At 40.1% G+C, this 57,986-nt stretch overlaps 6 protein-coding genes and 1 long non-coding RNA gene across 7 annotated transcripts; 5 read left to right on the forward strand and 2 right to left on the reverse strand.

Annotated features, from left to right (window-relative positions):
* The first annotated feature begins 14,084 nt into the window (after positions 1-14,084).
* On the forward strand, positions 14,085-14,930 carry LOC143564275 (uncharacterized). The gene is made up of 3 exons (XR_013140833.1): positions 14,085-14,175; positions 14,572-14,759; positions 14,846-14,930. It is a non-coding gene; the product is annotated as an uncharacterized LOC143564275 (long non-coding RNA).
* An 89-nt stretch (positions 14,931-15,019) lies between these two features.
* LOC143564264 (uncharacterized) lies at positions 15,020-17,423 on the forward strand. Its single transcript, XM_077051596.1, has 7 exons — positions 15,020-15,057; positions 15,135-15,191; positions 16,443-16,497; positions 16,578-16,678; positions 16,762-16,825; positions 16,909-17,042; positions 17,128-17,423. The coding sequence occupies exons 1-7, from the start codon at positions 15,055-15,057 to the stop codon at positions 17,287-17,289; spliced, it is 576 nt and encodes a 191-aa protein (XP_076907711.1). The 5' UTR covers positions 15,020-15,054; the 3' UTR covers positions 17,290-17,423.
* A 1,159-nt stretch (positions 17,424-18,582) lies between these two features.
* On the reverse strand, positions 18,583-20,836 carry LOC143564282 (THO complex subunit 4A-like). Its single transcript, XM_077051609.1, has 6 exons — positions 20,672-20,836; positions 20,397-20,546; positions 19,746-19,814; positions 19,480-19,664; positions 18,858-19,388; positions 18,583-18,764 (listed from the first exon to the last, which is right to left on the reverse strand). Exons 1-5 carry the CDS (start codon positions 20,834-20,836, stop codon positions 19,214-19,216), a joined length of 744 nt encoding a protein of 247 aa, XP_076907724.1. The 3' UTR covers positions 18,583-18,764; positions 18,858-19,213.
* Positions 20,837-26,074: 5,238 nt separating this feature from the next.
* On the forward strand, positions 26,075-26,582 carry LOC143564292 (putative histone H2B.1). Its single transcript, XM_077051613.1, has one exon. It carries the CDS (start codon positions 26,126-26,128, stop codon positions 26,570-26,572), a length of 447 nt encoding a protein of 148 aa, XP_076907728.1. The 5' UTR covers positions 26,075-26,125; the 3' UTR covers positions 26,573-26,582.
* A 6,701-nt stretch (positions 26,583-33,283) lies between these two features.
* Positions 33,284-34,028, reverse strand: LOC143564303 (histone H2A-like). The gene is made up of 2 exons (XM_077051619.1): positions 33,796-34,028; positions 33,284-33,534 (listed from the first exon to the last, which is right to left on the reverse strand). The coding sequence occupies exons 1-2, from the start codon at positions 34,003-34,005 to the stop codon at positions 33,295-33,297; spliced, it is 450 nt and encodes a 149-aa protein (XP_076907734.1). The 5' UTR covers positions 34,006-34,028; the 3' UTR covers positions 33,284-33,294.
* Positions 34,029-39,603: 5,575 nt separating this feature from the next.
* On the forward strand, positions 39,604-43,164 carry LOC143564313 (uncharacterized). Its single transcript, XM_077051627.1, has 11 exons — positions 39,604-39,845; positions 40,009-40,320; positions 40,529-40,743; positions 40,846-41,154; positions 41,265-41,460; positions 41,687-41,779; positions 41,871-41,962; positions 42,086-42,203; positions 42,286-42,371; positions 42,526-42,577; positions 42,650-43,164. Exons 1-11 carry the CDS (start codon positions 39,837-39,839, stop codon positions 43,151-43,153), a joined length of 1,986 nt encoding a protein of 661 aa, XP_076907742.1. The 5' UTR covers positions 39,604-39,836; the 3' UTR covers positions 43,154-43,164.
* A 2,596-nt stretch (positions 43,165-45,760) lies between these two features.
* LOC143563626 (small ribosomal subunit protein uS8-like) lies at positions 45,761-46,702 on the forward strand. Its single transcript, XM_077051124.1, has 4 exons — positions 45,761-45,805; positions 46,033-46,180; positions 46,256-46,416; positions 46,500-46,702. Exons 1-4 carry the CDS (start codon positions 45,761-45,763, stop codon positions 46,596-46,598), a joined length of 453 nt encoding a protein of 150 aa, XP_076907239.1. The 3' UTR covers positions 46,599-46,702.
* The last annotated feature ends 11,284 nt before the right edge of the window (positions 46,703-57,986 follow it).

Here is a 57,986-nt window from a genome sequence, read left to right on the forward strand (position 1 = left end):
TAATGAGTTGCAAAATAATCAGACCAAAATCTGAAAAGTAAATAAATAAGAATTGAAGTAAGGCTCAGATTTGTAAATAATAACATAATCAAAACAAAGAGGAACAGACCGCCATGGCTGCAAACATCACGGCTGCTCAAACGGTGAAAACACTTATTTCTACCGTAAAGCCCCCGGAGATTACCCCGCCAAGCTTCGTTCGATCCACTCAGACAACCACAAATATATGATCATCATCATAGCCTCTAATTATAGCTGTTTGGAAATAACAGAGTACCAGAACAGAACAGAACAGAACAGAACAGAACTGAACTGAAGGTCTGAGGTTCATTATTTAATCTGTGAATGGAAAATCAAATTGATAGAAGAAAATAATACAATATAATTATAATTATAATTATAATTATAATGGTGTTGAATATTTGGATAAAGAACATGGGCTACGGAGGGGGCAACACCAACTCTACCCTCTGCTGCCTCATTCACTATGGTGTCTGAGCTTTCGGTTAGTTTCCCCCAAACCCTGTTTATGTTTAGGAGCTTTGGTTAAGGGTCCTGTTTTCACCTTCACTTTTTATACTTTAGGCTCGTTTCAAACTATTTTTACAAAACTCGAGCGTGTCTCGTAAGTCATAACTCGTTTTTCAAGCTCTGGTTTGTCTCATATATTATTTGTTATTAATTTATTTATTAATATACTTTTTTACATACTTTTATGTATTTTGTGAATAACTTTAGCAAGCCTAAGCTCGGCTAGAGCTCGTGTGTCGTGCCTTAACCAAAGCTCGGCTCGCTAACGGTCGGCTCATTTTGAGCATTTTATCGATACAAACTCGAGTAACCTGCGAGAAGCTTGGATCGTATGCACCCTAATGCGTGATTTAGGTGTTCATCGATTAAAATATGGTCTCTTGCAGTTCAAAATAGAATCATTACCTAAATTTTAATTCGGTTCGATTATTCCATTTCGCCCAAAAATGAGAGTAACTATTATTTGTTATTGAATTAGCTGGGTTAAAATTGAGCTAAGATTGTAATTATGTCTATATAAATAAAAAAAACCTAAATAACCATTATTTGCTTTGATATTCGGTTCAAATCAAATTCATAATTCGGGAATCGAAACCTAAAATATGTAATTGGGTTTGGTTTTTATTGGTGTTGTTTTCTTTTTGGAATAATCGACTTGAAAGCGAATATCAAACACTCTTGGGTAGCGTTTGGTATGCTGCAATGATATGGAGAATGAAATGATTCATTGCATAAGAATGAAAAAAATGATGTTTGGTTGCTCAATGGAATGAAATCACCCATTACACATGAAATCCCATTACATCAAAATCATTCCTTCCCACCCCCTTCTTTTTTTTCATTCCATTCCTCATTCATCCTACCTTCTCAACAACACCACCACCAACACCTGACCGCCACCGTCGCCACCACCACCACCACCACCGCCTCCGCCACCACCACCCTGCCACCAGCGCAACCATTGCCACCAGCTCCGCTACTATCGTCACCGTAACCACCGTAAACATGGTCACCGTCGCCTAACCATCACCGCCACCACCACTTTCGTTGCCTGACCACCACCATCGTCGCCATCACTACCAATGCTACCGCCGCTGCCACCACCATTTTCGTCACCGGAGCTAGCACCACCACAGTTCCATTGCATTTTTATTTTATTCTTTTGGTAAAAAAAATATTTTAAGATAGGAGTTTTTTATTATTTATATTTCGTTCATACAATTTGTTATGATACCAAGCAACATAAAGTAATAATTCATTTCATTTCATAGGTTAACCAAACAAGATAAAAGAATAGTAATGATCAATTTCATTCCCTTATCCATTTCATTCTTTTTCCCAATCCATTCCTTATTTATTCCATTACCTCCAACCGAATATACCCTTAACTAACTTTGGATAAAAAAAACCTTAGTTTTATACTAGTCTAACTCGTTTACCATTTATAAATTATAGTCTTCTTATCAGTTATTTTCTTGAATGGTTCGGGTTTTTCTTTCAACTGGCCCAAAGCTAAGGCGGCCCAAAATCAAGTCCATTTCGCTTGCTTTTGGTTGGATCGATTTTATATTCTCAGTATTTAACTATTTAAGGTTTCTAATCTGTTCACCAATTATAAATTGTAGTCTTGTTACTTTCTTTGAATGTTAGTAAAGTCTTCAGCAGTTCATGAATCATGTCCATGATAATTTGTTTTCTTTTTTGTTTCTATTTCTACTATGTTAACTACATGAATATATTTTGCATACCAAACCGACTTTAAATTTACTGACCTGTTTACAGTCGTATTTGAGTAGCTTCTTTCTAATTGATCATTTAGATACAAAAATAGATATGTAAGTTCTACTTATAATTATGTTCCATTTACACACATGGTTCGTTTCAATACGTGCTCTTATAAAAACCACAAATGGTATGACCATCTCATCCTATCATATCTTATCACATTATCATCATAATATACCTGATATCTGCTCTAGCAATCTCTTAATATACTTTTATATTTAAAGAGCAATCTAGTCTGATTCTCACGCCGGAGGGTGGTCACAAGGAGGAACCCCCCCCCCTTCTCAGTGACGAGCTCACGGTGTCTGTTTTGCAGGTTATCAGAAGAACCATCTTCCAAGGGTCTAACCCCTCGTGGGAAACAGCTATCCAACCCCCAGGTTACCAGTAATCTGTCAGGGGTCCGGTTAGTGTTTCTTTATTGGCGCCATCCGTGCATAAAGCTAGAACTACAATTTTCTCCAGTTTTTTCAAACTTTTACAAAGATGGTTAGAGAAATTCCGGTAACCACAACCCCAGCTACTGGAGGGAATACCGGCAACACAGTTTTTACAAACACTACCCCGGTTACCCAAGCCGGGGCAAGTGAAGTAAATTTTACGAACACTACCCCAGTTACTCATGCTGGGGCAAGTGCAGTAAATGATCAACTACTGGGATCCACCGATACCCAGTTTGAGAAACGAAGACTCCCCCGCCAGACTCTCGATGAAGTTAAGGCATGGGCGGAGGCACGACAAAAGGAATTCCAGGCTGAGTTGGACGAACGCTTGCGTTCCGTGCAACAGGCCGACGAATTCGAATACTGGGAGGATGACTCGGAGGAATCCGACTCCGACGCGAACCCTCGCCATAGGGCAAAAGGGAAGCGTAAGGAAACGGAATCCCAACCGAAAAGGCATTTTGGACAAGCCTTCAAACCAAAAAGCACAGGTGGAAGTCCACGAGACTTCTCCAAAACATTCAGACCAAACGTTGCAAATGCGGGAACGTCCAAATTTGCTAGGGACATTGCGGAAGCAATCGCCCCAAAGAGTGCCAAACAAATGCCTAACATAGGCACATATGACGGTTTATCTGATCCAGACGATCATTTGAACAGGTTCATAGCGGGGGCAACCTCAGCAATTGGACGGAACCCACGTGGTGCTACATGTTCCAAATGACGCTTGTTGGGGCTGCTAGAGCTTGGTTTGATCGTCTACCGGTCAACCACATCTACGACTGGGCAGACTTCCAACAGAAGTTTAGCCAACACTTCAGCCAGCAACGGAAGTATACCGAGGAGCAATGGACAATCCTCAAATGCTTACGAGAGGAAGATGAATCTCTGCCAAACTTCATCACTCGCTTCAACTCAAAGAAGCTAAGTTTGGGCAATATCAGCGAAGATCTTGTTCGCGCTGCCTTCATCCAGGGCGCACATGACCCAGAGCTCATCCGCACCCTAACAGGTAAAGATGGCATGCCATCCATATGGGATGGCATCATGACAGCAGCAAAACGCTATGCGGAAACAGAGAAGCAACTGGGTAGAGATCTCCCACAGAGCACAAACCTCTACACTCAGAAGACGAGAGAAGACAACGTCCTCACCGCCAGACTAAATAAAAAGCGAAAGCTAGGCATTTGGCAGTCAAGGGTAAACTTTGACACCTCATCCGGCTTGCAACATCGAGTGGGCGGAAGGGATAATGTACAGTCGCACCGGAACTCCAGATGGACGCCACTCACCAAAAGCGTCACTGAGATATTCGCCACTGAAGAGCTCCCATGGCCAAAGCCTCCAATAATCCGACATCGTCACGATGCTGATCGGAGCAAATACTGTGACTTCCACAAGACAAAAGGCCACAACACTGAAGAATGCATAGACGTAAAGGACATGGTCGAAACATTTGTCAGAGATGGGACGCTCGCGCACCTCGTGGCACAATAAAGGCTGAGCAGGCGGGTGCGTATAGAACCTCAGCTGGGGAAGACACGAATCAATTCCAGCTTCAAAATCGAGACTACATGCTGCGTAAAGAACGAGATCCCGAACCAGGTGCGTATCGGCTCGATGGCACTCCCATCCCAACATGGAAGGGAGCTCATTTACAGTCTGCATGTAAATCAATTCCAATTTGTAAAGAAAAGGCCAAGAGCCACTTCTAATGGAAATGATTCTCTTTAAGAACATCGAAGCTGATGATTTTACATTCATACTTTTCTGAACACTAATATGCCGGTTTTCACCGCATAATTACGTGAAGTCATTGCATGGGAAGGCGGTCCTACCCGCACGAACCCAATAACGTGACAAACCTTCACGCAGGTCAGTTTGGGAAAAAGTTCAGCACCCAAAAATGAAAGTGCCGGTCTATCCGCATGAATCATTAAAGGAAACTGAATAATAACCTATCAACAACCGCGCGTCGAACGGTTAAACTATACAACACTGGTGACGGCGTTCACATTACGTGAAGTCGTTGCGTGGGAAGGCGGTCCTACCCGCACGAACCCAATAACTTGACAAACCTTCACGCAGGTCAGTTGAAGGGGAAGAGTTCAATTATCCCATTAAATGAAAGTGCCAGTCTATCCGCATGAATCATGAAAGGAAACCGAACACTAACCTATCGACAACCGCGCGTCGAACGGTTCAAAACAAAATTCTTAAAAAGGATAAGGAAAACCTACACGCAGGTCAGATAAGGGTAAAGTTTTGCCATCCTACTAAGTGCAAGTGACGGTTCTACCCGCACAATCACGAAAGAGGAAGCAAGACTTCCTGTTATCAACCACGTTCAAAGGTTAACTTATCCTCAAAAGGTGAGGAAAACCTACACGCAGGTCAGATAACGGTAAAGTTTTGCCATCCTACTAAGTGCAAGTGACGGTTCTACCCGCACAATCACGAAAGAGGAAGCAAGACTTCCTGTTATCAACCACGTTCAAATGTTAACTTATCTGAATGCCTTAGAAATTTCGAAAAGGAAAACCTACACGCAGGTCAGATGAAGGTTAAAGTTTAGCCATCCTACCAAGTGCAAGTGACGGTTCTACCCGCACAATCACGAAGGAGGAAGCGAAACTTTAACCCATTATCAACCACGTTCAAAGGTTCTTATTCTAAACACTTGAAAAATTGCTAATTTAAACTAAGTATGCAAGTCATAAGTTTATAAAGCAAGGAACCCAAAGAAGGAAATAACAATCTTATACGCAAAAGGATTAATATTTCAAGAATATATTACAAGAATGGCCGGGTAACTACCCGCCTAAAAGAATAAAACTATACAAGTCTATCTTAGCAATGGGAAGGGATCTTCAGGATCAAGCTTCAGGGCCGCTTCCACTTGGACCCGCTCCGTCAGAAGAACGGGGTGGTTCGAGGAACGCTTTGAGGACAGCTAACCCATCATCAGCAGCAGCTACTTCGTCCACCTTTTCCACCACTGGATGCGGGAAGGCGGCGTATTGGTTCAATGCTTGGTCATAAATGGCTTCGGTATCCACATCGAACAAAGGGAAGTTGGAAGGCGGGACGCCTTTCTCAACAAACCCTAGACCAAGCAGGAAGCCGGCCTTTTCCCCATCCTCATGAGAAGCGTTGAGGGCTGCGGTCATAGCATCATCGTAAGAGGTCTCTGAAAAGACCCGACGCACAACCTACAAAGAAAACACAAGTATTAGAACATTTTCTTATAAAAGAAAAGCGTGAAGATAAAACTAAACATACCTGAGGCAACGCTTCTCGAAGAAGCCATTGGAGGGCAGCTTGAGCTTCGTTACGGGCGCGTTCGGCTTCGCTCTTGTTAAGGTTGGCAAGTAAAACTTCCTTTGCGGCAGCCTCTTCGACGCCCTTAAGCTTCCGCTCGGCGTGGTCAAGCACCCCCCTCTGGTCCAGGATTTCCTGGAGTTTCTTGGCATCTTCCATTGCCAAGGCATCATGAGCGCGTTGGAGAGCCTCTAATTTGGCCTTGAGCTCCTCATTCTCCACACGCAAAGGCTCAGCAACGGCTTCAGCCTTGGCAGCCCTCTCGGTTGCGTTTCGCGCAGTCTCCCTGGCCAGCCGAAGCTGTTCATTCACAGCTTGGGCAGCCTTGGAGCGGGCCTCGAGTCGCGCCTGAACTTCAACCTCGAGGGCCTTGAAGGCCTTCTCCTTGTCGGCGGCAGCTGCCGCCAGCTGTTGGTTCTCCTCCCGAAGAGCACGCGCCTCAGATATGTCCTTGGCGCGAGCTGCTTTCAACTTGTCGTTTTCACGACAAAGCAGCTCGACGCGCGGCTGCATCCGGGCCTGGAGAACCCGAAGCTCATTAGTTAGCCTACCCTCCTGGTAGCTAACCATGGCTTCCCCCAACGCACCCGGAGGAGCAGCGTGGCGAGCCCAGTCCACGCACTCCACAGGTGTGCGAAGGGTTGTTCCTCGGCGTATGTTCCATCGTGGAACATACACTTCATTGGAATCCGACACTGCAAAAGAAACAAAGGCAGTAAGGAAAAGATGATAAAAAACATAAGGGAGAAAAGAACCCTACGCACCTGTAGGGTCAATGACAGGCCGATAGCCGCCAAACCCATCACCTGAACCTAAAGGAAATCCATCCAACAGGTCAGGCAGACGGGAAGGGGGCAAAGATCGGCGGGAAGCCCTGCGCGTACCTGATGGTCCGGCCATCGGTGCCGGTTGCGCGGGCATGGTGGCAGCCGCCGTGGTCGCCCTTGTGGTCGCCGCCGCGGTCGCAGCCTCAGCAGCAGCAGTAACTGTCGGCTCCGTGAAGGATGCTGTAAAAATCGCACTCACGGCCGGCGGTGACGTCACCTCGGCCGGAACAGTTGGCTCGAAGGAACGAGCAACTGGACCAGCGGATGCAGGCGCAGGCGCCTGGGTCGACGCCTCGGGAAGGCTGACCGAGCCTACCGTCATTGGCGGGGAGGTAATCCCCTGCGTTTCACCCCGGAATGCGTCAACATCCACGCCTGCACAAAGAAGAAAATGTTAGATAAATTCATGAATAAATCTACAGACAAACTATTATTGTACTTACGGGTTTTCTTGACCCTGAACGTACGGACGGGCGGGGAGGAACCCGATGGAGCCGGCCTCTTGGTACCGGTCACCGTCGTCTTCGATGGTTCTCCGGAGGTAACGGTCGTAGCCTCCGGAGCAGTGGTCTTCTCACCACCGGGCTTCCCCGCCACCTCTTAACTATCTGACTCCGAGTCAGATAGAACCACTGGATCAGCTGTGGAGGCCTTCTCCTTCCCCTTCACGCCGGCAGCAGCCTTCTTCTTCCGCACAAGGGGAGGACCATCTGCGGATTCCTCAGAAGAAGACAGGATGTAAGGATTTCCAACAGCAGGTACAGCATTGAGGGGTTCAGGATAGAATATCTCCTTACCTGGCCGCCGGTGGCTCAGGATCTCTTGGCCCGGCGGATAGACCTCCACAAACCTATCCGCCGTTTGCTCCAGGATGGGCAACTCATTGTCGTCCAGAGCACGAGTGCCCACCCGCACGGGACTGTCAGCTTCCCGCGGGAACATGAGCGACTCCAAATTATTCCCCTCTGAAAGAAAAAGAAACAGTTAGAAAATAAACTAATATCAGCAACAAAGACAAGACATACCATAAGGAATAGAGTTCAAACCGTATTCGAGAAGGATAGGAAACCGAGACACCTCCTTCCATACCCGGCTCATCCCCAGCAGCACCATCCCGGACTCCGCAAACCGGTAAACCGGAGATTGGACCCGGGATATCTTCGCGAACCATTCCGCCTCCTGGTAGCTGGAAGCGTGAAGGCTCGGAAGCGCTTGACCCTTCTTGAACTTCATAGCAATGGGGATGGTGCGGGCAGAGATGTAGAAGAACTCCCGCTTCCACGATCGGAGACTGCGCTCGGTCACGCAGATCTTCAAACCCTTAATACGGGTTGTCAGGGTGTACCACCCCTGGACGCACCTCCAAGTATAGAAGGTCATCAGGCGGTCCACGTAGGGCTCAATACCCAGAATCCGGCACACCCACTCGAAGTGCCGGACCTTGGCAATCGCCATCGGATGCACCTCGGTCAGGTGCACCCCGTGCCTCTCCAGGACACGGTACACAAACTTTGTCAATGGGAACCTAAGGTTCCCATAAACAAAGAATGCAGCATATACCCCGATCTTGCCACTGGGGGCATCGTACACAGTCTGGTGGGATTCAGGAAACTCAGGCTCGAGAGACTCGAGCATGAACTTCCTGACGATGTACTGGTACTGATCGACAGGTAGAGCACACTGGCACTCGCCAGCAGTACTCCTATCGTCGGCTACAGCTTCAGCATCATGAGAAGACATTTTGCAGAAAGAAGAAAGTGATTTCGGGAAAATGCTTGCCTGAAAAGGGGAGTATTTGCCGGAAATCACTAAGAAGAAGAAGAAAGGTGAAAGTGTGGATTACAAAGAGGCCTCTCCCCCTTTATATACTAATCGCAATTAATGCGGTGAATTTAATGCGGAGGAGAGAGAAATCGAAGGTGCAATGAAACTATGACACGTGGCAAAAAGCAGGCTGGCAACAGCTGTTGACAGGACGTGTGCCAGTAATTTCGCGGCCACGCGCCCGAAAAATCGCGCCCACGCGCCGTAAAAAGCGTCTGGAATGACCATATAACGTCACGTCACCATAACTTCCTGCACGTCCTGACACAGTCAGAAGAAACTGTCGCACGACGTTTCAGATGTTTGGACTGTTCCTATCTTTCCACAAACCTTTCGAATTTCAAAATTCAAAATTTAAAAGTATTAAAAAGTAAGCGGGAAAATCCCCCCTTACCTTGGCAAACAAGTAACCGTAAGACGGATGCGGGTACAGTGTTAAGGCAAAACCCTTCACATACCTAGCACCCGCAGGGAATTGAAGCCAAGAAAACCTTGGCAAACAAGTAACCGTAAGACGGTTGCGGGTACAGTGTTAAGGCAAAACCCTTCACATACCTAGCACCCGCAGGGAATTGAAGCCAATAAAATCTTGGCGAACAAGTAACCGTAAGACGGCTGCGGGTACAGTGTTAAGGCAAAACCCTTCACATACCTAGCACCCGCAGGGAATTGAAGCCAAGTATTCCTCGGCAACCAAGTAACTATAAGACGGGTGCGGGTACAGTGTAAAGGCAAAACCCTTCACATACCTAGCACCCGCAGGGAATTGACGCCAGGAATACCTTGCAAGTAAAGTAACCGTAAGACGAGCGCAGGTACAGTGTTAAGGCAAAACCCTTCACATACCTAGCGCTCCGCTGGGAATTGAAACCAAGAAGGATCTTCTGGGCAATGCTTGCGTAAACGGAAAAGAACATCCCCGCATAGCGGGAACGTCGAGAACTACGTTGTTGGAAGCTCCAGGATGGAATTGGTGGTTTTAACATAATTGATCACTATGTTCAAAACTACCAAAATCTCATGGAAAGACCACACAAGTGGGACTCAACGCTCCTGACTTGCGAGGAAGTTACAGACCTGCCCGCATCATACCCAAAGACCAAGCAGGAAACTCGGGAATTTCTGCAAGTGACAAGGACTTCCGCGGGAAGAATCCCCATGGAAAACCTTAAAAAACCCTTTTCAAAACCCTTTGCTTAAGTCCAAAAGTTCACCTCACTTTATTAAACACGCATGAGAAGAACATTGGACTGGGGGGACTTGAAGAGGTAGGTCCCAGCAGAGCCCAGTTGGACCCGCAAGACTCACCTTAAACAGGGACGTCTGCGCAGAAACCAACTGGATCCGCAGGACCAACCATGCTCAGAGACGTGACGTCCTTACGCGCAGTACGCAAGCTGGTCCCGCAGGAAATGCCTCCCAATGGTGAAGGACTCCGCCTGTCCCCGCAGCCTCGGATACAAGCCATTAGGGAAGGCCACCCGCGCAGCAAGGCTACACGCACAAGGCACTTAGCTCTCAATCATTCAGTGTCACCTGAAGGAATGAGCGAAGCCGGGAACAATCCCGCATAAGGGCGGGAGGGGGAATACTCCCGCCCAAATAAGCCAGTCCGTACGATACGGGAAGATCTTCTGTACTGTACCTGACGAGGTATGGGAAAAAGATCTGACTAAAGATACGACAGCTTATGGACAACAGTATGGCGAGCAGCATGCTCCTACACTGTATGTCACTATTAGCCGCTGCCTACTCACCAACTATTGTCATACCACGTGCGTAGCCGGCAGTTGGTAGAAAAGGAATAGTATACAGCAGGCCTGGTCGCTATCAGCCGCTACCTACCCACCAACTACCAGCAGGGCACGTGCGTAGGCTACTGTTGGTGGAACAGGAACACTGTTGCAGTCGGCCATACCTCCTTGGAAACCTACCTTCGGCTATAAATACCACAAATGGTATGACCATCTCATCCTATCATATCTTATCACATTATCATCATAATATACCTGATATCTGCTCTAGCAATCTCTTAATATACTTTTATATTTAAAGAGCAATCTAGTCTGATTCTCACGCCGGAGGGTGGTCACAAGGAGGAACCCCCCCCCCCCCTTCTCAGTGACGAGCTCACGGTGTCTGTTTTGCAGGTTATCAGAAGAACCATCTTCCAAGGGTCTAACCCCTCGTGGGAAACAGCTATCCAACCCCCAGGTTACCAGTAATCTGTCAGGGGTCCGGTTAGTGTTTCTTCATATGTTAACTACATGAATATATTTTGCATACCAAACCGACTTTAAATTTACTGACCTGTTTACAGTCGTATTTGAGTAGCTTCTTTCTAATTGATCATTTAGATACAAAAATAGATATGTAAGTTCTACTTATAATTATGTTCCATTTACACACATGGTTCGTTTCAATACGTGCTCTTATAAAAACCGGTGAAGACCAGAATCATATGATATATTAAAACGCCTCATCACGTCACAAACATACTATGTTGAGCTTGGCTAAACTGTTATATATATAAAGTTTATTTAATATATTAAGTATTTATTACACAAAAATTCCTATAAAAATAATCTTATAATAAAGTGACTAAATCATCTATATTGTTATAACCAAAATAACTATACATATATAAATACAACTAACAATTATTTCATATAAATAAGTCGAGCTTGAACTTATGATATAGAGCATAAGACAAACAAATTGAGTCCGGCTCTCTTAAACTATACAACTTGAGATTGAGCTATTCTTCAATTTAATGATACGTACGGGCTCAAGTTCTTAGGGTGCATAGTGTTGTATCGCTCTCTCCACCAAGCCGTAACCAAGACAATGGAGGGGCGGTGTTCCCCCAGGCTTCCAAGTCATGTCACCATCCAAGTCGATGCTTTGCTGATCTTCTCGCTTCCTCAAGTCACAACATTGCAATTTTTTTTGGCAAACCTTCCCCTTTGATCCCTCCTCCCCTTCCCAAGGACATGGGGCAGTGTTCATGGCCAAATTCTATGCCACATCACATTCCTCATTCCAATCTCACACCCCGCATCCTCACCTTAACCTAAACTGGTTGAGCTCGACTGATCAAAACTCATACACTATATATAATCATAACAATCACTTAAAATCTTTAGTACGTATATTTCTATTAGATATTTAAAATATTAAGTATGTTTTGGTGAAAATATATAAATTCGTCCCTGGTTATTAATTGGGTTAATCATAAGAATCTAAATATTTTATCATTTGGTTATACCAAAAAACACAACAAAAGTTTGTCGTATCAGACCTCTCGAACGTGTGATAAAACATAAAACTCTCTATTTAAGATTTTTTTTTTGTTTTAGATTAATAACGATTCATTACCTTTTGCATGGATCAAAATTTGATGGACAAACATTTCAACTTGTAAAAAACATGTAGATAACTTTATTTAATCAACTTAATGTACAACGAGTTATTATATTTTACAACGTATTCAAATATTGCATGCAAGCTATGATTTATTTATCTTAGAAAAACCAAAAGTTGCTTTTAGTAAAATACATTTTAAGTAATATATTTGTATCCTAGACGACTATGAAAACTTTAATAAGCTAAGTGGGAAAATTTCTAAAATAATCCATTTGAAGAGAGAAGTTCCTAAAATACCTAATTTTTGATAAATTTCCAAAATAATCCTTCCCAACTTCATATTCACGCTTAAATTCGGAAGTCAACGTTGAGATTCAAACGACCCAATTAGAAACTGACGTTAGGTGATTTGAATATAATCATCCGAATTTAAGCATAAATATAAAGTTAGGATGGGTTATTTTTGAATTATTATCAAAGAGAGCATTTTAAAAACTTGTCTCTTTAAATGAGCTATTTGGGAAATTTTCATGCATCTCTTTGTAATGGTGGGATACAAAACAGGGGGTTCTCAATATGTGGCGTCACGTCAGTAGAGAGACGATTTTTATTTTAGGGATATAATGGTGTTGTAGTCATTTGTAGCCCCTCTTTTTAGTTTTTTACTATTCTTTCCAACAAACACACACATACATACAGGCGACATAGATTTGTCTCCCCTAGGACTGTTCAAAGAGTAAGACCCTACCCTTTTACATAATATCTTCCCTGAACCCTTTACCCTTTTAGGAAGAAATGTGGACTCAAGACCCTACCCTCTAAACAATAAAAGGGTCAGGTATAAACAAGGGTTTCAAGGGTCCAACACTTTACCCTTTAAGGCAGTAATCACATCTTCTTTTCTGCATTTACTAACTGCATATCTTATATATGACTTTAATATATAAATCCTAGAACAATTATATTTTCATTTAATAACATAGTAAAGTCTAACTTCGAAAGTTTATCAACCATTTGAACTGATACCAATAATATTCAAATTCACAAATTACATGTAGAGAATAATTCAGTGATTCTCATATATATGTTTCCAATCACTAGTATGGCCCTTTATTTTTATTTTTCTTAGTAGTTGGGAAATTTCTGATGAATTATATATGAAATACAAATATCTCCTAAATTTCAGATTAATCGCGAATTTGATGTATACTTATCAAGAAACTATTATACGGGTCAAGGGTTTGAAAAAGGATCAGACCCTTGAAACCCATTTACCCTTTAAGATGAAATTTAAATACCCTTAACCCGACCATTATTATATATTTGGGTCTAATTAAGAGTTTTACGAGTTAGATAACCGGGTTTCAAGAGTCTGACCCTTATCTTGGTCCCCCGGCTCATTTGTAGCCCAGGGACGATGTTATAACCCCTTATCACCTAAAACTTCTCTAATTTATTGGCCACTACACGTACTTTTATAAACTAACTTTTAAAACGGAGTGGGTTATTCCGTGAAACAAAATCCTAGATCGTAAGGCCAATTAAGAAAATAATAACGACGACATTCATTATTATTATTATTATTATAACTCTGTGTGTGACTGTGAAACAAAATCTATGGTCGTAAGGCTCACGTCACCTGCTCTGTGTCTTTTGCATTGCGTGTGGGCTTCTTTTGGTGCCACGCCGCATCACACCGGCCATCGCCCACCGCCACCAATATCTTCCGACCCCACCATCAAAACCCAACCTAGGGTTATCTGCTGCTGTTATTCACTCTGTTGTTCTAGAATAGAATGGCGCCATTAACATATACGGAAAAAAGCTTTGCTTATTTCTCTGCTCTCACTCAAGCCATCGACAAAAAAATTAAAACGGGTCCGTTTCTTTTTCTCTGTTTTCATTAATAATAATAATAATAATAATAATAATAATAATAATAATAATAATAATAATAATAATCGGTTACATTTTGAATTTATTTTACATTCAGGCGCTTGCTTCGCCAACTCAGAGACGTGACTTGCTACAACAATTGTTTGCAGATATTGCTTTAGAAGTTGACGATCGAGCTAGAGGTTGTAGTAGTAGTAATCCCACATATTTTATTTTATTTCAGTTTTACTATCTCATTTTAATTGATTACCCGAAGCATATTGGATTTGTAAAAGAATGATCATTTATCATGTCATATTAAAAATGCACATTAGTTTACTCTAGAAATCTAAAGAATCCTAATGCACTTGATACCTTTGTTTTATCATTATTTTCTAATATGTCAAATTCATTGTTAGCTGCTTGCAAATAATCATTTTCCATGTTTCTGCTTAATCGTGCACTTATTATACGGCAAGGCGAATTAGCAAACTACTAGAATGCATACGCCTAAAGAAATGATTTTTATTTTAATACGGTGGTGTTGTTTTTTCGGCGTCTTTCGATGTCCTTATTCTCTTGCAATTGAATTTTAACAGAGGTAATACTTGGTGGGGAAGATGCGTCGTTGGTGCAACATAAGGTTCGATTATGCTTTTATGACGTGCTTGCCGATCATTTTGCCTCTAAACCTAACGAGCGAGGAAAATCAATACTTGATCTCATTGTGCAACTATGGAGCCAGCCGTTTGCCTCCCATATTTTCGCGTTATTGTTCCACAAATGGGTATGTCGCATTAATGCCATAGCAATACTCAAAATAGTTTTCTTGATTCATTAAATGCACATGATTTTATAATAGCTGTCTTGTAGTTGTTTGAAGTCCAACTTGATAGTTCCGACCTCCTCCTTCGTTATTCTTCAGCTCTTGTCCAAGGCGCTACAAACGTTTTCTGGTACGCTCTTTGTAACAAATTTCACTTATAAATGGTTTTTTGTAATAGTTGTGGTATTGGTATATATGTATGTTTACTGGTAGGTTTGATATCCAGACGAGCACAGTCCATTTCCAGAGTCTTTTTATGGTGAGTTATGTTTATATAAATACTAGCTAGACGAACTAAAGGTCTCTAAGCTGTTCTCTCCTTGTTATTGCTTCTAGTATCTTCTAGACGATGTTGCATTGGTTCCCAAGAAGTTGAACAAAATTCCTTTACAGGTTAAATTCCGATTCTGTGCATAGGGCTGTTAAATGGGCCGTTTGTGGTTGCCGGGGCTAGGGCTGTAAACGAGCCGAGCTGAGCTCAACTCAAGCCAGCTCGGTTCGGCTCAGCTCGATTTTATTTAACGAGCTGGGACGCTTAGCTCGAGCTCGGCTCGTTCGAAACTCGAGCCGGCTGGTGGCTCGATGAGCTAGTCAGCTAACACGAATATTTACGATTTTTTTTTTGGCAATGCTTTTCGCAGTGGATATTTTTTCTCTAATCGTTGATTCATATACAAAAAAGATTTAGAAACTAAAATTTGGTATTTGGAAAATGAGATCATGTTATAAACGACTATACATCTTCAGGGACCAAAAAGCAAGATATATTCAAATTTAAGTATGGTCAAAGTTGTAGAATTATGTCAGTCTTCCTAAATGTATGCACTGTGTTTCATGAACCATGTATATTTATATATGCAATGTAATTCAATTGTAATTATTCAAAACCAATTGATATTGTTTCCATGGGGATTTAGAATTTTAGAAACTCGAATATGGAAACATAGCATTAGTCAAAACCATCAATCTCTGTATAATATTGTTATTATAATTTATTAACTATAAATAATAAATAATACATATATAAAGTAATAAAATGAGCTATCTAGTCGAGCCTGCGAGCCGAGCTGCCCCAGGCTCGAGCTCGACTCGATTACAAAACGAGTCGGCTCAGGTCGATTTTAAATCGAGCTTTTTTCGGGTTTTTTTCGAGCGAACTGCGAGCCACGGGTATTTTGAACACCCCTAGCCAGGGCTCACACTTGACGTTGACACTAACATGACCTGCTTAATCTGTAAAGAAAAATTATTTAATTTTTTATTGTGCATACTATACTTCAAAATTTACATATCATTTTATGTTTTTGAAGCAACTATGTTTAGACTATGCCGACTTATTTTTTGAACTTCTAATTTTTGGCATAAAATGTACCGGTATAATACTTTCACGTCATTTGATAACACAATTTTTATTTTAAAAAATTTGAAAAGTAAACAAATAATTGGTTAAACGGGCCAACCCGTGAACCGTTGGATTGACATGAACACAAACAAGTTGGTGAGTTTGACCAAACTGTCCCATACCCGTGAATTTCATGTTAGGTTCATGTCATGTCATAATTTCACACCCCTGTGCGTGATATATCATGCACTGAAAGTCAACTACATTGAAAAAAGAGAACATTGTACTTTTGTTTCATTCAGGCCCAACGAGATTTGTTTCTTCTCCTGTCAAGATTCATATTCCTTTACAATCAAGGTATGGCAACACATCGAAAAATTATTCATTTTTGCTTCTTTGATATGCATCAAAACGTGTTTGGTTTCTGCATGTTGCAGATGAAAAGCTTGAAAGATTCTTCCAGAACTGTCCAGAGTTTCCAAATGCTTTCCTGATAGGCGGTCCAGCAGATACTTTTGTTATTGAACTGACTGATCAGGTGAGACCTTGCATTGCGTCTAATATAGTAATATGATAATATATTATCCAGCATTATATCAATATGACACGTTGGCTGGACAGCTTCAAAAACTGAAAGTGGAACCTGTGCTTTTGCATTATCTATCCCACATCAAAGTTCTACGGGGTATTTATTACTCTTAATTTGTGGTGAATATGTTTTATGTATGGCGAGTTCACAAATTTTGAAACGTTGGGAGTCTAGTTCAGGTCTGGAGCTGAGGATGACAACTAGTACCAGACTTAAAACTTGCTTGTACAGCTTCACTTCTCCTGGCGGGCCCATGTATCCAACACGAGCAGTTCGTCATGCGGCTTGGGATGCTCTCGACTTTCTTTTCCCGGTAAGTAGCAGTTTATCCAGTCACACTGGTTAACTAACAGGGTATTGATGTATGTAATCCTGATAGTATTATATTAATATTTCAGGTTGGGCAATACCCTCGACATATAATTAGCCTCTTTTTCAGGTTGTTGTATCCATGGTACTGGCCATCATCTTGTTGGAACTTTGTGTGGTCATGCATACAGGAAATATTGCACTCGATCAAAAGTCAAATATTCGCTAGCCATGACCACCACGGGTATTAAATGTGGGTGGTTGGGAAGTGTATACAAAGGAAACTTGTGTGTGTTTTGAGGTGGTGGTTAAATGTTAAGTTTGTTGTAGTATGGTTAATCCTGCTTGATATGCATACATCTTTCTTTAAAGTTGATACTTGTTTGCAAACTTTGTTACTAGTTGATGGAAAGTATGGACAGTTGAACTCGACCGGAATTTGCTGGGCCAGGTGTGGGCGCTGTCGTATGATTTGTGTTGAACTCGTCTCTCCTTTTCTTCTTCTTTCTAAAATTGATCGTAACGCGCTTTTAGCTACATTAAATACCCACAAACAACACATGGGTGCTGTGTTGCAAAACAAGCGTTTGCAAGTTACGAGTACACTTCTACAATTGACCTAACAGTTTCGGAGAAAAAGGCAAAAGCACAGCCTCCTTAGCCTGGACAACCAGGCAGGTTCATAAGTTACGAATACACTCCTACAATTAGCAAACAGTTTTGGAGAAAAAGGCAAAAGCACAGCCTCATTAGCCAGGAAAACAGGCAGGTGCCGGAATCTACTTTTGGCCACTAGAGCTTCATCTCATCAAAGAAGTGGTGGCGGTAAATTGGTGGAGATAGTTGAGCGGACATAAAGGCAGTATTGTCATCATAGAACATTGGAGCTTTTAACCAGTTACAACAGACTCTACGACTCTACCGAATGTTGGTGTGGGCTAAAATTTAGTTGACTCTTACTTACGTTCAACATGTTTTATTTTATTTTTTCCCCTAAAACGTTCACCAGTTATAAACTTCATAAAATAATAATATCACCGTCTATCTTGTATATTGTTGTCTTAAAACAATATCACCGTCTATCTTGTATATTGTTATCTTAAAACAATAGGACACTTAAGCAGCTCTAAACACTATGAAATAACTACTTCACCAATTAACCATTTACCAGCTTCATTTTTGCAAAGTAAACATACTTCATTTTAAAATTTCTTTAATATCAAGACGTAGATTGACATAATTAAGTTCATGGCCTGGTTTATCTTTACCAATAGCCTGAGCATACATGATACAGCAACAAAAAATTATTTATTTCAAGTATAACAGATTCTGTAGCCTGTAATTTATTATTGATAGGAGGGCACCTATATGAAATCCCCAATATCTTGACCTGACTGGAGACATTGGGAGCCATCCATAAACTTGTTTCCTTTACGGTCATAGCCAAACACGTTTGACAGCCAGACCAAGTATGAATTAGGTGGGTGGGTCGAGCCATAATCCGGGCCACCAGTTCAACTGACTTTAGACCACCCCTAAACCTCACCTTAATTAGGTTATATACGGACAATTAACCTTTTTAGTAAAATACAATCTTTAGTTAACGCATCATGTTGTGTGTACCATCTGCATGCTTGCATTACCTTTAATGGAATAGCACCTCTAAAGTCTAAAGGAAACATCAGACGCAAAATCGATGCAGTTACGACCTCTGTTCCAAGGCTACCTGTTTTTCATAATTGTCAACGGATTAATTCAAGGCAAGAAAAAAAGGTCACACTTTAATATCATAAGATGGTCAATATCAGTAGAAAGCTACCTCAGATTGATGCAGATGCACAATGGAGACAGTAAATGCCAATATTCTCTTCCATCATCTTCCACACATATCAGTGAAGATATAAATAGTAATCTCCTTTTGATGCCTAAAAGAGAAGCTAAAGGAGGTACACGAACCAAATCGGAGAATAAATGCGATGATCCATCAACTAAACTCACGTTCTTAAAATTTTATAAAACAAAAACATAATGCAATGAAAACTAAAGCTCTAGATCCTCCCCCAAGTGCTATTGTCCTTAGCCTAGAGGGTTGAAAGTTCATACAATACAAACAATACTCGTTGCAACTTGAAACACACATAAGTTTAAGAAAGATCAACAAGCCTGCGAGGCAATTCAACTAGTTTGCATTGATTCCAAATGATACTTTTCCAGGTCAGCATCAAGATCATCTGCAGATATCTTCTCTCCACGTCCTCCTCTTCCACGTCCACGCCCTCCCCTAAAAAATCCCCGCCCACCACCAGCACCGCCACGTGGCCTTCCAAATCCACCACTCCTACCTTGTCCACTGTTTCATACATCCAAATACAGTGTTAATAACACGTTAGTATCCAACCACAACTAAAATATAACGATTAACACTAAATGTGAAGGCATACCCCCTAGGATAACCATTCATGTTTCCAACAGAGTTATTTGCCAATGGAGGACCACTAACAGGAGCCACTAGGTTTATTCCCACAATCTCTACTTTCATTGGCTTCCCATCAAGCTGGACATTGTTGTACCTCTTGACAGCTGCTAGAGCATCTTGCCTTCTTGCAAAAACAATCTCAGCCGTTCCCTAAACCAGGAAAAAAAATAGTTATAGCTTAAGAATTGAGCAAAATCTTTTACAACACAATTCCAAAACTTTAAAAGATACCTTTGATCTCCCACTTCTATCATAGTTTATAGAATACTTCTTCAGATCACCAACTTCTGAAAAAAGCTCCTGCACAGATTCAATCAAGTTCATCCATATAAGAATAACAAAGAATTTTCTATAATTTTAAAGATACAAAACTTTCCTATTGTAGATTCTGGCTTCAAAGTAGGGATGAAATTTTGTTTTCAAAAATACCGGTACCATATCGATACCAAACTTGTACTGATACGCAATGGTATTCGGTACTCAAGTCACCGGTACCGCTAATTTTTCGGTATTTTAGTATTTGGTACCAATTGAAAAGGTGAAGTTTTTCTTCTTGAGTATATGGTACTGGTACCCGACTACTCGGTATCGGTAACTTTCTTTCTTGATATGCTATAGAAACTGATACAGTTTTAGAACATTTTGTATGTTTTGGTTTTGGTATTATGGTTTATGTTTACGAATGAATTGGATACAACTTTTGGTACAGTCTTAGGTACTGAGTTTTGTTCAAATTTTGTATCAGTATTCTCGGTATTGCTACAGCCTAGGGTACATATCTCATCCCTACTTCAAAGTACACAAATTTAATTTAGTTTCTCTTAGATCCATCCACCAGTCAACAAAGAATCAGTTTATCTAAGTAAACAGAGTAAAATTCACCTTAATATCCTCATTGGAGACTCCGTAATCAAGGTTCGACACATAAAGCCTCGTTCCGGTTTCAATCCCAGATGCCCGGCCGCCCGGTCCACCAATATTCTGATCCGCAACAGAAAACAAATCATGGTTCCAAGGAGCAGCATCCGGTGCCTAAATCAGACGCAGAAAACCTTTATAGATAATCAATCACCACCAACACCAACAGCTACAAGCCAGCAATTGGAACTTAACAAGCATCAAATCAAATGAATCCGATGTAAAGTAATCAAATCAACCTTAGGCCCAGAGGAGTAAGGAGTAGATCTGTAAGCACCGCGGTTATTGAAGCGACGTGAAGGTGCTGGTCCTGGTCCAGACGCTCGGCCGCGACCGCCGCCGTCGGACTTCTTGTTGTTCTTGATTAGGTCATCAAGCGACATATCTAAAGCTGCACCCGCCATAACTTCGAGCAATTAGCTGAGCGAATTTGTTGTTGAAGAATTAGGGTTTGAAATCGAGAGGGATAATCGTTGAGACGGGAGTTTGCCCTATTTATTGACAAACAAACAAGTACACGGAGTAGTTCAATTCTACGTCATAAACCAAGAAAAGTTTTTACTTTGTGTTGCTACTTGCTAGTTGGATTTATGGACCGATCCGGTGAAGTTAAAACGGCTCTGACTGAGTTTTGACTCGTTAGAGTTGCATTGTGGGTAATGAGTGTGAAACTCATTTAAGTTAGTTAACCGGGTATGACATAAATTAATGAAATATTATGGACCGAGCTTTTGGAAACAAGAAATGGGTTTGGTGGCCCATGTTAGCTTAACTAGTCCCCATGTATAATAAAACAAGATCTCCATAGCCACGTATAGAGGTGCACAAAAAACCCGAATCCGGAACCAGACCCGAAAAAAACCCGGAACCGGTTTTTTTTAAACCCGGGTTTTTAATACCCGAACCCGACCCTGCCGTAGTACTGATAGGGTATAACTTTCGATGCTGAAACCCGAACCCGTACCCGATATAAACCCAGTTCTAGTAATACCCGAAACCCGGGTCTTTTGCATACCGAACTGGATTTTTCTGCATACCCGAATCTTAGTATTTGTGCACATGTTTCCGTGTGGCACTTGGCAGTGGTTGTGTGGCTACCCATAGATCTATAGCCGTTCTCCAACAAATCTTTTTTGAAGCATGTATTTGATATAAATACTTATTTAGAGCATCACATTTTGATATACCAAACAACAATTTAAAACACATAAAATACATGGTTTTTATATCATTGTTTAGTAGTTTATATGTTTGAATGAACTTTGAAGTTTGTATGCAAAAAAATGGAGTTAGAATAAAAAAAACGAAGCACACCTATTAACAGAAGAACGTCGCAGAAAAATGGTTTTTTAAATACCCGGAAATAGGGTATTCAAATACCTGGGTATTGAAGACATGGTTCAATACCCGACCCGAACCCGGTACGTAGGGTATGGTTTTTCAAGCCAATACCCGAGCCCGACCCGGGTATTACTAATACCGATTTTCCAATGCCCGATCATACCCGAACTCGAGTTTTTTAATACCCGATTTGTGCACCTCTAACCACGTTGTAACACCCCAGCTAAAGCGGAAACGTCTGAGTGTGACGTACAGATTGTTCAAAACACATATGACACTATTAAGTGACAATGTTATCATTAATTAATTTACAAGTCAAGTACACAAGTTTGAAACAAAGAATACAATGAAAATAGATACAACTAAGCAGTTTGCTAATTGGTTTAAATACCCTAAGTCTAGTATCTTCTCCGTGTGTCATCTTCTACTAATGGTGCGTGTAACATATATATAAAATACGGTAAATAGTTTGTGAGTTCACACAAGTTTTATGTAAGTACATAAAAATCATGCAATTCCATGAAACTTGTGAAAATTATAACTACTTCGCATGCAATGTCCTTTCCAATCGGTAACAACCAACGTACTCGGATCGATAGTCCATTTTCCACTCATAACAAAATGGTCCTGAGTGCAAAGGGGGACGTATGATCATACTTATTAAGGCAACCACTTGAAATTGAAATCAACGCACGTATGCAAGTAAACACACAAGTCCATGATATGAATCACAGTTTGTGAATGACTTGATAAACCATTGAGTAGATAATATATACATGATACCCCCAAAAGTAATAAAAGCGTTAAAAGGGGGGGTGTGAGAAACTCACCTCGAAATTGAAGATCAAATTGAAATAAAAAGCGAAAGCGCGTTAACGAAATCAAAGCAACTGAACTTCACGAACTATAATTGAAATCAAAACAAAAATCTTACTAACGAGATTGTATAGTTAATTTAACAACTTAGTTAAGGGATATTGATATATTTTATGGATTTTATGGCATTATAATATTATATTTAAACTTTAACGGATTTTAACAATTTATATTGTTTTAATATTATAACTTTAACATTAATATGAAAGGTACCATAATTTCAAGACACGGATTTTAAATGGGGATTTTTATCTCAAACAAATATAACTATTATTGGATTAAAGCTAACGAATTATAACTCTAACGAATTATAGTTAAAGAATTTAAAGCTAACGGGTTAATGTTTATGAATTATAAGCTAACGGTTTAAAGTTTATGAATTATAAGTTAACGGTTTGAATCTAAGGGAATTAACGGAATTAACTTATTTTAACGTGTAATGAATTATAAAATTAATAAAGTAATGGAAATATAAATTAGTTTTAATGATTTTAACGGGTTGTAAAGTTAAAGAAAAGTGACGGAAATATATATGCGTGTGTGTGTATATATATATTAATTTTTATGGTTTAACGAAATATGGAAGTTGGGTTTTAGTTGAACACGATAAATTATAATTTATAAAAATTGTATCTAGTTTAAAAATAATACTTTTATTTGATTTTTTATAAATAATTTATTTGGTTTATTTTAATAAATAAAATGGTTTAAGTAAAATTTCAAAAAAATACTGCATTGACCCGGGTACGAACTCGGGTATGCTGTATGATATCTATGAGTCTTAACCATTATACCAAACTACTAGTTTGGTTACAACACAGAAACAAAAATAATAACTTTAAATTCAAGATCATCTTCTTCCTCATCAAAACCCTAAGTTTAATTCTCAAAAACGGTTCCATGTTTTCTCAAGTTATGCTAGGGGTTTGGATTACTGGCCAAAAACTAACAAAAATCATATAACAATTACGGATTACCTCTAGAGGTTTCGGATTGACGAAGAACAGGGGTTGGTCGGAATAATGACTTTGACGGATTAATACACGTTATTGAGAGTATTTTTTTGCTGTGTTTTGATTTGTTATTTTGTTAGAATATTAACACCTAAAGAGATGAGAAAAGCAAGGCTTCTTTGGTCGGTATTAAGTATGCTACTGTTGTACTTTTCTCCATCAAATTAACCCGGCTTATTGAATAATATACGATTGATTTACTTGACAGGAACCCCTAATTTCAAAGTACGAGTCTTTCGTTAAACTTTAGATCTGGTTACTTTGTTCATTTTTTGTTGAAATACATTAGTACCACTACTTTGACTTTCTTATGACTTTCATTGGTTTCACTTTTTTTATAGGTTTGACAACAACTAAAGGCGATGTCCATCGAATCAATCGGTCAAATATAGCTAAGCCGTACTTTACGAACTGCTAATTCAATGTATGCGCATTTTGTCAAACTTTAATCTGATTACCGATTGTTGATGCTTTTGATTATGATATAATGTGTATATGCATGTGTTTGTTGATACGGTTTTTAATATTGAGAGTTTGCACAGACAAATTAATTGATAATTGTCTACTTAGGTGTTGTTTGTTTTTTAAGACAAAAACTGTCTGCAATCTGATTTCATCTGATTTCATGTATGCAATTGAAGATGTGGTCTGAAGGTCTGCAATCTGAAAAGATAATACTGTTTGTTTTATAAACTGGATATCGTCTGCATAAGCTGAAATGATTTACCATTTGAATCTGTAATATTCTAGTCATTTAACATTCAAGTCATACAAAAATACCATAATAGATAGATGCTATTAAACATTCAAGTCATACAAAAATACAATACTAGCACCAAGTATCAATAACAAAAAAAAAGCAAAATAAACTTAAAGTATGTTATTTTGCATTAAGTCTTGTGCTATTTGTTCTCGAAGTTGACTCATGAATTCACGGTCCGCTAAACTTCCATGACGTGGTACTTCTTCTTCACTATTTTCACCACCATCTTGTACATGTTCATCTCCATCTTAATGGGGTACATTTAGGTGATCATATTCATCAAAAAGCTCATCGCTTAAACCCTCTTTCCGTATAAAATTGTGAAGCGCAAAACATGCAATGGTAATATTTCGTTGTATAATTAACGAAAAGGGAGCCATTTTCTTTAATATTGGAAAACGTGCCTTTAACACACCAAAAGCACGTTCAATAACATTTCTAAGCTTTGCATGTGCATGGTTGAATTTTTCTTTGTCGGTTAATGCACGCCTTCGACGAAAATCTCCTAGCCAATACCTCACATTTTTATATGGTGCCATAAATCCTCGAGTGTGTGCATACGCAACATCACATAGATAATATTTATCTAAAAAACACAATTCAATCTTCGAAGTATATAATATAGATAATAAAGTTAAAATCATAAATATATACCCGGGGGAGGAAATGGAAATGGTGCATTTGTATTTGTTAAAGATTCGGACAATATTCTAGAATCATGTGCTACCCCTTCCCATCCGGGCACGAGAAACGTAAATATCATGTTGAAGTCACATATGGCCAAAACATTTTGATAACAATCGCATTTTCCTCTTCCTCTATGTAAATGTTGTTTCTCAATAGGGACAATAGCATGTATCAAAGTTCCATCAAGTGCACCAATTCCTCCCTACGTAGAATTTAATAGTTAATAATACGTGGAAAGAAATCACCAAAGTAATTGTATAATGCACCTTAAAAGCTTGTCATAATCTCTTATGATGACCCGAAATATTTCGATTAGGATTAAAAGATGTTGGTACTATAACCTCTTTAGCAAACTCCATCATTCTTGACAATACTTCATGAAAATACTTATGAATTGTTTGTTTCGAGTGTTGAAATCTACGCTTAACAACTGAAAAACCTTGATTGTGACCAAGCATCATCAAAAACATAGCCATTTTTTCTTCAAGAGATACATGTCTACTATCTTTTAACCAACCTTTTTATCTAAAATGCGTGCAAAGTCGAACAAATGAATCACGCGACATGCGTAAGAGTTCAATGCATTGTGTATCATTCCCTTGCAACAACTTTAAAGTAAAATGGTGTCCGGACATAACCGAAGTGTTATCTCCTTTTCTTTTAAGATGTCTTGGCCAAAAGTATCGAAGAAATAAGAACATCACAATGAGGAGCAACAACTTTTGATTATAATCCATGAGAAACCTGTCAATAACAAGCAAAATCATCGCAATCCCAAAACACCTAAACTTCAAATCACAACCATCCATTAACTTTCCTCTTTTAAAAACCACATCCAACACTTAAAACCATCGCCACGTCACCGATCCGCACACTCACCAACACAACCAATAACAATCCACCCTCATTTCCTATATAAAAACAACTCTCACCCACCACCCAATTCATCAAATCAAATTAAATCAATTCACCCCCAATTGTGAAACCCTAATCCCAAATTCATTCCAATTCCAATGGCTCCCAAGGCAGAGAAGAAGCCCGCCGAGAAGAAACCGGTAGAGGAGAAGAAAACATCCGCCGCCGAGAAGGTTCCGGCGGAGAAGAAGCCCAAGGCCGGGAAGAAGCTCCCGAAGGAAGCCGGAGCAGCCGCCGGAGACAAGAAGAAGAAGCGAACCAAGAAGAGCGTGGAGACGTACAAGATCTATATCTTCAAGGTGCTGAAGCAGGTGCATCCGGACATCGGTATCTCGAGCAAAGCCATGGGGATCATGAACAGTTTTATTAATGATATCTTTGAGAAGCTTGCTCAAGAGAGTTCCAGGCTTGCCAGGTACAACAAGAAGCCCACGATTACGTCACGGGAGATTCAGACTGCTGTGAGGTTGGTTCTTCCTGGGGAGTTGGCTAAGCATGCGGTGTCGGAGGGTACCAAGGCCGTGACTAAGTTTACAAGCTCTTAGATTGTTTGGTTTGTTGGTGGAAGTTAGGACTGGGTCTTCATGTCTCGTGAGGATTTATGATTAGTTATGTTTATGTTTTGTTTTTCTGGTTTAATGTCTTTAGGGTTTGTAGTTGATGTTGGTGGATCTTGTATTGATGGTTTCAAACTATGGTTGTTGATGCTTTATTTTTATGATATTATATCTTTTAGTTAGTTCTCTTTACTATTGCTGGTGACTTTCCTCAGTTTTTTTTTCTTTTTTTTGCTTTATTAATGGAAGAAGATTTAAGTTTGAAATGATTCTAAATCTTTTGTGTTTTATAATTGTTTTATTATGTAGGAATATTTTTTATGTGCATAAGTTTCAGCTCCAGATTTGCTTTGTGGTTTAGTTAAAATGATTGGAATCTCAAAATTACACAAAAGATTTAGACCAGCCTGAAGTTTTGAATAATCAAAATTTATTTGTTGTATGCTTTATATCTGATGCTTCAGATTTAAATGTGAGCTTACTGAGTGGGTGTTTAGGTACTTTTTATACTTCAATTTAAGTATGATTATAATCCTATCTGATATTTACCGATTTAAATGTGGGCTTACCATAAAGTGGGTATTCAGGGACTTTTTGGTTCGGTTTCAATGTAAGGTAGGTTACACTATGCCTTGGTTGGCTTTCTGATTCAGTTTGGTTTATCAGGTACTACCGAAGGAGAATGAGGGCTATTGAGAGGCTATGTGGAATGTGAACGGATAGTTGTGACACTTGTAGTTTTGTGCATGCCAAAGACCACCCCATCCAATTTGGGTTTGAAAGATTTGTGTAACCTGGGTAGTGACTAGTGATGGTGTTTCATTTATGATTTTATTCTTCTGTTCTATCACACATCTACAACCTTGTAGTCTATTAATATGACTTTTACATGGTCGAATATTCTAACATACCACTCTTTGCTATAAAACCTTGAATAACCTCGAATATAACATTTGAATTCTTGTCGTGGACTAGAAACTAAAATATCAAGCTTTGTTAAGAACCATGTATCGAAGTGTGAAATCCAAATTCAGACCTACGTCTAACAATTGAGACATGAACTTTTTAAGAATCATATTGTGGCCATCTTAAAACCTCGTTTCTGCTTTGTTGACTAATATGCAAAATTTGTAGTCCCTACACATTACGGTCAATCAAAGGAAAAGGGAAGACTGAGTGAAAAATCCTTCACATTCTTCAAATCCATTTTAGTGATTAAAACTTCTAATCCTTCATCTTGGAAGGATTTCAAGCTTCAACTATCCAAAGTCTTATTATGGTGCGTATTTGATCCTTAAACGAATTCATGGATTTCAATGGATATTATAATATCTAATTGGTTGGAAGCAGTTTGCAGTTTGTACAATGATTTAAGCCTTACTAGAATCCATCTAAATCCTATGGTAATTTGAAATTGTCAAATAGTGAATTTGGGTTTTCGGTTGGTTTTGAACCAAACATGCTATTTCTACAAATAAGGGCTAAAGTTGACACATACAATATGTTGTAAACAATAAGTTAAAATCCATTGGTATGTGGGTTCTTTGTCAAAATAACACCTATATGGTGAATTTGCATAAAAGGATAAGAAATGGTGTTTTATGTTAAAATGGACTTAAAAGGCCAAAGTTTGGTTTAAATGATCATGTGTGCGATCTTAGTTGGTGAAACTCACATGAATGTTGTATTATTTGCATAAGTATGTTTGTATCATGTTAGCTCGATAAACTAGTGTAACATGCCTTGTTTTGAACTAGGTGGTATTGTAAAGCCCCCCGAGCCAGGTGCCCTACTTTCTTGCTGGTTGGATTTACCCATTCACATAATTCGTAAAATCAGAGTTAATTAAAACTTTTCGTAGAATTTAAAAGTCATTCATTCATTCATAACATAACCATCTTGTCTTAAACATCATAACATAAATCCATAAAACATAAAACATTAAACGATACGGTGTCTTCTTCATAGCGATGCCAGTCTTCCTCTTATTGCCATGTGTCCCCCTCAAGCAACTTGCCTCATTCTACATGCTTGCATGCATACTAAAAGTCAGCTACGCTGAATGAGTTCTAGTTAATTAAAGTACATTACATTTACTTACTTACCAATACCGTCCGAAGATACGTATTGATACTTACTCATTCGTTTATCATTCAATCATACATACATACATACATACATACATTCATACTTTCATACTAACAACATACCTCGGATACTATAAATATCCGGTTCTCACTTACCTTGGATATTATAAGGGTCCAGTGCCCTACATACCTCGGAATTATAAGGATCCGGTGTCCTTCATACCTTGGATCTCCTCAGAGTCCAGTCCCTACTTACCTTGGATATTATAAGGGTCCAGTGCCCTTCATACCTCGGTTATTATTAGGGCCCGATGCTCTCTAACATATCATGCCATTCTATCTTCGTTACATTTTCTTTCTATTACTTTCAATCATAACCAATATAATATTACGTGCATACTAGTTAAACAATCCATATCATTCACATTCATACGCAAGCATATTTCTAAAAATACACTTACCATTTAAGTTAAGTGTATAAATCTAAACACATCGCAGTATGCACACAGCCCCGAAAACATAACACATAAAAGGGGCTAGAACTCACCTGGATCCTGTTACGTTCACCGTTTATAGTAATTCCCTTCCTGAGTTGTGCGCGGCTAACTGTTTAACATATATATTCATTAATTAACCACGTACTAACATAATTAATTAAATTTGTTATTTATTAATCTAGCGTACTTGATAAGCTAGACTCGTTTGTTTAGGGCTAACAAATCTAACGAAATAACTTTATTTAACGACGGTCTCTATTTTGCGTTCATATCCTCCCATTATATATATATATATATATATATATATATATATATATATATATATATATATGTTCATTTCCTTTAATTAAATCTTATATATATATATATATATATATATATATATATATATATATTTCTTTGCTCTAACGAATTATTTATCTTAAAAATATATCGGGTTATACGGGGGTGACGAGGTTGGTTGGTTTGGTTCATTTTGTTGGATTAACTAGGAATAGCCCAGTTCGCTTCGCATGGTCCAACTTCGCATAGCCCATATTCACTAAAAATAATTCACGCGAGAGGTGGGATTCAAATCTAAAACCTACGGTTCTCATCTCCATGTACTAACCTCTCCACCATCAAGACCTGATGTTATTCCTTCCATCAACTTATATATATATATATATATTGTTTGCTGCTTCATCCTCCTCCTTTTCTTGTTAATTGATTATGTTACCATTATTATTATATTTATTTTTATTACTCCACTACGTACATGCTGCTTATAAGGCTGAGGGGTGTGGGGGGCTTTAATGGGGGCTTTAGTGGGGGCTCCAACCAATAATTTATGACGTGTGGCAGAGAGAGAAACTGGATAAGGGGGTTGTTGGAGCCCTGGCCCCTGGTGTGGAGGGGCTCCAGCAGGGGCTCCAGCGAAATTTTTTTTATATTTTTTTATAAATATATTCAAACAACGACATTTTTTTTGTGTTAGTTTTGAGAGGATTTTAAGAGGAAAGGTGTATAATTGTGAAATGAAGTATATTTTATAAATGTATATATTTATAGTTTAAGAAAATATATTTTTTTTAATTTAATATGAGCTCAACGGCTCTTTTCCGTAAACCTATATAGAAAATATATTTTTTTTTGTTTTTTTCAGCTCCCAACGGTCCAAAATACCTCAAAAGGTGTGCTCCTCTCTCTCTTCTCCCGCTAACCAGCTCACGCCTGCATTGTTTTTCGCGTTAGCGCCCCGTTAGCGCCCCGGTGGTGTGGTGTTAGCTCCTGGGGGCGCGAGCGGAGGGGCTCTAGCGCCCCCGTTGAAGCCCCACACCCCTCAGCCTAATATGGATTCTTTAGACCTTAACATTATTATTCTTATATTATTATTCGCACAGACATGCTGTGCGCTACTACACCAAGATATTATTATTATTTTAATATTATAGTTATTATTATTATTTATATTATTAGTATATTATTGTTTCTATTATTATTAACTTTCATTAACTTACTTCTATTACTATTATTAATCAAAATCAAAACTTGGTTTGTTTCAAGTTCCAATCTTTTACCCAAATTTCGTTAGATCTATGAACACCTCAAACTTAACTAACGAGGCAAACGAATCCGACCCTTAACGTCCACATTTACGTCAAGTTTATATTTTTATTAACCCTTATGCCCCGATCTATGGTTCTACCAATTTTCATGGAGAACCGACGTCGAAAGCACCACCTTTATACTACAAACGTACCTCTAGCGAAGTTCGTTTTAGAGCTTAGTCTTGACACGAACTAGATCTTGATTATTCTTGTTGTTTGGATGCGAAAATCACTAAAACGACTTGGATCTCTTCTCGGGTTTCGAAGTATGGAGAGTGTGTGTTGGTAAAAATGGAAAGGTATGGAATTATGAGATCTAGGGTTTTAGGAAAGGTTTAAGGGGTACTTATATTTTTAGCTCATGGACCTTAGGCCCATTAATCCACTAAGTCCATGTTTTATTTTTAAGTCCATATCCATTTAAGCCTATCATTTCTCATTTTAATTTATGACTTGTTATTATACGACGATTAAATAACAAACTTTAGTTAAATATTACTTTATTTATTATTTCTAAAAGTCGGACGTTACAGGTATGCTGATACTCTACAAGATATGTCTTTGGTGTAAATTAGTGTTGGTGAAAGTTGAAACAAGGTGGATGTTAATCAGTGGGTGTTCTTTAAGAAAGCGTATGCTCCTTGAAACCTCAAACTTCATCTGAAATCAATGCACTTCAAGGAGGTGAAAATTAAGGAATCTATATTGATATCATAAAATCTAATAAGGTGTATAATGAGTATAAAGGTATTAACAAAGGTGAGTATAAAACTGAGTTTTTTATTTTTTATGCTTCATTTATTCAGCATATCTTCATTTTATTAAATTTGGTCGTAATTGGTGGTTTGGATGGTTAACCAACATTACACTTTATGTAATGATTCGGTGCATTGTTAGTGTTTTTTTTTTTGCGCGTTCATAACTATAAACAACATATCACTTGAAGCATGTACGATGTTTGATCTTAAACCGTATAAAAAGTATTAAAGTTGAAATGATTCATAATATTCTAGAGCAATACTTGCAAGTGTCCTAAATGTGTATTATTTGCACCTCCATAAGACAATAGTGTTATGGTTTACGTTTCAGATTTATTTATACTTTCTTTAGTTAATTTACGGGATTCAAACAAGTTCATTGCTAAGACGGGGATATGACATTTGGATAAACTTACATGTAAAAATTCAAAGATTTTCTCATTTTATTATGCTTTATATTGATTGTTTTAGTTGTGAAACATGTAAATCTTTTCATTATGACTTCTAATCCTTCGTGTGATACTTCACATTTACTAATTACTATTGATCTTACTATAAAGAGGGTGTGGTATATGTTTAATCATATTATATTGATCTTTGTGCTTTCATTCTGCACATCTCAAACCAACGTACAAATCTTAGCTTCGATTAATAGCAACTAATGCTTCTAATTTGTCTTAGTGATTACAACTTCTAATCCTTGATCTTGGATATTTGATTCTAAGCGAATTTGTAGATTTTAATGGATAATATAATATCTAACTCGTTAAAATCACCTTATATGAAGATTTAAATCCACTATAATTCATCAAAAGTCTTTGATAAGTTAAAAATCACCAAATAACAAATTTGGGTTTTTGGTGAGTTTGAACCAAACAAACTATTTATTTTTATATTAATGAGGATATAATAGGTATACAGATGTCATAATGACATAATGTATAGAATAAAAGAATCCATTGGTGTTAATTGTGCTAACTATATCAAGATATTAGTATGTCCTGTATGTGGAATCAACCAAATTTTAACGTAAATATGAATTTGCATAAAAAGGACACCTCGATCGTTAACAAGGCGATGGGAATCACCAAAAATGATTATGAAAATGTTTTTAAATCATTAGTACTGATTAAAACTTGAAATGGTGTTTTATGTTAAAAATTTTCTAAAAGTACTAAAAATGTAAGATGTGTATGTTGGTTAGTGTAATTGAGTAATTGACAAAGATTGCGCCACCTATCTAATTGGTTAATACTACAAGTGTATTCATCAAACGAGTCTAAATGAATAAATATAGTTTCGTTAGGGGTAAAATATGGTAAGTTTTTCCAACTAATGAAACAATTTAAACTATGTAAATTTCTTGACTTCTTACGAAGTCAAAGTCATTTGAAGCAAGAATCGCAGTCACGGAGTTGTAGACATTGAGATGAGTTCGTACTACATACGACTCCCCCATAATCAAATTTAGGTGATATTAATCACAAAGTATGAACGTGGTAATCTTTACATAAGTTTGTATAATACATTAAGACATGCATTTGGTGTAAATTAGTGTCGCATAAATGAAACGTGGTGGCTGTTAAGTGTTGATAATAAATGTTCTTGGTGAAAAGAATGCTAATCAGTTTAATGTTATAAGGCGTTTGAATGTAAAAATGAGTTAATAGATATAAGCAAAACAAGGGGTTTCTTCCATTGCATTCATAAGATTCAAAATAACAAGACTAATAAAAACTAAAATTCATTTCCAACATAGCTACACCAACTTAAACTAATCTAGGCCTTCTTCGGAGACTTGGCAGCCTTAGCAGGCGACTTGGGCTCTTTCACGGCAGCCGCTGACTTCTTCGGCAACAAAACAGGGTTAATGTTGGGAAGCACACCTCCATGAGCAATCGTCACACCCGCCAACAGTTTCCCAAGCTCATCATCGTTCCTAATCGCCAACAGCACATGCCTGGGGATAATCCTACTCTTCTTGTTATCTCTTGCAGCATTTCCCGCCAACTCCAACACCTGATTCAAATTCAAATTAATACCCAATTCAAAACAAGCCCTAATTTGTTCAACGGATCATGTATAGTAATGTTATGACTCCAAGATCAGCAAATATAGTTTTTAAAAGATTGAGTTTTACGATTCAAAAAGGGGTAACGGCGAAGCTTGTTGCCCGCTTGACTTCTGTTTTGATGTAATCCAATAAACAATTTATAATAATAAATTAACTCTTTAGTAAAAAAAAAATTTGTTCTATAATAATAAAATTAAAATACTTACTTCAGCAGCAAGGTATTCGAGAACGGCGGCTAGGTAGACCGGAGCTCCGGTACCGACCCGTTTAGCATAACGGCCGTTCTTGAGGAAACGCCCGATTCTGCCGACCGGGAACTGGAGACCGGCTTTGACGGACCGGGTGACGGACTTCTTCCTTGGACCGCCGGCTTTGCGACCTGCAGCACCCTTCTTAGCTTTTCCGGTGGTTTCCATTTCGACTATTTTCTCTTTGTGAGTTAATTAGTGAGTAATGGTTTGATTGATGTTTGGGTTGAAAGCTGGTGAGTTGTTTATATAGTGGTGTGAGTGTTGACGAGGATCGGGAGTGTTTGGGTGGATTTGTTTCTGGCGGTTGGATTTGGGATTGATCAACGGTGGAGTTTTGTTTGTGGTAGATCCATGTAATGGGGAAGTGGCCAATGAGAGAGGTTGGTGAAATTTTAATTTGGTTTTCCCGTCGGATGATTCATTGTTTTCCCATTTTAAAGATTTAGAAAATAAATACATGTGGATTAAATTGTAGGTGATTTATGTAATGAAAATTTATAAATATTATTTATATTAAGTTTAATGATATTTTTAAATTTTTATTTATAAATCTTTTAAATTTATAAATATTGTTTATATCTAACTAAGGTTGCAAAGACAATGCTTGTTGATGTTGAGATCCTGATGATTTTCTGACAAAGTTCTCAACTAGTTTGGGTTGATCCAGTTCTGACTTCTTTTTTACTAGTCCTTAATCAGTTTTAAACCATAATTTATTTTTTTCATCTCTTGAGCAAAATGTGCCCTCGATAGGAAGTCCACAACATGCGTACTAATATATTGTGGGAAGATTTGTCAAATGGCAATGCAATAAGTGAAAAACATAATCAACCTCGGACTATTGAATTTGAGTTCATTGTTGAGCTCGCACAGATGAAGGCACGATCGTGCCTGATATAGAACATATTTGATCAGTTTTTTGGCTTGCATTCCTAGTTAACTTATCAGTTAAAAGTGATATCCTTTATTAGGCCAAAGCGTGCTATTCCAAACGTCATATGTAAATCCAAAAGTATTTTTATAAAACGACTATAACTATACTAAGGTTAGGTCAAACCTAAGAGTCTGCTAATCAGACCTCGAGTCTGCTGAACTGAATCAGACTCGAGGTCTGATTAGCAGACTCTTTGGTTTGACCTAACCTTAGTATAGTTATAGTCGTTTTATAAAAATACTTTTGGATTTACATATGACGTTTGGAATAGCACGCTTTGGCCTAATAAAGGATATCACATTGGAAAACTTCTCCAGGTAAGCAAACAGGTCCCACGGTTGATTGAGATTTGTACGAATTACTTTCCTCAGGCAAGAAGAGTCTACTAATGATATCCCCCTTCCAGTTACTACGTGCCCGTCAATGTAAAGTAATATTATATTAAACCCTTAAGTCTTCCGCTAAAATTAACCCATAACTCTAATACATTTACAAAACAGGTACCAACTATTGGTCACACTCCTAGGCCTTAAGTCGGGGTGTGACATCGCGTAGCGCGATGCACCAGTTGAGTTTGGGCATTGCGTAGCGCGACACCGCCCTTTTCTTGAAATGTGTGATACTCTGTCGCGTAGCGCGACGATGTTTATCAGAAGACCATCGCGTAGCGCGACGATGTTTATCAGAAGACCATCGCGTAGCGCGATGAGTCTTAAAACTCAAATTTTTCATTTTTAGTCCCTCAATTTTCAGAATTGACATTTTTAGCCCAAAACTAGATGGGGTATTTTTATGGTGTTATTACCCACCTTATATTTAATCCACGTGTCCTGGTCACACCCCACCACTTATATGGATGATGAACTGTCTTATTACCCACCTTATATCATGAGACCTGCAACATATCTCTTTCATTTCCCCTTTCAATCTTGAGTTTGTTACCGTCGCTGGCCTCCGGCGACTCACGTTGCCTCACCATGAGCGCCGGTTTCCATCACCGGCAGCACACAGTCTGGAGGCCGGTCGTTGAGGATACCCCTTTGGTGACTTAGGGTTTTGAATTCGCCTGATTTTGGATTAATATGTTTGCAATTGATTTCGAACCGTGATGGTTTTGTACCTGAGTTCTTTGTTTGCAATTGATTTCAAACCGTGATGGTTTTGTACCTGAGTTCTTTGCATGTATTTCTTTGGTTTTTTTACAGAGAAACAAGGGAAAATAAGGTGTTGCTCTGCCATTGTCGGCGGCTCTGGCCGCCCATGGTGGCGCGGACCTATAACGTGCAGTGTCTTGCCTTTATTGTGATGTTAGATGCGGTGCACATGAGGTGTTCGATGAAATGACGGCATGTCGGTAGTGCCGTAGTTGGGTGTAGACCCGCCGTTGCCAGCGGCTCTGGCCGTATATGGCGACGATGGACCTACAATGTGCAGTGCCTTGCATCTACTGTGACCTTAGATGCGGTGCACATAAGGTGTTTGATAAAATGCGTTCTATTCATTTGGGTTTTGGAAAGGCTGTAATGGTTTATTGAGCCTAGGTTCATTGCACATGAGGTGTTTGGTGGAATGCTTTGACGATTATGCTACACCTTTGGTGCAATGATGATGACGGATTCTTGGCGTGGCAAAAATTGGTGCTTTGAAGCAAGCAACAATAACTGCAACCATGAATGATCTGAGCCTTCCATCTAACTTAAGAAAACCTTTTAAAAGTGAAAAATGTTATAAATGTAGTTCAATCCGGTTATATCTTATTTATGGCTTATCATGTTATTACAGTGAGTGTTAATAGTTGTTTCTTGCATCTGTTTTTTCTTATATGTGTTTCTTATGGCAATTGTGGGACAGTTGATCAGTGAAGTACGCCTCTCACTATCTTCTTTACAGAATTTGTTTTAATTAAAGTTGGTTTCACGGACAGCACGAAGCTTTCTCAAATTTGGTTTCATGAGGTGACAATGATCAAGGTTCTCAGATTACATGAATTTTTACTGTTGTCACATACCTGAATTTTTATTGTTGTCACATACCCGCGCAACAATCGGGTTCTAAATACTAGTATATATTAATTTGCAGCTTCTCATAGCTTCTAGCATTGTACTTTTTGCTTCTTAAGTTGTATTATTTCCATTTATCTTTGTAAGCTGTACGGCTGGCTTAATTGTTTGTAAGGTGTTTTACGAATTGATATGGTGGATATGTGGCTACTGGCTCCGCCACATTCTTCTCAATTCACCACGTATCATGCTTTTCGTATCTCTCAAAAGTCTTTCCACCGCCACCACTGTCCAGTTACTTTTGTCCACCGCACGGCCACACCTCGTTACCCTTCTTCCACCACGTATCATGTGCACCTCTAATGTCGTCACAATAGATATAAGGCACTGCAAGTTTCCGCCACTGCTGTATGAGAACCCGGTAACGGTCATAATCGAACCACATGCGGTGGACACCGAGCAACCGAAGCGTACAACATCTTATGCAGACGTTAAAATGAACAGTAAAATAGAGAGGAAATTATAAACTTTGTATGACAATAATAATACTGTGACCACCACTGCCTAGGGTTCCAAATTGGAATCCGGCAACAATGACAGTGGACAACATCACCGGCTAACCTCTAGCACAACCATAGCAGCAGCCGTCACCTAGGGTTACAAAACGGAACCCGACAACAGCCCCATCATCGCCATCACCAAGGGTTTACATAGGGCGGTGATGATGACGGAAACTTGTCGTGGTAACTGTGGTGCTTGGAAACAAGCAACCAGAATTGCAGCCATGAATTGATCTGAGCCTAAAGTAGTTGCTAGCTATTAATAAACATATTGGTGTAGATAATATGCAATACATTAATGCTGGTCATTGAAAGGTAATATCATCTAATGTTCTTATATATCTAAAAATCAACACTTTTGAGAAACTATGATTTCTAAACTCCTTTCTTGCTTACACATAGATAGGGAAATATGGCTGTAAACGAACCGAACGAACACGAACAAGGCCTTGTTCATGTTCGTTCGTTAAGGAAATAATGTGTTCACGAACGGTTCACGAACACTTACCGAACGAGATTTTATGTTCGTGTTCGTTCATTAAGGAAATGAATGTGTTCACGAACGGTTCACGAACACAAGTGAACACAAATAAAAATCAACAGAGCCTAGAAATTAAGACCGGCATATTCATCAATGTAAATAATAAAAGTATGTAAACAAATCAAACAAACACAAACAAGGGTATGTTCTTGTTCGCTCATTTAACTTAAACGAATACGAACACTTAATCGAACAAATGTTTATATTCATTTTCGTTTATTTAAAAAAATGAACATTTGTGTTCATTTATGTTCATTTGTTTATAATCTAAACGAACATAACTGAACAAAGATAAACGAATATAAATGAACATAGATGACAAATTTAAATAAACACAAACAAATATAAACGAACTTAAATGAAAACACTTAAATGAACTCAAATTAAAAAATGTAAAAACCTTTAATTAGATTACTCATCCAGATAATAAGTAATTATTTTCTATTAATACATAAACGAACATAAATAAACAGATACAAACGAACATAAATAAACGAACATAAACGAACGTTCATGAACATAAATGAACGAATGGAACATGTGTTCATGTTCATTCGTTTAATTAAACGAACACAAATATTTTGTTCGTGTTCGTTCGTTTATTAAATAAACAAACATAAACGAACCACCCGCCGAACGGTTCACGAATAGTTCACAAACGTTCGGTTCGTTTACATGCCTATAGGGAAATGGCAAATAGAGGGTAAAGGCGTTGAGCAATCCCCTATGAGAACCATTGATATCGAGACCACCGACTTTGTTTGCGATTTTCCCCTTTTCCCTTTCTCATACTGTGATTTAACTCTTCCAGGCTCCCCTCGATTAAAGGTAACCCTCCTTACCTTGAATGCTTCTTATGATTATTTCAAGAACATATAACTTGCTTAATTAGGGATTTATTACTGATTCAATTAGTTCTATCATCATATATAATATGAAAGATTGCTGCCCTTTTTTTTTTGTCTATGTGATTATTATGATCAACTTAACTTTCATGTTTTGATTGCTTAGCTCAACACATAAAACTCTCCCTTTTTGCTCACTCACTTATTTATTGCTCATTATACAATAGATCTGGTTATCTATTCCAGGTTAGTTTAGTCCTCTCAGGGTTCGGTCGGTTAGTATAGCATCCCAACCTTTTATCTATATCAAGTGAGTTATTTTATATATTTGATGCACAAAAACACTATGTAATAAATAAGATATAAAAAATAGATTTTTAAGGATTGAAAGGTCATTAACTTTGAACTTATAGTAAACAAGAGTTTGTTGATAAAAGAGGTTCCATTTTGAGTCGGTTTATTGTACATTAAGCTGAATTGCCAATAACCAATTTGAAGGGTGGAGTTAATAATGGTGAAAAGAGAATAAAATAAGAACCCTAGTATTAAATCTATGGTGACTTCTAAATCAGGTAGGAACAACCTTTATGGAGTTAAAAAAAAGTACTAAAAATGCAAGTTTTTTGAAGTTGGGGTAGTCATTTGCATAAAGTAAAGTATAGGTACTAAAGTTGCATAGTTGGTCAAACCACAGGTACCAAAATGGCACTTAACTCTATTATATAATAAAAGAGAGCTAGAGAATGAGATGTGGGGTGTTTTTTGTAAATCAACAAAATATAGAGGTAAAGGGTGTTCTTTAGAGATGAAGATAGAGAAGCTAATGCGAATGCTCTAAGTAACACTGATCGGTTATATATATAAATGCTTTATAATATTTCATAATACTATTATGTAAATTAGATTCAAAACTTGTCAATTAATGAACGTATAATAATAATAATAATTGTAATAATAATAATAATACAAAAAAAAAGAGACTTATTTGCTGCCTTTTACTAACCAGTTTTGTTTGGCAGGAAAATTATGCTACTTGGTTGATTGGCTTTTATAATAAACTGGTCATTAGCAGCAACTTGTAGCAGTATCCCAGTTGATTCATAGATATCCAATCCTATGAAGTTTGTACGTTACTTCTCTCTCCACTCATGAGTTTGTTTGTGTGTTTATGATTACTATCAAATGTAGATACTTGAACCTATGCATTTCGTGTGTGTGAGTACATGTATGTTCAAATCTTCAATTCTTCATCTCAATATATCTGTCTTCTGTTTTTATTTATGTGCAGACGAGTTTGAAACAAACTGGTGGTTACAATCTTCCACCATGCCACATTTTCAAGTTAGGTGGTTTCCATATATTACTTGATTGCCCTCTTGATCAATCTGCGCTAACAATCTTTTCCCCAATATCTACTGCTCTATATGAAACCAAGAAGCTGCTTGACAAGAACAATTTAATATCCGCAGAGCCCTACTATAAAACTGTTGAAAAACTGCACCTATGGAATGTTTCCCTGATTGATGTTGTACTGATATCTAGCCCAATGGGGATGTTGGGGTTGCCATTTCTTACTCGCACTAAAGGTTTTTCAGCAAAGGTTTTTTTTTTCAAGAATATGGTAACTTAGTTTGGTAATGGGTCAAAACGGCTGGTCAGTTTGACCTGTTTCTGTTAAGGCTATTTATTTAAATACTATGTGACGGATTGGCTCATTTTAAGTAAATGGGTTGAAATTATCACCTCTAAAAACAGTTTGCTATCATTTCTTGTAAAGTTAATTTTTTTTTGTTTTAAATTATAACTAGATATATGCAACCGAGGTGACTGCAAGGCTTGGTCAGCTTTTGATGGAAGATCTTATTGCAATGCATATGGAATATAAGCATTTTTATGGACCCAATGGGACTAATTTATTTCAATTGCTCAAGTGGGAAGAGATTGAAGCTCTTCCACTCGCACTGAAAGATGTAGTTCTTGGTAAAGATGGGACGGAGCTTGGTAGTTGGTTGCCATTGTACAGGTAACTGCTGCATCATCAAGTTTAAGATAGAATATATATATATATATATATATATATATATATATATTTATGTACAAGGAAATAATATAAGATTCTTCTCAGTGCGGCTGATGTTAAGGACTGTTTGCAGAAAGTTGAGTGTCTTAAATATGCAGAAGAAGCTTGCTATAATGGCACTTTGATGGTTAAGGCTTTGAGCTCTGGTTTAGAAATAGGTTCATGCAATTGGAGTCTTAAAAGTCCAAAACGGAACGTTTCATATATTTCGAGCTCTGTATTTTCATCTGGAACTGCAATGAATTTTGATTTCCATGCTCTCCAAGGAAGTGATGTACTTATATTTTCTGATTTTGCTTCATGGAATGAGAATAATTGGTCATCTATTGCCCCCGATAATTGCTCAACGAAGAGGTAATGGTTCTTTTATTTAAATTAATATGCTATTAATATCAATTTTTGTTAAGATTTTCTTTAAATATTGTGAAAAGTTTTTGTGTTAATTTGGAATAAACTTGTGGCAGTGAGAATGCATGTACGTGGGAATCCCTTGGTTTTGATGAAAGTTCAGAAGAAATGGAGAAATTAAACTTCATATGCTCATGTTGTATGGACTCTGTGAAAGCTGGTGGCTCTGTTCTAATTCCCATTGGAAGGCTTGGCATCATTTTGCAGCTTCTGGAGTTGTTTGATTCACACATTAAGTCATCTGACATCAAGGTGCTGTATTTTGTTTGTTAATGTTAATTATTGCTCTCTACATATAGTATTTTTTTTCCTAAAGATTTGGATTTTGATTGCTGTCATTCTGCTTTTAAAAAATTAAGGCATTATATGTGTATAATGCCAAGGATGCTGTACCTAACAATAGGGATTATATGAAAGTTATTACCAATAGAGTTTGTTTTTAAAAGAACATAAAATATTGGTATTTTTATATTTGTAGGTTCCGATATTTATCATCTCAAGTGTGGCAGAGGAGTTGCTGGCGTACACTAATATTTTACCAGAATGGTTATGCAAAGATAGGCAAGAGAAGGTAATGGTGCTCATTATATCATATGCTCAAAGTTCAAACTAAAGACAGTTGATTATGTTATGTGTTATAATTGTTTCTCTGGATTTTACAGCTGTACTCTGGGAAACCTGTTTTTGGTCATGAAGAGCTCATAAAAGAAAAGAAGATCCATGTATTTCCGACACTTCACTTACATCAATTACTGTAAGATACGTTGTGTACTTCTGGAATCTCAATAATCATGTACTCGTATATTGCTTGATTTCATTGGAGATTATTTACCATGCGTATGCTTATTTAATTTCTAGTTTCATTTTATGTACACAGAATGATGTGGCAAGAGCCATGCATAGTATTCTGTTCTCATTGGAGCTTGAGGCTTGGACCTGTTGTACATTTACTTCAACGTTGGCATGCGGATCCAAATGCACTTTTAGTTCTTGAGGTATTATTCATCTCTTTTAACTTTTGAATATATAGCATACCACCTGTGTGGGAGGGTAATATAGTCATTTAACTATGCCCAGGAAGGAGTTGACACTGATTTTGCACTCTCGCCTTTTAAGCCTATAGCAATGAAGGTTTTGGAGTGTTCTTTCATTTCTAGTATAAAGTAAGTCGTATGCCAATTTTCCATTTGCATTTTCTTTCAGCTAAAACACATTTTTGCATTATTATTTTATGCACACACTTAAGATTCAAAGAAACAAATAACATTTCTAGTTTTTTAGCAAAGAAATTATTGTTAATCACTCTTTGCCTTGTAGGTTGGAGAAGGTTCCGCAATTGCTTAAAATGCTTCAGCCAAAATTGATACTGGTAACATTTGGTTAGCAAATTTTGATTTATCATTGTAATTTGAAAACTTTCTAACGTTTGCTTTGTTAACAGCTTCCAGATTGCACAAAACCATACTTCAATTCTTTGAATGAATCATTATCGTGTCTATTTTTCACTGAAGATGAAACAGTTCGTGTCCCAAGCACTAAGAATCTTCTAGAGCTAAATATTGCAACAGACTTGGCTTCACAGTTGACTTTATCGAGGTTGAAATCCGAAGAGTTGACCATTTCGAGGTTAAAAGGCGAGCTCTTTGTGGATCAAGGGAAACACTATTTAGTTGCAGAAAAACCGGCAATGCCTTTAAAAACGATGCCTTTGGTGCATTGGGGTAAGGTTGATTTGCAAAATCTGTTGTTGGCACTAGAGAAGATTGGGGTCAAAGGGTCAATGGAAAAAGTCAAAGCTGAAGATGAATGCATGGTGTTGCATGTATCTGAGCCTAATAAGGCTTTGATACAAGTGAAAGAAACAAGCACTGTTATCAGCACCGGAGATGAGAGTTTAGCTTCTCTTATTTCAGATGCAGTTCATGGTCTTTTGAATGGCGTTTGAGGTCTCGGATTGGGAAAATAGATAGCTCAAACTTTTGAATTTTTTGTTCGGTAGAGCGGTTTGGGTTCTTGCAAAAAAAAAAAAAAAAAAAAAAAAAAACTATACTTTTTGATGCACGAATGGAATGTTAATTATAATTAGTTAGTAATATAGTTATTTTGATTCGAGAGGGTATTATTATGCATTTTGTTTCATTTCTGTACATAAAACATACCTCAAATTGATATTAGTTTTTTTTTACAATTTCGTCTAATACTAACCAAAGTTCCTAAATGTTTCAGCAATGTGTAATTACATATTAGTTATTATATATATACCTTAGAAATTGCATATGATTACAACAATACTTAATGTTTTGTCATTTTACTCAATGATAATTGTCTTGAAATAGTATTAGGTCAGTACATAATGAACCTAGTTAAACCTAGTTTAAATGTATTTAGAATATTTGCTTGATGGGTGACCTAATGGGATCATACGTTAATGTTAACGTTGATATACGTTGTGTCTTAGGCAACTAGTTCCAACATAAGCTCCTATATGTGGGTTATTTGTATCGAGTGTATTGAGTTGCTTGTTTCTTTTTACAGCTTATAAACGTGAACCCAACTTTTGAGATGTAAACTTTTCTAAATCTTCCACCACGTGGCATATTTAAGAGGTTTTATGGGTCATGGTTATGATAATTCATAAAACGGACTAAAACTTTGTAAAAAAGAGTTTGCGAAGGATTGCACATATGCACATATTTACAATATGAATATGCCATAACCGTAATCCCTAGCCTCACCAGTTCCTAACCAGAAACTTCATAACGATCTATACATACCCGTCCTTGCGAATCAAACATCACATAAAAGAATTACAAAGTCCACTCGAGCCTTTGAAGATGCTCAATCTAAAACCATGCAACATGTGAGCAAGACGAGAATTAAATTAATCCAGTCAAGAGATGGTGTAGTGGCAAACACTTGATTCCTTTATAAGAGGCATTCAACACAAGCTATAATTTACCTGATCCTGTTGGTTAGCAAGCTATTAGCGGGGCCTCGTATGATGTTCAATAACAAGTCCTCATATCTACCAAAATAAAAACAAATAAATTCGATTAATGAAATTTAATGTACTAAATGATAAGAGTAGATTAAAGACAAAAATTTTATACCATTTTATAACCCTTTGAATGCAAAACAAAAGAAAGGTCCATATGTATAGTTTAGGGGTTCATGTAACTTGACCCCTATAGACATGCCCTATAAAGTCCACACCAAACCAAACCAAACCTTAAGGCCCACATCAACTATTATATTATCATCATCGTACTGCAGACACAAACGCCGTTGCTTCGAGGTAAACCCTAACCTTTGGTGAGTTATTGTTATTGCTGTTACTATTGTGTTTTAATTCTATGAATAATAAACACATTTTAAAAATGCGGGCTGGTGATACAATGTGATTGTAAACTTTGATGATCTATTAGAACAACAATTGATGTGGTTGGATTGCAATATGATTTAGGTTGTGTTTGTTTTTGCATAAAACATCTGGCGCGTAGACATAAGCTTTTGTTTTTTTTTTAAATTAGATCTTCAAACTGCTTTTATGGTGTTCAACTTTTTCACACTTCTTTAACATCTACCCAACACCCAATGTCCAATACCACCACCACCCATCATGCGCCGCCACCACCACCACCTGTCCACCACCACCACCCACCACCACCGTCCACCACCCCCACCCACCGTCCGCCGTCACCGCCGTCCATCACCGCCACCACCCACTACCACCACCACCACCCACCACCACCGTCCATCACCACCACCACCACCCACCCATCGGCCACAACCATCATCCACTACCACCACCCACCGTCCGCCATCACCACCCACCACCACCACCTACCATCCGCCACCACCACCATCCACCACCCACCACCACCGTCCATCACCACCACCACCCATCGTCCGCCACCACCACCGTCCACCTCCCACCACCAACTATTTTACTAGTCTACAGACGTTAAATGATTTCTATCTACTGTGATATGTATGATAGATAACTAATTTTCAGCTTATGCAGACGATACCCAGTTTATAAAACAAACAGTATTATATTTTCAGATTGCAGACCTTCAGACCACATCTTTAGTTGCAGACATGAAATCAGATGAAATCAGATTGCAGACAGTTTTTGTCTTTAAAAACAAACAGCACCTTAGTGATTGTGCTTCCATTACATGCATGTTTTGATGTACTAGGGATTGTGTATTGGTTTCAAAGTTTGGTTTGAAATCGATAAACACGGAATTTAAATATTATTAACTGGTTTCTTTGAAATTGACAAACTGAGTTTGGCTAACTACTTTTTTATAGGGTTCGGATCAAATGCAAATTAAATTAACGTGTTAACTGTACGAATCAATAACACTACTTGTATATATAATTATGCTATATGATTTGCGCAGTTAGCACGCTTTTTTAGTTTGCACGTTAACTTTCCCCTATTTTTGTATCTATATCTACACAAGTCACACTACAAAGAAAACACTATTTTGATTTTTGACATATGGGGAGCATTGCTTATGGGCCAAAACTGAACCTATAACCAATGTTCGGCTGTTCTGATGTTTTGGTATTAGGTGAAGCCGGTTTGGTTAGTGTTAACTAAATGAACCAATTCTTTGAATTTATATTTCTGGATGCATTCAGTTTGAAAAACACCCCTGTTTTTCTTTCGGGTCACAATTTTAAGATTAACAACTTGGCATTTATAATCTGTGAGTCTTGTTGAAGCCTGCCAAGGACTAAGCATTTTAAAGTGCAAGATTAAACAACTAAACTAAATGTTTGTGACATTTTTTTATTATTCGTTTTTTACAGTATCTTGAATTTGTAAACATGAGAGCTAGCGTCCTAAACGATGCTCTCAAGAGCATGTACACTGCTGAAAAGAGGGGGAAAAGACAAGTCATGATTAGACCATCTTCAAAAGTTATCATCAAGTTTCTTATGGTTATGCAAAAGCACGGTATGATCATTCTTTATGTATACACTCATTAAGAGCAAGCTGCTAAATAATGTGTTTCTGAATCCAACTCTGCAGGCTATATTGGTGAGTTTGAGTACGTTGATGACCACAGATCCGGTAAGATTGTGGTCGAGTTGAATGGACGTTTGAACAAATGTGGGGTCATCAGTCCTCGTTTTGATGTTGGTGTCAAGGAAATTGAACCTTGGACCGCAAGGCTTCTTCCTTCAAGACAGGTTATTTATGTTTATGCTAATAATAATATTTGATGTTGGTGTCAAGGTAATAATAAGTTTACAATTAAAACGAACATCTGCAGTTTGGTTACATTGCGCTAACCACATCAGCTGGAATCATGGATGATGAAGAAGCAAGAAGGAAGAATGTTGGTGGCAAAGTGCTCAGTTTCTTCTACTGAGATTTTTGGGATTTTTTTTGGTAACGGTTTATTGTTATGCTGATGGCGATCATGGTTTTGTATTGACTTGTTATGTTTTTGTTGCCATTTTGGGTTTAGGTTTCTGGATTGGTATATTATGCGTTTTTTTTACCTGAATTTTAATTTAAGATGTTATGTTTTTGTGTTACGTATTAAGATAATGAAATGAAGCATCTCTCAAAGTCGTATAATTCATTATATTTAGCTGATTTTGTTGATAGATATTACCCAATGCTAAATGTACCAGGCCCGCCCGAGAATCAAAATTACACAATGAGTTCTGTTCTAATAATTGCGTATCGACTCTATATTTGCACTACAAGAATGTATTCCCCTTCACTGCTTCCATGGTTACCTCCAGGGATTGGCATTTACTGTTAAATTTTCTCATTTTTTGTGTATTCCTGGGAACCCATTTTGTTGACATCAAGATAGACCGCGTTACTCTCCTAGCCGACATTGAGCTTCTGTTAGCATTGGGAGTGTGGACCAATTCAGTGATTCAAGATAATTAGATTAATGGTGAAGAGGTATGTACCCGCCTCAACACCGAGCGAGGCGGGTCAACCCACAAGATATAGACAAGAGGCTTGAAATCAAGACATTATGAAGGCACAAAGCCAAAACCTATGCGCATGGCGCATATAACATATGCTCACGCATATCACATATGCTCATGCATCACATGCTCAGGCATCACATATGCTCACGCGTATCACATGCTCACGCGTATCACATGCTCACGCGTATCACATCTGCGCGTGGCGCATCCGCGCGTGGCGCATATCACATGCTTGTGCATATCACATCTGCGCATGAAACATCTGCGCGTGAGAATAAAGAGAAGACCTCGCGCATCCTCAGGATAGGCGCGTATCACACATGCACATAATCAACCTCGTCCTTATCCAAATCAGGATTAGGGCAACCTTGATTGTGCACGTCAGACAACCTTCCAGAAGGTATCTTTTTAAGGAATAAGAATATGCTGATGTTGACAGCTGCCAATGAAAGGTGGACAACTCAGCAAAACCCATGTGCAACCACGTGATTATAACCAATGAAGAAGCACCAGGTGTCCCAAGGACACGTGGCGCAAAGCAATTGGAGGAGGCCAACAAGGCCCTAACTGGGTCTGAGCCCAATCAGTGGAAACCCTAGCACTATAAATACCACATCAACTCCACAAGGAGAGACACACTCAATTACAGAGTATTCAGCTATATCAAGCAATACACTTCAATTTCCTTACTCTCATATTATTATCTTCTCTTACAAATTCTTATTCTCACACCGGAGGGTTACCCCAAAGAGGACCCCTCTGTCCCTTTCTGAGGGGTAAGTTTACGGTGCTGTTCATTTTGTAGGTGGAAGAACCCAGATCCCAGAGAACCATCGGTGAAATAGCATAATCACACCCGAGGAAAGTAGATCGTCTACCAGTGAGTCGATCCACGTTTCTTCATTGGCGCCATCCACTGTTACAACGGCAACAAGATCTCATCAGATCTCTAAAAAAAAAAAAAAACAAATTCTCACCATGGTTTCTGGCGTTCGTAATGTCGATCAAGTTCTGGAGGATATTGAACGTGAGGATGTTAATGAGGGACAGCAGTTTCTGAGAGTGCCGCGTGATTCTACGCGCACCACCAGTAACCGTCCCTTCATCACAACTCCTCATGGCCAGACTGAAACTCCTCCAGACGATCTCACGTTACAAAATCTTACCGGCGCGAAACAAAAAGGACCAATGGGTCCAGAAGATGAAACCAATGACCCTAAAGAATGGCTCATAAACGAGCAACGACGTCTAATGGACAAGTACAATGAGATGGTCAAACAGAAAAAGTTAGCCGACTTAACACAAAGGCTAGCGTTTGACAAGCAAGCAATTCAAGGAACAAAAAGGGCGCGCGCGCCGGAAGAGGGTCACTCTGTTCACACTGAACACGCTGAGTTTAGTGATGAAGAAGTGCACAGCGTCAGGAAGACGCGAGATACTCATGCAGGAGGCTCACAGCTCCGCGCGCACATGAACATGGCGCCTGGAGCCAGAGCCGATCTGGATCTGCACACACCGTACAGCCCACCAGTGAGAGGGCAAGTGGACGTAACCACACCGTACAGGCCAGCCATCTTGGTGAAACATTCAAAATTCACTGAGCGCATCGCGAAGGCCCCCATTCAGCACAAAACCAAGATGCCAAGTGGTTTGGGCAAATATGACGGCACAACAGATCCAGACGATTTCTTACAAGGTTTTTACAACACTGGAAACCTAGAAAGCTGGACGATGCCAACATGGTGTCACATGTTTGCTCGCTGCCTCACGGGCGCGGCGCGTGTCTGGTTCGAAAGCTTGCCAATTGGGCAAATCGATGGGTTCGAGGAACTATTGGAAAAGTTCCAAGCTCACTTCGTACAACAGCGCAGACACACGCGCGACCCTGATGACATCATGCACTGCGTGCGCATGAATGATGAAACGATTGAAGACTACATCACTCGTTTCAATCAGGAGTCTCTGGCAATCGGAGGTATCACTGAGCAACTATTGCGCGTGGCCTTTATACAAGGCGCGCGCAGTGACCAACTCCGCCGAGCTCTCATAAGCAGAGATGGCATGCCCACCACTTGGGCCAAGCTAATGGAAGCATCGCGAGTCTTCGCGAGAAATGAAAAACAAATTGCCCAAGATAGAGCGAGAGAAAGAGGGCATCAAGCAGAGGCACCGCGCAGCAACGAAAGAAGGGGCAAACAGAACACTGTATGGTCCAGGTTGCAACCAACCAGTTTTTCTCCCGCAGAAAAGCAGGCGCAACCAAGCTCACCTCAGCCCCAAAAAGGCATTCGTAATCGCGGGGAAGGTGATAAGAGGGAAGGCGGCAGAGATCCTAGTAGACCTCTGCCAAGAATATGGACTCCCCTCACTAAAACGCCTTCACAAGTGTTAAGCACTGAGAATGTCCAGTTCAAAAGCCCCAAGCCACTACACTACAAGGGACCATCAAACAGTGGCAAGTACTGTGAGTTTCACAAGTCCACAGGACACAACACTGATGCATGCCACCACTTGAAGGATGCAATTGAAAAAGATGTGAAATCAGGCAAACTGGCTCACCTGGTGAAAAACTCAAGACCAGAAAATGAACAACCAGAAGGAGCCTCTGCCAGCAAAAAGTTCAAAAGAATCTGTGTAGCCGAGGGGGGAAATCAAGGGCAAAGATCAAGAAAGAGAAGCGCGCAAATCCAAGGAGATTGGCGCGAGCAACAAGTAATCTTCCCAAGAATCAGGGGAGGCCCTTCTATCAGCAGTCCTCTTGTCATCACTACACATATTGCTCATTATGAAGTGTCAAAAGTCCTGGTAGACACTGGCAGCGAATCAGACATCATGTATGAGCAATGTTTCAGAAAACTGGATCCGGCAGACCAAGCAAGGCTTGAAATTGTGAATGCACCAATCTCTGGTGTTTCAAATGAAATCATTCATCCCCTAGGTCAAATACAATTTGAACTAACTATGGGGGATGAGAAACACAAGCGAGCCGAAGTTGTCAACTTCTTGGTCTTGCCCACCACTTCTTGCCACAATATGATCTTGGGTAGAGGAACGATTGCCCAATTTAACGCAATACCGTCGCCAGCGCACGGCGCGTTGGGGTTCCCAACACCAACAGGTGTAACTTTTGTATACCGAGATCATTTGTGTGCAGTGACAAGTACTCCGCGGGAAGGGAGAATGAAACTTCCAATGGCAGACAACGCGCCAGAGGAATGGATTCTGAACCCAAAATTCCCAGAGCAAACAATTACAATTGGCGCTACGATATCAGACGACACGAGGTTGAGAATGAAAAGATTGCTCACAGCATATATGTCGGTCTTCGCGTGGCAACACTCTGATATGACTGGGGTTCCGCGAGACCTGGCGCAACATTCTCTCAACACCTTTAAATCTGTAGAGCCAATTGCTCAAAAGAAGAGAGTCATGGGGGATGAGAAGGCGAGGGCCATGAATGAACAGGTTGAGGATCTATTGCGCGCAAACATCATCCGCCCGATACGATACTAGACATGGGTAGCCAATCCTGTGATGGTAAAGAAAAGTAACGGGTCATGGAGGATGTGCATTGACTTCAAAGACCTCAACAAAGCATGCCCAAAAGATTGTTACCCCCTCCCAAACATCGACGCAAAGGTGGACTCCGTGGCGCCATTCAAGCTAAAATGTTTCCTGGATGCCTACAAGGGCTATCACCAGATTCAAATGGCACCACAAGATGAGGACAAGACCGCCTTCAGAACCGACAAGGGTGTTTTCTGTTACACAAAAATGCCCTTTGGTTTGAAGAATGCGGGAGCCACCTACCAAAGACTTATGGATGCCGTTTTCAGCGAGCAAATTGGAAGAAACCTAGAAGTCTATGTGGATGATTTGGTGATCAAAAGTAGGGAGGAAAAACAAATGCTCAAAGACATCGAAGAAACCCTTGGGCGCCTAACGGAAGTTAACATGAAGCTCAATCCGAGCAAATGCACTTTCGGCGTACAAGAGGGAAAATTTCTAGGTGTAATGTCACCAAGGATGGTTTTAAGGTGAACCCTGAGAAGGTGGAGGCCATCCTTGACATGCCCTCGCCATCCACCATGAAAGAAGTTCAGAAGCTGAATGGTAGATTGTTATCAATCAACAGGTTCCTAGCGAACCATGCAAGCAAATCTACCCCATTTGTCAACACATTGAGAAATTGCTTAAAGAAAAGCCAATTCAAATGGACTCCTGAGGCCGAGCAAGCTTTCAGTGAGATAAAAGAGTGTTTGATAAATTTGCCCGCGCTCACAGCTCCACTTCCTGGTGAAATCTTGACATTGTACTTATCAGCAGGAGAGCGCGCCATCGGCGCAGTATTGTTGGTGGATCGCAAGGGAATCCAAACGCCAATATACTATGTGAGTCGGGTGCTGACAGATCGTGAGACACGCTACTCCATCATGGAAAAGTTAGTTTTGTCACTAACACACGCGTCGCGCAAGCTGCATAGATATTTCAATGGTCATCCCATTGAAGTTCTGACTGGTTACAACATCCAGCAAGTCTTGCGGCGTCCCGCGCTCTCAGGAAGGCTGACAAAATGGGCGCTGGAATTAGGAGAACACACGATCGCCTATAAGCCCCGTCCAGCAATAAAAGGACAAGTCTTAGCTGATTTCATCGCGGAAATTCCAGAAGGAAAACTTGAAGAGGCTCAGCGCGAGGTAGACCCTCCGCGAGCCAATGATGAAGAAAATGTTTGGAGATTGTTCACTGACGGAGCTTCGAACAACGAGGGGTCCGGCGCAGGCCTCAAACTGGTGGATCCAGAGAATCATGAATATACTTACGCCATCAGGTTGGACTTCAAGAGCACCAACAACGAGGCTGAGTATGAAGCCCTGCTGGCTGGCCTGCGCATCGCGCACAAATTCGGAGTTAAAAAGCTAGAGGCCCATGTTGATTCATACTTGGTAGCAGCACAGGTCAATGGCCTTTATGATGCCAAGGAGAACACCATGCCTCTATATCTAGAGCAGGCGAAAAAGCTCATCGAGCAATTTGACTGCTTCAGAATCATTCATATTCCGCGCAGTGAAAACAAATCTGCTGACGCGCTGAGCAAGATGGCATCAACCAGCTTCGACCACTTTGGCAAAGATGTCAGGGTAGAAGTAATGAGCAACCCGTCGGTGGTAGCGAAGTCTGTCCTTGTAACTCATACAACCCCTTCATCATGGATAACTCCAATAATGGAATTCTTGAAGGAGGGAAAGGTACCGGACAATCGCGCACAGGCGAGGAAGATAAGGCACAAATCGCAGAACTATGAACTGCTTGATGGTACATTATATCGATGCTCTTATCTTGGACCGCTCATGAAATGCCTAGATGCTGAGGAAGCAAGCTATGTAATCAGAGAGATACACGAAGGAATTTGTGGAATACATGCTGGCCCGCGCATGGTGGTTGCCAAGGCAATGAGCGCAGGTTACTATTGGCCAGGCATGTACTTGGACGCTCTAAAAGAGATCCAAAAATGCAAAGCATGTCAGAGCTATGCGCCAAACACCATGCGGCCAAAGAACAACTTGATTCCGGTGACCTCCGCATGGCCTTTCCACAAATGGGCAATCGACATTGTGGGTCCCCTACCGCAAGCGCAAGGGCGAGTAAAATTTTTGGTAGTGGCAGTAGACTATTTCACAAAATGGGTCGAAGCCAAGCCATTAGCAAAAATCACAGCCGAAGCGATGAAGCAGTTTATTTGGAGCCACATCATATGCCGTTTTGGCCTTCCCATGGAAACTGTGAGCGACAATGGCAAACAATTCACTGACAAGAAGATATCCAGCTGGCTCAAGGAATTGCGCATCAACCAAATCTTCACTTCGGTATACCACCCTCAGGGGAATGGCCAAGTGGAGCGCGTGAATCAAAGCTTGTTAAATGGGCTGAAGAAAAGGTTGGAGGGAGAATCCCATTCTTGGGTCGAAGAGCTACCTAATGTCCTGTGGGCACACAGGACATTAAGCAAAACCAGCAATGGCAAATCCCCGTTCAGCCTAACCTATGGAACGGAGGCTATGATTCCAGCAGAAGTTGGATGCCCATCCCATAGAGTGCTCATGATGAACAAGATTGACAACGAGCGCGAAAGGAGGTTGGATCTCAACTTACTTGAAGGGCGCAGAGAGGCGGCTATCATCAGTGAAGCCAAGTACAAGAAAAAACTGCAAAAATATTACAATCAGCGCGTAAAAGAATGCCGCTTCAAGAAGAATGATTTTGTCCTTCGAAACAATGAAGCTAGCCGCGCGATACCCCCGGGAAAGATGTCCCCCAATTGGGAGGGACCTTATCAAGTCTCGGAAGAATTGGGAAAAGGCGCATACGCTTTAAAGATTTGAATGGAAAGAAGATCCCGCGCGCATGGAACGCGGCACAACTTAGAAAATGTTTCATGTAAAAATTGTCAAAGTTGTAATCAAGGCTCTTTAAGCCATTATGAATAATGATACGCGCTATCTTCTCTTAATGTGGATTCTATTACCTTTTGCATACATGTTTCACACTTCCCTTTATTAATTTTGAGCAATATGACAACATTGTATTGACATCAAAACAAAATAAAACGAAGTAAAACATACATGCGCGAGCTTCAAGCTCAAACGCGTTAACGAGTCTTAACTCTAAAACGTCAGGGCCTTAGCCCAATAATATGAGCCTTAGCTCAGGGCCTTAGCCCAATAATGTGAGCCTTAGCTCAAACCACTCATAACATCCATCCTACATACTGCGCAGCCTGACCATAAAAATACCTAAGCACAACTAAGGCAAAGCAAATGCCAAAACATAGTTGTTAAGGTCTCAGGTCGAGGTCGCGCATGAAATTGTAATGGATATCTGAGTAACACATACTGACACGTAAAGGCTAGAAAACTCATAATTCCATATAATAAATGCGAGATAACGCCGCGCAAAAGAGGAATAATGAAAACGCCAAGGCACGTGTCAACATAATCAAGATATGGAAAAATCACTTACAATATGACAAGGATTAAGTATAATAATTTCCTTACAACCTTGTTCTTATTTCAACGTGCAAGCATATCTTATATTCAACAAGCAAACATGCAATATAAAGAGATGAATGGGGAATGCGCAAGATACGGAGAAGGGAAAAACAAAATTTCATTCCAAAGCATTGAAATTTACAAGTTTACAAGATGAGATACAAACTACAAATAAAAAAAAAAAAAAAAAAAACATGAAGGGCTTCTCAGGTCTCCACGTCGACTTCAGCCTCTTCATCATCCTCATCACCGCCTTCAGCATCTGGCGCAGCTCGCTCCTCGTCATCTCCAAACTGACCATAGTCAAGTTGTTCATCCTGAATGGAGTCTTCTATCACAATAGTGTCAGGAGCAGATCCTTTGGCCACGCCAGAGCCGCTAGCAGGAGCAGCATTCCCCGCGCCATCATCGCCGCCACCAGCCCCTTCGCACTCGTCAAGTAATTTCTTTAGGGCGCCGAGGTCGGGCTGGTCAGCAAGCGCGAATATCTGCAAATCATATGGAAAAATATGAGTACAAAAAAAAAAAGACTTGGAAAATAAGTCAAGGTAATCTCATTAAGGTTAAAATACCTGCGCAAGGATGGGAATGGGAGTATTCAAATACTTCTCCCCCATCTCGGCCATGTCCGCGCAGGCAACGTCGCTCTGATAAGGGTAGTCGGATGGGTTCTTCTTCAGCATGCCATATTCATAGCCATCCTTAAACCCTTCAGCTCGACCCACCAAGCGCGCGGCAGCGTTGCAATCCATCACAAGGGCCTGAAACTCGTCTGAGTATTTCATCGCGTAAGCGCAACGAGTCATACCCTGTGAGATTAGCCATTGGCGATCCTGCGCGAGGGAAGCAACAGACGTCTCAAGAGCAGGAATCTGAGAGTTTAACAACTCAACAGTTTCCTTAGTCTGTTTCAGCTCCTCTTTGTCGGACGCTGCTGCCGCCAAGGTTTCTTCCTTTTCCGCTCGCGCAAGGTCAAGTGCTTCCTGGCTAGACGCTGCCGTCGCCAAGGCTTCATCTTTCTCGGCCTGCGCGGCCACCAGCTCCTTCTTCAGGCGCGCAACCTCACTCTCCAGTGATGATTTGTCAGTTATAGACTGGACAAGAGCTTGGTCACGCGCCTCCGCGTCCAGCTCCAAGTCGCGCACTCTACGCGCGTACTTGGCCGCGTCCGCCTCGGCCGCCTGTAGCTTCTCCCGCGCAGCCTGTAGCTCATGACCGCACTTCACGAAGGCGGTGTTGGCACTTGCTCTGTTCTCACTGAGCTCTGCTTGGAGCTTCTCAGCTCTCTCTCGAGCATCAGAAAGATGCCAAGCAGACACTTTAGCCTCTTGCTTGGCTTCCGCAAGAGCATCACGTACCTTTACGTAATCATAGCGAAGCTCTTGGGAGGCAGCAAAGAAAGCCGACCCAGCAAACAGATGATCGTTGAGCAAGTCATCGCGAGCGCGGCCCTCCTGAAACCTCCTTTCAGCTGGAGGCACAGAATGAGCCCAGAAGTCCGCACACACACCCATGGACTGAAATGAGCTGTCCTCAGTAATATTCCATCTCGGGCGGTAAATGTGATCGGCTTCCTGCAAACACAAAGTAATGACCTAAGTCATCAAAACACTAATATGGAAGTCCGCACAGCGGAGCAAAAAAGAACCTATACCTGCGGGGATGAAGCAGAAAAGTCAGCGCCAGCCCCACGAGAAGACTGCGCCGGAAAATCTCGTGGCGCTGCAGGGCTGGCGCGGCCGCCGTCGGAGTCTTCAACTTCAAACTCCTCATCCTCCTCTGAAACAGGCCTTTTCTCCTGCGACCTAGAACCAAAATCAGTCTCGCGAGGAGGGCTGTGCGCAGGAGGAGGTGAGGGAGGTCTCGACGCCGCCAGGTCGGCGCGTAAAACGGCCTCCTGCTCTTTAGTAATCCCGATGAGGGGAGATTCAGTGCTCGCAGGAGCAGGAGCAGAACCAACGGCGCTGGCACTGGCGCCAAGAGTGCCGCCAGCAGCTTGTACGCCAGCAATGACTCCTATGAAAAAATCAACAACAAGAAATGGTTCATGACTTGATCTAAAAGAAAAAAGTCAGAAAATAAAAGCGCAATACATACCTTGGCGCAACTCCGTTCTCGAGGCAAACATCGCCATGAAGTCCATTCTCTCCTTTTTTGAGGGTAAAACAGGGGACTTCGAAGCGACCTCCGGCGCAGGCTCGGCACCTTGTTGCGCCTGAGGTTGGTCCACCAAGGTCGCCGACTCTACAAACATTTAAGTGAGCAAGAATTCATTAGTAATTCTATCAGAATCGCGCTCATAGAACCATAAAGGATAAGCAAAGTATACCTGTTGGAGAGGAAACGGCAGGCGCAACGCCGCTCCCCTTTTCCGCCGCGCGAAGGGAGGAGGTAGTGGCACCATACCTCGTGTGGACAGGAGGTCTGCCCACTTTTTGAGGCAGGGAAGACAAGGAAAACTTGGTGGTAAACACCTGGGTTTTCTCAAGTCCCTTCGCCTGAATAGGAGGATCCTGAACAACAGGGGCATCATCTTTCTTCTGTTTCTTACTGGCCCCTGCGCCAGTTTTCCCTTTAGCCTTACGCTTTAGTTGGGGCGCCTCCTCCTCCTCCTCCTCTTCCGCGAGCTCCAGCTCGTAGTTCTCAAGCGCGTCTACAATACACGCAACAGAAAGGTTAGCCAAATCTGGTATTATAAAAGCATAAGCATAAGTACAAAGGCTTACCAGGCGCATCGCTGTCAAAGAGAAATCCCAGATCAACAGGGATGAACATGTCATCAAAGCGATCGGGGAAGCCAACCTCCCCAGCGCCCAGCGCGACGGAGCCACCCTCCATATGCTCATCATAGGCGGCGTGGACATACTCCTTGGTGACTGCACAAAACAAGTCAAATGATATCAGCAAAACGAATTATATTCGCGCAGAAGTAAGGCAATGAGATTAACTTACACAAGCCGTCAACTTGGATAACGGGCTCAGTCGCGCTGTCCGCCCACCTCCTGCTCATACCAACCCCCACCAGCGCCTCCTCGCAAATGTTCTTGGCGGGGGATGGTTCGGCAGTCAACTTTTTTACCCAGGCGCCAGTTGGGTTCTTGAAGACACCCACATCCGCAGGCGCAGAAGAGATCGCGCGCATGGTCATGCGGATGGGGATCACACCAGCCCTGATATAGAAAAACCTCTCAGACCAGTCATGAAGGCTCTTGAATGAAACAGTGCAGCACTTGACCTTCTGACTGCGAGGAATAAATGAGAACCAAGAATCTTGGATCTTGGGCTTATAAAAAAACTGAAAGCGCCGAGGGGTGGGCTCCTCGCGCTGAGATTTGCACATGAACTCAAAGTGAGTCATGCGCACAAGTCCAAACGGATGGACTTGGGATATATGAATCCCATAAAACTTAAGCAGCGCACCCACAAACCTTGTCATCGGGAGACGAAGGTTGCAGTGGGTGAAAAAATGGCAATAGAGGGATATATAGCTGGTGGGCGGGTCGGCCGCCATTTGCCCGGCCGCCGGCAGCACGCAGCCATACTCAGGGAGAAAACCCTGAGAGGCAATAAGGCTGTCAAAATCGGACTGCCTCAGTTTGCAGGGGATCTCATCCCACTTCTTCACTGCCTTAGTCCTCCCTACCTCCTCCGATGAGGCCTCAGCAGCCCTCTTCCCCTTGCCGGTCTTCTTCAACGTAGACATCACTAACGATTTCACACGGCGATGGATAGGGGAGGTTGTGTTGTCTGAGTTAT

This window comes from Bidens hawaiensis, unplaced genomic scaffold (genome assembly GCF_021521415.1).
Source record: "Bidens hawaiensis isolate Kalapana, Puna unplaced genomic scaffold, B.hawaiensis_p1.1 tig00001206_1, whole genome shotgun sequence".
Lineage (NCBI taxonomy): Eukaryota > Viridiplantae > Streptophyta > Magnoliopsida > Asterales > Asteraceae > Bidens > Bidens hawaiensis.

Coding starts and splice junctions, on each gene's coding strand:
- LOC143564264 (XM_077051596.1), top strand. Junction 16,498..16,577: donor CATATTCCTTTACAATCAAG/GTATGGCAACAC, acceptor TGCATGTTGCAG/ATGAAAAGCTTGAAAGATTC. Junction 16,679..16,761: donor TTATTGAACTGACTGATCAG/GTGAGACCTTGC, acceptor TTGGCTGGACAG/CTTCAAAAACTGAAAGTGGA.
- LOC143564313 (XM_077051627.1), top strand. Junction 40,321..40,528: donor CTAAAGGTTTTTCAGCAAAG/GTTTTTTTTTTC, acceptor AATTATAACTAG/ATATATGCAACCGAGGTGAC. Junction 41,963..42,085: donor CTTCACTTACATCAATTACT/GTAAGATACGTT, acceptor TTATGTACACAG/AATGATGTGGCAAGAGCCAT.
- LOC143564303 (XM_077051619.1), bottom strand. CDS start 34,005: ATGGAAACCACCGGAAAAGCTAAGAAGGGTGCTGCAGGTCGCAAAGCC. Junction 33,535..33,795: donor TCGAATACCTTGCTGCTGAA/GTAAGTATTTTA, acceptor AATTTGAATCAG/GTGTTGGAGTTGGCGGGAAA.
- LOC143564292 (XM_077051613.1), top strand. CDS start 26,126: ATGGCTCCCAAGGCAGAGAAGAAGCCCGCCGAGAAGAAACCGGTAGAG.
- LOC143563626 (XM_077051124.1), top strand. CDS start 45,761: ATGTTCGGCTGTTCTGATGTTTTGGTATTAGGTGAAGCCGGTTTG. Junction 45,806..46,032: donor TATTAGGTGAAGCCGGTTTG/GTTAGTGTTAAC, acceptor CGTTTTTTACAG/TATCTTGAATTTGTAAACAT. Junction 46,181..46,255: donor TATGGTTATGCAAAAGCACG/GTATGATCATTC, acceptor CCAACTCTGCAG/GCTATATTGGTGAGTTTGAG.
- LOC143564282 (XM_077051609.1), bottom strand. CDS start 20,836: ATGGCGGGTGCAGCTTTAGATATGTCGCTTGATGACCTAATCAAGAAC. Junction 20,547..20,671: donor CTTACTCCTCTGGGCCTAAG/GTTGATTTGATT, acceptor CGTCTGATTTAG/GCACCGGATGCTGCTCCTTG. Junction 19,665..19,745: donor ATAGAAGTGGGAGATCAAAG/GTATCTTTTAAA, acceptor TTCCTGGTTTAG/GGAACGGCTGAGATTGTTTT.